The 55,611-nt window shown below is 37.6% G+C and overlaps 3 protein-coding genes across 5 annotated transcripts; 2 read left to right on the top strand and 1 right to left on the bottom strand.

The window, feature by feature from the left end:
- Positions 1-939: 939 nt before the first annotated feature.
- On the bottom strand, positions 940-26,180 carry LOC115924934 (vicilin-like seed storage protein At2g18540). 3 transcript variants are annotated; one of them, XM_030987847.1, is made up of 12 exons: positions 18,699-18,827; positions 17,343-17,398; positions 15,676-15,976; positions 15,008-15,178; positions 14,424-14,493; positions 13,432-13,592; positions 7,305-7,400; positions 6,250-6,438; positions 4,862-5,062; positions 3,885-3,997; positions 2,586-2,688; positions 940-1,741 (listed from the first exon to the last, which is right to left on the bottom strand). In XM_030987847.1, exons 3-12 carry the CDS (start codon positions 15,745-15,747, stop codon positions 1,469-1,471), a joined length of 1,449 nt encoding a protein of 482 aa, XP_030843707.1. In that variant the 5' UTR covers positions 15,748-15,976; positions 17,343-17,398; positions 18,699-18,827; the 3' UTR covers positions 940-1,468. The 3 variants fall into 3 exon arrangements, 1 of the variants encoding a protein (XP_030843707.1); XR_004064488.1 differs by lacking the exons at positions 940-1,741; positions 2,586-2,688; positions 3,885-3,997; ... (4 more) ...; positions 14,424-14,493; positions 15,008-15,178 and adding exons at positions 20,079-20,338; positions 20,835-21,327; positions 22,172-22,522; ... (1 more) ...; positions 24,881-25,465; positions 25,902-26,180 and having other exon boundaries at positions 15,743-15,976; positions 18,699-18,831; XR_004064489.1 differs by lacking the exons at positions 940-1,741; positions 2,586-2,688; positions 3,885-3,997; ... (5 more) ...; positions 15,008-15,178; positions 15,676-15,976 and adding exons at positions 16,428-16,439; positions 20,079-20,338; positions 20,835-21,327; ... (2 more) ...; positions 24,881-25,465; positions 25,902-26,180 and having other exon boundaries at positions 18,699-18,831.
- A 617-nt stretch (positions 26,181-26,797) lies between these two features.
- LOC100893832 (transmembrane protein 258) lies at positions 26,798-31,988 on the top strand. The gene is made up of 4 exons (XM_011674428.2): positions 26,798-26,880; positions 28,115-28,230; positions 29,698-29,868; positions 30,395-31,988. The coding sequence occupies exons 1-3, from the start codon at positions 26,878-26,880 to the stop codon at positions 29,822-29,824; spliced, it is 246 nt and encodes an 81-aa protein (XP_011672730.1). The 5' UTR covers positions 26,798-26,877; the 3' UTR covers positions 29,825-29,868; positions 30,395-31,988.
- Positions 31,989-33,473: 1,485 nt separating this feature from the next.
- On the top strand, positions 33,474-41,898 carry LOC764410 (NADH dehydrogenase [ubiquinone] 1 beta subcomplex subunit 2, mitochondrial). The gene is made up of 4 exons (XM_030987846.1): positions 33,474-33,633; positions 37,525-37,651; positions 39,041-39,148; positions 41,556-41,898. Exons 1-3 carry the CDS (start codon positions 33,560-33,562, stop codon positions 39,113-39,115), a joined length of 276 nt encoding a protein of 91 aa, XP_030843706.1. The 5' UTR covers positions 33,474-33,559; the 3' UTR covers positions 39,116-39,148; positions 41,556-41,898.
- The last annotated feature ends 13,713 nt before the right edge of the window (positions 41,899-55,611 follow it).

Raw genomic sequence — 55,611 nt, 5'->3', positions numbered from 1 at the left:
TTATAGTGCCTGGAGCTTGAACACAAGACCTTCACATTTTGAGTCAAGTGCATCTCCATAGAGGTGTCATAAAGACTAAGATCAACTTTAAGTTGGACTTGAATATGGAAGGCCATTCATACCAATGTGCTCTTACCGTTTACTGGCATTGGTTTCTCAAGAGATGTACAAATCATGGTCGCAAATCTACAGAATTAATATTTTTGATAATTCATTATTGAAGGAAAAAATATTATCTAAAGATCAAAATTGAGAGACCAATTGTGAGAGCAACCAAGCAGTGGCATGAATGGCCTGCCATAGTTAGGTCCAACTTAAAGTCGATCTTAGTCTTTGTGAAACACCCTCAGGTCTAATGGATCGGTCACCAGAAGATACATGGTTCAATTCTGTGCCATCGCACTAACATCCTTTTGCAAGACATTGATCTACATTTACCTCACTAGACCCAGGTGTAGTGCATGAGTAACAGGTAGGATTTAGACTTTGAGTGCACTGAGCACTACAGTTGCCAAAGGTGAAGACAGGTACATCCACAGTCCTTTGGGAGTGCATAGAGCAGTTATATCATCAATTTTTTTCAATTTCAATTTATTTGCTCATAAAAATCCAGAAAACACATGCAAACATTCATAAATCAACATGATACAAAGGGTAAAATTCACAAGAAAAATTAATAAAGTATACTTTGGATTAAGTATGAGAGGGACAGCAAGAAAGGAACAAGCCTTGTGATTAGCTGACCCTGTAACATAATACATTAAGGATGCTACAAAAAATAACAAATCACTTACAACAACATAAAGGGGGGGGGGGGTATGCCTATACATTTAAACAAACAAACTTGGTGAATACCTGTCTAAAATAAAGTGCCTAGATTTTGAGTTAAAAACATTTAATGAAACTGCTTGTTTAATATCCGAAGACCAATTTGATCATGATGTATTACCTAGTATACAAGGCATTTTAGCTGCAAAATAAAAAGTCGTATTTTGCACGCTACTCTGAATATGAAACTAGAGCAGGCAACATTTGCCATATTGCCCTCTTCCAGGTTTTCGACGATGATCTTAGCTTGGTCAATATTTCTGATGTACCCCTCAAGCCCAGTCAATAAAATATAAATATGCACTGTTTACGAAAAGAATATTAGCGTCACATTTTTGAACCATTAAACTCTAAATTCTTGAAAGGATGCAGGGTCAGATTTCTCTGAATCATCCTGCCTTGAAGTGTATACAGGGATGCCAGTTAGAAATGATCAGAGGGCCTGAAAATTAACTTAGAATGAGCTATTTGGTACACAAAAAAGCCTTAAAATATGGTCTGAAAATAACTTGCCAGAGCCTGAAAACTGGCATCCCTGTGTATAGCATTGCAGCAAATCAAACTCTTTTCCCCTCTCATCCAGAACCGGTTGTGACTAGCTGACTAGCTAGAGACCGGTCCTGTGCCGGGCATTTCCTCCTTACCTGGCTGGGGGCGGGAGTGCAGGAGGCTTGGGACGGGGTCTGAATCCCTTCTTCTTCTCCTTGGAAGGTAGTCTCCTCTCGTACGTCTCCCGCGGCCAGAGCAGATAGTAGCTGAAGACCCAAGGGCGTGTCATGCCCTGTGTGGAGCGCATGCCGTTCATGTGGCTTCGCTGTTCATTGTTGCGCTCACGACGCCTCAAAGCCCATAGGCGTCGACTCTCAAGCTTCTTCTGAACTCGCGCACGAGCCTCCTCCTCCATTGCTTGAATCTAGAAATAAATAATAGCAAGTAAATAAACATGGGTCATGTTATTTGAAAGAATGGTTTGGAAAATCTTGCACTGACTGGAAGAATAGAGGGGAGGAGGAGTTCCGTGGATGAGTAGGTTAAGGACTGGGATTTCTGAAAGTGGAATGGATCTTGTGGAGAATGAATTATTCATTACATAGAATATGGGACAGAGAGTTGTGGCATTCCATGGCCACCAACGTAAATATACATCAAATGAAAACATGGGTTCTTCAAAGATACTCCTAACTTCTAATATTCACGGTGATAGACCCCGGGGCAGACCAGCCAAGAAATGGTTAGATTGTGTAAAGGCTGATGGTGCTACTAATGTCCAGGATCCCTCACAGAAGCGACCAGAACGTCACAAGATAGGAAGATCTGGCTTGAGGTCATGAAGCAGAAGCCATCACACATCTCCCAGATGGTGTGCAAGGCTTAGGTCAAGGTCAAGGTAGGTCAAGGTCAAGGGATTCTTCACATCGCAAATTTCAAAGCTTCATTTATCTATATGCACATGTATCACAGAAGGTTTCACTATAAATATCTCATATTTTTGGTTTATGACCTACAGATCAATGCATAATTGTAGACTTGAACTAAAATGAAATGTATATCATAGCCTTAGAAGACAATTTTCATTGTTCAAGCTTGAATTTAAGCATGTCCAACTATTTTTAAACAATACAGTGTTGTAAAACTTTTGATTTCTATCAAATATAGCATTCTCATCGAAATAATCTTTAACAGTTAAGGAGTTGGCTTATCCAAACACACTCTACCGGTATTCATCAAACACAGAAAAGGTCAAAAATCATACTTACTTGTCTTAGTTTCTCCAGTTCCTCTTGCCTCTTTTTCTCAGCCAGGATTTGCCGCTGTCTATCCTTCTCCTCCTCCTCCGCTAGTCTCTTCAGCTCTTCTTTCCTGCAAACACAAGAAACAATATGGAAAGGATCTGTTAACAGTGTTTCTTTAAAGGGATCTGGTAACTTTGTCTCAGATTCTGGATTTAGCTCATGCTGCAATGATAGTTATAAACCTTTAAGTCAGTCAGGAACCCCATGACTTTTACATGCCGATCATCTGTCTGATTATCAAGATATTTGTGATTGGAATTACAAATTTTGAAAACCGTTTGCCAAACGGTTTTCATAACACTACAGTCTATTGGGGAAAACGAGTATGGTATAAAACTGGTCACTCACAGATTTTTACTTTTTTGAGGCACTTCTTGATCATTTTGAAGCGCAATTTTTTTAGGGCATCAATATTACACCATATCACAGACACTGATAACACGTAGGGCCCGGTATCTCATGTATGTCTGTAAGAGCGCTATATAAATGCCAATATTATTATTATTATTATCTCAGATTTAACATTGTTAAACGATCCCTTTAACTTACATGTTTAACCCAATTCTGACTGGGCTTTTTGAAAGCAAGTTTTGACCTAATAGAGACCTGATAGAGCCATTTTCGGAAAACGCCGTTTTTGGACACAAATATATGCAAAATGTTCTTTTTTGTTCAAATTTGACCAGACATGTGACCTTGCAACAGATGTAGAGGTGTTGTGGACAAGTGGATAAGTCACCGGACTGTGGATCACAAGGTCCGTGGTTCATGTCCCGCAGCAGCACTAATGTCCTTTGGCAAGACATTTGCCACTCTCCACCCAGGTGTTAAATGGGTACCCGGTAGGATGCGAAAGCCAATGTGGCTAGATTAGCAAGTGTGCGCATGTAAAAATGACGCCTGGCTGGAATACTCCCCAGGGAGTGGAGAATGTGCATACATTGTGTGCGGGTAAGCCTGAATCTAATGACCGGGGTAATAATATACTTATCTGTAAAGCGCTTTGTGAGGGCCTCCGGTCCTGAAAAGCGCTATATAAGAACGAGCTATTATTATTATTATTATTGTCCGATTAGTGCAAACTTGGTCTAAAATGTTGCGAGACACTTGAAAGGAAAATATCACCAACAAAAACTGTACGAAATATGATTAAATCTTACTGGTTGACAGGTCTGAAATATATATATTCAAATGAGACCAACACTTGTTTAATACATAGGACCGTATAATGTATAGGTGATCGACTACTCATAAAAGCCTTACATCTTTATCTCTTCTTGCTCCTTCTGTCTCTCTGCTTCTTCTCTTGCTTCTCTTCTTCTTGACTCTGCTGCCCTTCGTTCACGAGACAGTCTCTCTAATGCCTCCTGTTCAGCCTGCAAACAACATCATATAAAAAACATTGAAGCCGATTCAACCATTGTAATGGGCAGAAGCAAAGGAAGTTATGGGGGTGTTGGAACATCTCTAAGTTGGACTTAGAAATTATGGAAAGCTGTTAGCATCTATAAAAAATATTTTGTAAAAGTTATTTTAAAAACGCATGAAATGTTGATTCAAATCATTCATATTTTCTATCATCAAGGAGATTTCATGTTCTTGACGTGGAAGTTATAAAAAGTCTAAAATAGTCTGAATATATTTTATTTTAAGGCTGCAAATGGCTCTCCATAATTTTTAAGTCACACTTAGAGTTATAAGTTCGACTTAGGATCTTTGTGAAACACCCCCATGGCACGTAGTTTGCACAGGCACATCTAGAATATTTCCCAAGGGAATAATCTGACAGCAAAACATGAATAAGTCATTAACAATTAACTGCATTATGATAATCGTAAGTATAAACAATTGATAAATCCTAGCATATTGCAATCAGCAACAGAAGTGTTGCAAACACAATTTAGTTGAGGTGTCAGACCCAAAAGCAAAAATCAAAGCTTATCTCTAGCATTTTTTCTTCTTCAAACAATTAGCAACAGAAAGGAGTTGCAAACACAATTTAGTTGAGGTGTCAGACCCAAAAGCAAAAATCAAAGCTTATCTCTAGCATTTTTTCTTCTTCAAACTTGACAACCTGTTTTTCTTTCTTTCTTGTCTATCATTGCAATGCCAATGTTATATAAATTGAAGAAACAACCGGAAAGTTTTATGCCATGTTCTTTTCTGCATGATCAATAAATTTGATTTGAATTGAATTGAATTGAAAATCAAACAATCAAACTATTGAGGTTCTTTCTTACCTGTCTTTCCAACTCCCTTATCCTTTCTTCTTCTTCCTCCATCTTCCTCTGTTCTTCTTCTTCTTCTTGTTCTCGTCTCTCTCTTTCCTCCCTTTCTCTTTCCTCAGCCTCCCACTCAGCCTCCTCTCTCATGCGTCTCCTCTCTGAGGCATCCGCTAGGCGCTCTGCCATCTCACGTTCTCTTTGTCTGGCAGCTTCCTCCTGTTCAAGTTGTAAATATAAGATCATCAGATCATCATTAACCTCAGTGACATTACCAAACATTTTTGCAATTTCCATATATATGATACAGTCAAACCTGCTTTAGTGACCACCTGTCTAATTGAAAATGGTTTCTCATTGAGACATGTACTAAAGGAACCTGTCTACAAAGACCACTTTTTGTTTTTCCCTTGGGCGGTTGCTATAGACAGGTTTGACTGTACAAACAAGAATACAATTAGTATATCATATAACCATCAAAACATAGTAGAGAAGCCAATCATTTCAACATAATTTAACAAAGAATGTTGTAGATTCGTGCAAATAAAAAAGTCAAATTGCTCATGCAATTCACAAAATAAAAAGATAAATGTGTCAATGTGATAGGTTTACAATGAAAAGCCATTATCAAGTGTCTACTACAGAAAAAAATTACACATGCAAGATTACATCTCTGTTTTGAATTCAATACCATCTCACGCTTTCTACGTCTGTCAGCCTCCTTCTGTAAAAGTTGTAAATGTTTTTTTTATAATAAAATAACGTAAGAATACTTCTGTATAGCAATATTTTGAAGGATTTCTAGGTCAAAGTATATGATATAATTATGTATGTAAACTTATTTTGATTCCAATTTGTACGTTTGTAAAATGTGAGCAAAACAAATTTCCAATATTGCACAATAAATTGAATTTGAAACCTTGAAATTGAAATAGAAATATAAGATCATCGGATCATCATTAACCTCAGTGACATTACCAAACATTTTTGTGTTTACCATATATATATGATACAAACAAGAATACCATTAGTATATCATATAAGCATCAAAACATAGTAGAGAAGCCAATCATTTCAAAATATTTAACAATAAATGTTGTAGATTCGTACAAATGAAAAATTCAAATTGCCCCTACAATTCACAAAATAAAAAGATGAATGTGATCATAGGTTTACGATGAAAAGCTATTATAATGTGTCTACTACAGAAAAAAAATTACACAAGATTACTTCTCTGTTTTGAATTACTGTCACAATCTCTGACAAAATTTAACCATAGCCAATCAAATCAATCATTTCTGTAGCCTTAATCGGTCCCTAAAACTTGTAAATGATCCTCTTTCCTAAGCAGCAGCAACTTAGGCCCTGACTGGACAAAGCCCATACATATAGACATATAGACTAACCATTTTCCTTCGTTCCTCTCGCTGCCGTTCCCTTTCTATTTTCTTCTTTTCCATCTCCTCCTTCCTCTTCCTTTCTCGATCATCCCTGGCAGCTCTCCTGGATTCTTGAAGCATCTGCCTTGCTTCTTCTTCCTCCTCCTCTGCTCGTCTGGCTTCCTCTTCTGCATCACGAAGCTGTTCCTCTACCTCCTACAAACAAACAAACAAACAAACAAACAAATAAATAACAAACAAACAAATAAACAAACAAATAAATAAACAAATTGACAAACAAATAAATTACAGCAGTACGATTGGTAGTCCTGTCTGTGATGCTGAATCCCTCTTCACAGATGACATTTTAAAGCTGCTTTAGTGACCACCTGTCTACATGCAAAGACCACATTTTTTTTTTCCTCTTGAAAATTCTCATTGAATCATTTACTAAAGGAACCTGTCTACAAAGACCACTTTTGTGTTTCCCTTGGGCAGTCGCTATAGACAGGTTTGACTGTAGTAGGTTCGAGACATGCTCGTGACAAGTGCTCTGTGTCATTTTCCTACAAAATTCCTAACTTCAACCCTGGACCAAACACTGTTAACTTATCCCTATCTCTATAATTTTGAGAAAATGAAGCTAGGAAGATCTTTGCTGGAGTGTGATAGTCGTAAATCACCAGTAATTCAAACCATGTCCAAAAAGAGATGCATCGAAATGAAGATCCTTTTACATGTATTAAAATCAATGCCAATGAGGGGAGAACAAAATGTACCTGCAATTAAAAAGCTGCTATATGTCCTTATTTGTATGGAGAAAAGTGCAGACACGCATATAGTAATGATTCCTTTATCAGCCTTTATTTTTATAATATTTGTATTATCTACTTATTATTTTTATTCATTTTTTCATCTTTTTCCCCCCGGCCCCTCTTTTATAACAAGTTATTATTATTATTTTTTTTTTTTTTTTTTTTTTGTTTGGGGGGGGGGGGGGGGAGACGGGACAGTGTATAATTACATTTCATTGATTATATAATAACGTGATGGTATGCAGTGTCAGTTGACAATGTACATACCATTTTCTTTCTCCTTTCATCATATTCTTGTCTTCTCTTAGCTTCCACTGCAGCTTTCTTCTTCTCTGCCAATGCTTTCTTCTCTTCTTCTCTCCGCTGAAATCAAAGATATGGATAAAAAACATTTCATAATCTACAGAAAATTTTCCAGCGAAACATTAAATAAATAAACTAGACATAATACTTGTTTAGAACAAGTATAGGTGGGCTGGTCAACTAAAATTTGAGACAAAATAGAGCAAAAATAAGCGAGATACTGCTAAAAAAAACAATGTCATTGATGTAATGATGTCAACGAAATTCACCTTCCTCAGGCATAACACGCAACGTAAGAAATTTCTGATATGTGCCCTTTAATCGTAATTTTCACTATGATGACGTGATAAAAATGAAAAATGGTGTTGACTGAGCTTGTAGAGAATTGTCTTAGCTACATCATATCGAAATTTGGAAGAAAATCGATCAATATTTACAGAGATACAATCAATATGTTACATAAATATGCTGACGTCATTATATGCAAATTCGTATTTTGAGTACCAAGGCCATTATGATTATGTCACGATACACTTAATGGCCAAATGAGACATGGAATCATATTTCCGACTCATACTTTATCTAAATATGAAAAAACATTGAAGGTCATGGTTCATTCCAAAGAGCTATAATAGATTTTGCATAGGCATGTTTTTGCCCATATATGCTATGTGATAAAAGAGCTCGCGCGCACGGACATTTATCTTGAATTGACGCTCATCTTGTTATTAAAGCTAAACTTTAGTACTGGTAATGCGATTGCATTGTGAAAGAAAAGGTGTGAAAGGATCAGAAACAGTTGATCATGTAGCATGTAAGTATTGGTGTGCACTGCAAGGTTCTGGAGTCATCAAAATCATAATAAATTTGACCGAGTCTTGGTAAAGTAACAAAGACTCACATAGAAAGCTATATATGGGACAACACACATGGTGTCGGGGATGGTACTACCTTGGTTTCCTTGTCTTTCTATGCTCATTACTCAGCCAGTATACATTTTCTTCCAAAATTGTTTGGCACATGTCATTTATTTGTAATCTTGAACATTCAGTGTAAGTTTCGTTTGATTCTGTGAGAATTAATTTTTTTTTTTTACCAGTACTGGAGTTTATCTTTAATGGTCATAAAGAGATAAACATGGTATCAAATTCCTCAAAGAAATATGAGAAATATCATGAAAGAAAAAAAAATGGCGATCCTATGTTGTGTAATGGTGTTACGCGCGAAAACGCGCGCGCATGCTCGTACGCGCGATTTTTTATAAAATGCTTAAAATGACCTGAAACGTATGCAAAAAAAATTTGAGACCATTCTGAGAATTTTCAAATTTTGCGCGCGCACTGACGCGCGGACGTACGCGCACGTTTTTTTACCTGAAATTAACCGGACTGATATTGACCTTGATCATGATAAATATGAATGAGAAACACCTTTTGGTTATGAAGATATGATCATGAGATGATTTTCAGAAAATTTCACAAAATGGCGCCTAGATGACGTCATCAGTCAAGGTCAAGGTTGAAAACCTTACCATGTCTTGTCCATATGCCTATACATATGTGTGCCAAATATCAAAGCATTTGATTGAACCATTTCAAAGTTATCTTGCTAACAAAAAAGTGGGTCAAAATAAGAAAAATAAACTAGATTTGTAATACTTGTTAGGAACAAGTATAGGTGGGCTGATCCAACAAAAAATTGAGGCAAAATGAAGAGTACATTTGAGATAGCTTTTTGTCTCAGCTACAACATACTCGAAGTTCAGCGTAAATGAAGCTAAAACGACGTAGAGATTGCTCGCGAAAGACGGGAATGTAGAATCAAGTTTTGAGAAAAAGTCATGTCCCATAGAGAATACACGCAAAATGTGAAAAATTGACATGCCTCCTTTAATCGCAAAAATACGCCATGATGCCTTTGTCAAAATGAAATATCGTGTCGACTGCATTTGTAGAAAATTGTCTCAGCTAGAACATATCAAAATTTTGAAGAAAATCGATCAATTTTTACAAAGATACAATCAACTTTCCAAAAATATGCTGACGTCATAATATGCAAATTGAAATTTTGAGTTTGGAGGCCATTATGATGACGTCATGAGTTAATTGAGGGTCAAATGAGACATGAAATCATATCTCCGATTCATACTCAATCAAAATATGAAAAAATAATTGGGGTCACCTTGCATCCTAAAGAGCTACAATGGATTTTGCATAGGCATGTTTTTGCCCATATATGCTATGTATTACAAGAGCTCGCGCGCACGGAAATTTATGTTTAACGGTCGATCATTCCGTCATTAATAGTCATAAAGAGATAAACATGCTATCAATTTGTTTGTAAAAATATGTGGAATATTATGAAAGAAAAAAATGGCGATTCTATGTTGTGCAATAGTTTTACGCGCGAAAACGCGTACGCATGTGCGTGTGTGCGATTTTTTATAAAATGCTTAGAATGGCCTAAAACGTATACAAAATGATTTTGAGCATTTTAAAATTTTACGCGCGCATTGACACACGGACGTACGCGCGTGTTATTTGACCTGCAATTGACCAGAAGGATATTGACCTTGATCATGATAAATATAAATGAGAAATAATTTTTGGTTATGAAGATATGATCATGAATTGATTTTCGTAAAATTTTACAAAATGGCACCTAGATGACGTCATCAGTCAAGGTCAAGGTTGAAAAAATTCTGTGCTTTGTACATATGCCTATACATATGTGTGCCAAATTTCAAGGCATTTCATCGAGCCATTTTCAAGTTATCTTGCTAACAAAAAAGTGGTTAGAAATAAGAAAAATATTTAATAATATAAATAATAAATAAATAAAGGCAATTCTAACGAAATTATAAGGTGGTCTGTACATTATACAGCCCACCTGATAAATATGGTGGTGGTGGTTATTTTACCTGACCGCTAAGAAAGCATAAATGCTTGTTAGTACTACTAATAATAATACATTACATTTATAATGCGCTTAATACAATGTTTCTAAGCGCAAGAGAAAGAAGAAAGGATCCCTTACCGAACTGAAGGCCTTCGCTAAGCAGTCGCAAAAGCAGTCACAAGCAGTCGATATAAGCAGTCGCAAGCCTTCATTTGCAACATGCATGTCAATGTATTGCTGCAAGCCTTCGAAGGCTTGTAAGCAGTCGATAGGCCTTCCCACAGCCAAGTTAATATGCAAATTAGCTTCGACTGCTTATAATGAAGCTCTAAATAAGCAGTCGACTGCTTATAATGAAGCTCTAAATAAGCAGTCGACTGCTTATAATGAAGCTCTAAATAAGCAGTCGAATGCTTATAATGAAGCTCTATATAAGCAGTCGTGTTTAAACCTTCCTAAGCCTTCGAAGGCTTATAAGCAGTCCGTAGGCCTTCCCACAGCCAAGTTAATATGCAAATTAGCTAAGCCTTCATCATTGACTGCTTATACCTTCGTCGTTGAATCACCTAAACCTTCGTTGTCGACTGCTTATCCCCTAAACCTTCGAGCGTTGTCCACTGGGTACAAACCTTCGACTGCCTATATTACCTAAACCTTCCGTCATCAACTGCAGCTGCGCTAATTTGCTCAAATATATTTGTGAACAAGTATTTACAAAATCAATGGCCATGCAATTTCCTAATCTGTACAGAAAGCAAACTCAATTTCGTATTGTGTAATTGTATTACTCACCTTCTGGACAAAATGAAGATGTTTAAAGTAGCTCCAGCAGCTAGCAGTCCAGTGCAAAGCAAAGTTGGTCGTATTTCTCCAACACAAGAGTGCTTGTGTGGGACTGTAATCTTGGTAACAAAATTCGATCCTTTCTCATTTTGTTAAATTCTTGCTCTAGAATACTCTCAAAATTCTTCTTTCCTGGTGTAAATAATCTACCCCTTATTCCCTATACTGTGGGTTTTACAGGAAGACAAATCTGGCGAAATTGCAAAGTAATGATTGAAATATGCGCCGTTCAGCTCAGCTCAGAGTCTCAGTGAAGATTTGAATTTGAAAATTACCGGTTGGCCTATTCGCCTTCTACCACTAGATGGCAGCACACATTTGGAAACTGAAGGCCTTCGCGGTCTTCTTTAAAAGTGACTGCTTATCTTTGAAGGCTTATTTTCAGCGACTGCTTATCTTGAAGGCTTATTTTCTACTGACTGCTTAATAAGCAGTCAACATTTTTGGACTGCTTATATGAAAGTCTTTGAAGGCTTAGCTCTCGCAAACTAATAAGCAGTCGAAGACTAAAACAAGCCTTCGAAGGCTTATGAAGTCTTTGAAGGCTTTGTGAAGGCTTAGCGAAGGCTTATCGAAGGCTTATTAAGCAGTTTTCTTTGGTAAGGGATAAGGAAGGAAAAGTGAGAAATACTAAAGGAACATGTTAAAAACATTGAATTACAAGTAAACGGCAAAGAAGAATATGGCATTACACAAAATAAGGACCGCATCGAAATTGATTGAAATATGTTAATAAACCAGATATGGACTCAGAATTATAATAAACCACAAATGACATGAAATATTAAATACAACTTATATGCAAACGTAAGCAGCCAGAGGACCTACGGCTTTAGGTCCTCTCCGAGAGACCTGGTAATGAGGATTAATGCCTTACCAAAGGGCACTAGCGCATCGCCTTGGTTTCGAACCCGGGTCGCCGGATTACGAGACCATTGCTCTACCGACTAAGGTATCGCGCCTCCATTGAAAGCACTTTTTAAGTACACTGTAGTTTGAAAAATAATTCATTTGCCATTTTGATTTTATTTCATACCGATTGATTGAAAGACACATGCAAACCATTTGGGAAGACAATTTGCCACTTTCAAACCAGGTGTACCCATTTGCTAGAAAGAAATGCCTTTAAAAAAGTTTGGTGGACTGAAGGTGCAAGGAGTTACACTGATTAACAAATGTGGTGTTTTACAAAGACTAGCCATTACAGTCGTTTCTAACTTTCATCAATTTAGTTGCCAGTTGATGGTCATTTTACCTAGTACAGAAAGAACAAATTCAAATATGGCAAAACATATTTTTTGCAAATATTGTCTTTTTAACGTATTTGGCTTTGTGTTTAATACCCGTAGTGGGATCTATTAAACTTCCAATCGAATCTGAACACACACCATTACATCAAAACATAGTAGAGAAGCCAATAATATCAACACAATAACAAAGAATGTTGTAGATTCGTGCAAATAAAAAATTCAAATGGCTCATGCAATTCACAAAATAAAAAGATAAATGTGTCAATGTGATAGGTTTACAATGAAAAGCTATTATCAAGTGTCTACTACAGAAAAAAAATTACACAAGATTACATCTCTGTTTTTAATTCAATACCATCTCACGTTCTCCCTGTCTGGCAGCCTCCTTCTGTAAAAGTTGTAAATGTTTCGTTTATAATAAAATAACGTAAGAATACTTCTGTATAGCAATATTTGGAAGGATTTCTATGTCAAAGTATATGATATACATTATGTATGTAAACTTATTTTGATTCTTTGTACGTTTGTAAAATGTGAGCAAAAGGAATTTCCAATATTGGACAAAAAATTGAATTTGAAATTGAAATTGAAATATAAGATGATCGGATCATAATTACCCTCAGTGACATTACCAAACATCTTTGTGTTTAACAGCTGGAGAATGTTGTAGATTCGTACGTATGAAAATTCAAATTGCTTATACAATTCACAAAATAAAAATGGCACCCCATTCCCATAAAAAAATTATCTAAATTCATTGGCAAAATATGCGGTATTACAGATGCTCCTTCTCAACACGGCAATATGTTATTTTGATGTGCTCGTTATTAGTTATAATGTTAGACCAAGTCTGCATGCGCCGGCGCAACATATATTCATGTACATCTTTTTAAAACTGAATTACTGGAAAAGACGCTACGTGCAAAAACATTGTTTCGCCATCTCAAGAACGGGCAGCTAATAGCAACAGCACTTCAAATGTAAAACAATACAAGTATTTTGTCATAGGGGTTTGTTAATTCAGGATAAACTTCCAACCCACAGTCTCAAAGTTATTCATGAAAACATTCAATAATTTTAAAGAGAGTGTTAAAACAGACCTGTTTTTCTTGTCTGCGAGCGTCCTTGAGGGCAGCCTTTTCCTTGGCCAGTTGTTTCTTGTTCTTCTTTGCCTCATTCTCTGTCTTGCTCTGTTTCTTGATTTCTTGTTCAATAGCCTCGTCGTCCGTAGCAACAGACAAGCGATCAGTGTCGTTGGGATCTAATGAAGAGCAAGTAAGGAGAAGAAGAATTATAGTTAAATGAAAAACTGTATCACGTTGTTTCCAAGTTATTTTCAAGCAAATATCAAATGCATACTGTTAGATCATCCATGTTGTATGCATGTCCCGTAATTTGATGATTTGTTACCTCCAATAAACTTTAGTATGGTACACAATGAATAATGTATGTCCATGCATCTAAGTATAAATCCTCCAAGTAATCACAAATCTATTGATACATTCAGGGGTGATAGTGATCACTAAAAAAAAAAATTCTAAAAAAATAGCCACTGGTTGCTCTAAATATTGGTCTCTCAAAAAATGTAAAATCTGTAGATTTGTGACCACGATTTAAACGTCCCTTGAGAAACCAATGCCAGGAATGGTTAAAGGAACTAGTGGCATGAATGGCCTGCCATAGTCCGACTGAAAGTAAATCTTAGTCTTAATTGTGAAACAGGCCCCTGCTTTAGCAATCAGGGCTCTAGTCGTCTTATAAAGGGTTATGATTAATCCGAACCAATCACACAACCTCAAATCAATCGCAATTAAGTTTAAAGTCCCAACTCCTATGTAGAGTACATTGTTGCGATTGATATCAATTAATTGCAAATGTTTACAAGAGGGGGCCCAGCTGTACTAAAAGACCCCCTCTCTATAAAGACCATATTTTCCCTCTCTCTTGAATAGTGATACATCAAAATATGTATTTAAGGACCATACATAACCAAACCAATTTTCTTGTCTCTCTTGAGAGGTCTTGATATATACAGGATATATCTGTAGTAATATAGTCTATCATCGATCTATTCCCGCATTTCAATATTTACCTCTTTCTTCTTCCTTTGGTTCCTCCTCAGCATTTAGATTGATGTTAGCTTCAGCTAGTTGCTCAGCGAGCTGGTACGTAGAAGACCAGAAAATAATATCAAAACAATGTCAAATCTTGACCCCTTCAAATGTAATAAAAATGTTACATAATCTAATCACTGTAATTCTATTTCAATCTTATCCTTCGCATAGAAATCTTCTTCCCAATCTAATTAAATCTAATATAATCTAATCATTTCCATATGTAATCCATTCTTTTCAAATGAAATCTAGTATAATTCTCCAATCTAAAGTAATTACCCCATTAAACCAATTCACATTTCTCTTTCCTGGATGGACACAATATCAAGAAGAAGGCAATATCTATGCCAGTCAATCAGTCAATTCAAATCCCCTGAATCTAATTCATTTTCACCAATCCAAACTTATCAAACCTAATCCGCTATTTATGAAGATGAGCCAATCCACTCAAATCTCATTCAACCCATGCTCATTCCTAGCTTAATGATCTCATACAATTCTACTGGATGTGCCATATTATGGCAGAAAAGAATAAATGTAATGAAATAATCGCCACTCTTACCTCTTGCTGAATCATCTTAGCTATCTCATCTTCTGAGGGTCCTTCATATGCACTACCCCGGGGATTGTCCACAAAGTCTACACCCTCAAACTTCCTGCTGGGGCTTGAACCACCGCCCTTCTTCCCTCGTCTTCCTTTCTTGGCCTTGGGGCTTGAACTTCTCTTCTCAGGCTAGATACAAATTAATATGCATTAAATCAGATTTAGTCAAATTTGCCTTCTTTATACTGCAAGTAAGTGCTAAGGAAGTTTTGTTAGATTATCAAAAGAGAAATGTTTGGAGATTCCTTCACTTTTATTTGATACATACCAAGCAACAATTCAATAACCTAAGCTCCTGCAAGTTCCTTCATTATTAATTTTCAGAGTGAAAAGATAAGTAAATGAGAGATGACAAAATGCTGTCAATAGTGATGACAGTATACACCAAAACATTGATCAAGACAACATTAACTTACCTACAATGTTTTGGATAGTCCTTATTTCTTGCACCGCATAGTAAATTGGAAGCAAACTTTTAGAACTTGTTTTCATATCCTTTCACTTCTTTTGAATGATATATGTATACTTCAGATATTCATATGATCTGGTCTTGGCATATATTATTTTGATCCCTGATAATAAAATATCTCTATTTTGAATATCAAAAAAAAAATTCCACATCTTACCTTCGGAATGGATGAGCCTGTCTGTTTCTTGGAGACCATGCTCTGCAATCCACTCAAGTCAACCTTAGCCATTTTCTTCTCCTCAGTCTTTGCTTGAACCTTGACCTTCCCTACAGCAGACTTCACTCTGGCCGAGGGCGGGGTAGGGGTGTGGAGTACAACCGGAGGGCAGCTTTGGGGGTGATGATCATAGGCTTTGGGGTAGGGGGCTTGGGGGAGTCTGCTATCACAGGTTGAGGCGGGGCGGGGCTGTGACTGGTTGAAGGGCGCGACGGGATGGATGAAGGCCTGGTGTTTTCCTCTGTAAGATGAGGCAAGAAAAGTATCAAAATATAAAGTTTTTAAAATATTTTAGATTATAGACATCGTTACTAATGGTTTACTATCTTATGCATACTTTTTGACTGAGTGATCTTGTGGACACAGGAACTTGCCCAAGTAAATTTGTCCAAAAAAGCTACAATTAATGAGGGTAAGAATGATTGAACTACAAGTAACAACAAATCATGATATGAAATGAATTATTGACCATAACAAATATCAACAGTAAATAATTCAAAGTAATTTGATGGAAGCCATCAAATAGGACGATAGTCAAACCTTTGTCATAGATTTGAAATAAACGAAGTAGAAAACTGTTTACGTGTAGCTGCCAGTCGAAAGGAGTACAACTATCAATGTTACCAGCAGATTTCAATGTATGTAATTCAAAGAAAGGCTTGAGGATTAAACAAAAAAAGATAGAAAATGTGTGGTGTTTTCCTCTGTAAGATTGAGGCAAGAAAAGTATCAAAATATAAAGTTTTTAAAATATTTTAGATTATAGACATCGGTACTAATGGTTTACTATCTTATGCATACTTTTTGACTGAGTGATCTTGTGGACACAGGAACTTGCCCAAGTAAATTTGTCCAAAAAAGCTACAATTAATGAGGGTAAGAATGATTGAACTACAAGTAACAACAAATCATGATATGAAATGAATTATTGACCATAACAAATATCAACAGTAAATAATTCAAAGTAATTTGATGGAAGCCATCAAATAGGACGATAGTCAAACCTTTGTCATAGATTTGAAATAAACGAAGTAGATAACTGTTTACGTGTAGCTGCCAGTCGAAAGGAGTACAACTATCAATGTTACCAGCAGATTTCAATGTATGTAATTCAAAGAAAGGCTAGAGGATTAAACAAAAAAAGATAGAAAATGTGAAATGTACCATGCATAATAACAAACTCAATGAGCAAAGCCAACAATGGAAGTTGCAACTCATTGTAACAAAATACTTAAAAATATAATACATGAAGAGTTTATATAAAATTCCAAAAGGAGCTAAATCTACTTTTGATGAAAATTGAGTTATTGATATCAGAACATTGTTCACTTAAGTACCCATCTTTCAACAAAACTATCTACCTAAATTTGGGAGCAATTATGAAAAAATGCACCTTCTAATATCACTTTTCCATAAACGCAAGTACAAAATCTGGTAAACAAATCCTTTTTTCTCTGAAGGTACACAAATGGATTTAGCTCCTTTTGGAATCAAACTCTTCATATGTGGATGTTCATGCTTTGGCCATGTCGGCACCTGACAAAATATGAGACACACTGTCATATCTACATATGTATGGTATGGCTGTAAATGCAAATGGCTCTCACCAGATTCTTGGACTATACCAACTCCTTCACCAAAAGTTGCAAAGTGTCTCCATCACCTAGAAAAATGAAAACAGAGATTATATTTTAGATTACAAATTTGTTTTGTCAGTTTCTGCTGAAAACTGTGCTACTCTACTAGCTACTTTCTTCGTTTAAAGGTAAAGACCAGTTATGGTCATGCGATTGCATTGTGAAAGAAACGTTGTGGAATCGATCAGAAAAGGTTGATCATCTAGCATCTAGCATCTGCAAGGTTCTGGAATCATCAAAATGATAAGAAATTTGGCCCATTCTTCGTAAAGTTACAAGCACTATGCACAGAAAGATGTATATGGGACTACCCTATATCTCTCACAGACCATGAGAGAAACAAATTTACCAAATATATGAATTAGTAGGCGGTTTCCCGGCAAATTTTTTATCATCATGTATTAGTCAAAACATATTCTTTCACATGATTGGTAATGAGAGCTTCCATTTCATTTTTGGAAATTGGGGCGTTCCCAATACTGGTCTTTACCTTTAATCAATGCAAAATATTGTTATTCTCTTCCCACAAGCATATGGAACTAATCTTGATTATTGCTTCACCTCTATTCCTCCTAATTTGATAGATGGTGCCATAAAAATCCCTACGGGCAAGTAGTAATAGTAATAATATTAATGATAACGATGATGATGATGATGATGATGATGATGATGATGATGATGATAATGATGATAATGATAATGATGATAATGATAATGATGATGATGATGATGATGATGATGACGATGATGATGATGATAATAATAATGAAAATGATACTACTACTAATAATAATAAATCATAATAATTAATAACAATAACTAAAAAAAGAAGAAGATAATGTATTTAATGAAAATAGTGGATTCTTGTATTACATTCATGTCCGGCACATTGGCGCTCCTGGCCCTCCATCTATTTCCATTCCAGTCCAAGCTATATTTCCCATACATTAATGATAACAATAACAGTTTTATATCAGATGATTTTATTAATTAGCAAGCCCTACAACAGCTTGGAACAGATAAATTATATAATGATTTCTTTTTCAAAATGTAGATTCATGTACCTTACACCAAATGATCAAATACCACAGACTTGCCCTATTATTATAATTTCGTAAGGCTTTAAAGACCTTCTGCACTAGTTTGGCCAGGGGGGATTAGACCTCCCTGCAAGGTCACTGACAGGTGGTTATTTCATCAAATCAGCCCTCAATTAACATAAGAAATAAGGATCATGGGGACCAACAGGCACCAATTGGGCATTGTTTGCTATACAGAGGGAGCAAGTACTTATAAGTAGTGCAGTGTGGCTTTAAGATCGGTTACCTTGTCCATGATGAGCAGGCTGTTCTTGCAATCCTTCTGTAGGACTAGGACCTATCTCCTCCTCCTGAATGTTATCCTCTCCTAGGCCAGTAGACCTGACTGAACCTGAGGTACCAGGTCTGCTACGGCTTGACTACAACAAGAAGAATATCCTGGGTTTATATGGCACCTACTACATCGACGATGTCTCTAAGCGCTTTACAGGTCATAAATCATTAATCGGATTCAGGCTTGCCTGTACACAATCAGGGGTGATAGTGAGCACTAAAAAAAAAATTGTTCTCAATTACCCTCCTCTTGGCTAAGAAAAAATAAATAAAAATAAAGAAAAGGTTCAGGGGGGAAAAAATGGCATCTAACAACGTTCCCCCCTATGAGTAAGAAACTGGGGAAAAAATCAGGATAAATAGGGGTAAAATCAGGGGGGGGGGGGAATTTGGAAAAAAATCTGGAAAAAATATCGGCAAACCGAATTTAAATCAGATAATTATCAGGCCTGACACAATGTAAGCACATTCTCCACTCCCGGGGAGCATGTTAGACCCTCAAAATGTTGAGCAAATTACAATGAATCCCGCATTCTATCGGATACCCACCTAGATTAAGAGTAGCAAATTTGTATTATTATCTTGTACAACAAATAGCAGAAAAAAGAGACTCTTCCAAAATCATATTGTTCATATTCCCTATCCACTCAATAATGTCAACTTGTTCGTTATTCAAAAATAAATATCTCTTTCAGAAAAATGCTTCATTAATAAATTTTGTATTGCACAAATTGTAAACAGAAAGATGTGAGCAATGGACTTGGCGATTAAGAATAACAATAAACATACCCTGCGACTAGATATCAACAGCTGTAAACAAAATATATATGTAAATACATTTCAAAATTAATATCAAAGACAAAATTAATTAGAAAGCTTCGAGATATATTTTCCTATCTTTGCCTATAGGGCATAGAATTAAATGTTATCATATAATTCACAGACATGATTTATAAATACTTACAGCTCATATCTTCCTATTGACTGGCAAATAATAACTTGATAAGAAACCACATTCGATAAACTACTTATAGAATTAAAACGGTCTGAAGTTTACCAATGATTAAGCCCATCTGCACTAGTTTGGCCAGGGGTATTATACCTCCCTGCAAGGTCACTGACAGGTGGTTATCTCATTAAATCAGCTTTCAATTAATATAGAAAAAGGGGATCATGGGGGACCAAAAGGCACCAATTAGGCAATGTTTGCTATATAGAGGGCGCAAGTAGCTATAAGTAGTGCAGTGGGGCTTTAAATAATTAAGAACTCGATGGAGGTATGAGAGAGAGTAGGTAAGGGAGAGGAAGAGAGGAAAAAACTAAAGACACATACCTGTCTAGATTTGGCAGAGCTTGTTCGTGTTACACCAGAGGATGGCCTACTCCTGGCTAGCACCGCCTCCTCCTCCCCTCCGATGCCCCCCAACCCTGGCCACTGGTCCCCCTCTGGGGTGGGGTAGACCTCAGGGAAGATCTGGTCTGTGGGGTGTACATCCTGGGCGGGATAGAGGATGCTCTTGATTGGCTCCTAGGATCAGCAGCCTGTGCAAAGACTTGCCCACCTACATCAATATCTCCACCAATATCATCAACCTAGGCAAAACAAGAAAATACAGAAAAACAAAATGAGTGAATATTTTTGTTAGTGCCCTTACTTTGGGTTAAGTTTTTTTATTTACGGTTTTGATCTACATCAATGATTTATTCAAAGTAATATCTTTGTTTAACAACACAAGCAAATACGATATGTCACAATACAGGCGAGTTGAAAAATTGACAGCAATTACATTATTTTTCACAATAAATTGCCTGAAATGTGAATGCATAATTTTAAAGGAGACATAAAAAGAATTTTTAAAAATTACATTTACAAAAAAACATCAGTCCTCACAAATACATTTATGTTCCTTTCCACTGCATTATCTCTCACTCACTCTCTCTCTCTCTCTCTCTCTTTCTCCCTCTCTCTCTCTATATATGTATCTCTCTCACTTGTTATCGTTTATTTCTCCCTTTCTCTCTGCTATCTCCTTAGAGCTCACATTATTTTCTCTATTTCTCCCCTTTCTTTATAGTTCACCGAGCTTACCTGTGGAGGTAGGGCAGCATCAGGCTCCAGGTCATCGACCCCTAACTCTGCAAGATCTTCAGACTGCCAATCATCATCCTCCCCTTCACCTACAGCATCCTCCTCCATCCCATGCTTGGATCGCACCCCTGCAGATGACTTCCTACTCCTGGTACCCCTTGAGCTCCTCCCATCAATGACATCTTCCGCAGGTTCTGCGCTGCCCTGTGTCCTCCTGGAGCTTGGTCTGCTCGAGCGAGGTCTGGAGGATTGCCGCAAGTGTGACATCACGGAAGCAGCCCTCTCCTCCTCATCCTCCTCCTCCTCCTCATCATCATCCTCCGTCTCCTCCTCTTCTTCCGTTGGCAGTGATGCTGTTCGCGGATGTGGGGAGTATGGTGGGAAAGGGGCACTCACTGGTCGGCCGAGGTATCCACCAGATTTCAAAGATGCTGTGAGATCTCTGAGAGACAGAGGCGTGCCTGACCTGAGGCTTGTAACTGATCTGGTTGACCTGTCAAGAAAGATTATCTGATTAGTTTTGATAACTGGCAGCACAATGGACTACATGTACATGAACAATATAAAGAAAGGGCAAGTCCAATCCATTTGCAGATTGAATTGAATACATAGAGAACAAGGCTTTCTGCTATTAACCTTACGGTCACCTGAGCTGATGAATGTAGGGGCCTTACAATGGGTTGGACTCGCCAGTCTATGAGGGGTATAATATTACACGTTGATATATATTTGCGTCTAATGCATACAGTGTATATGATCTATCAGCAAATGCATCAATCATCAGCAAGTCATCGCTCACATTATTGGTTTATTTACGGAATGTAGAAGACCGTCTCAGTGTGCATTCCTATGATCAGATGATTTTGATGTTCTCAATCAGAGCAACTGCACCTGTAAATCCTAACTATAATGTTAAACAAAGAAAATGTTAGGCAATGTTTATTGGCACTGCAAGCTTCTGCATGAAGTGTTCTCACAATCTATTACAGAGATAAAGATTTCATCTGTACTCTCTTATTTCTTAAACAGATCCCACTGAATTAACTCCCTGCATGCAGCTTGAAACTTGAAGCCAGCATCATTTGCATACATGTACAGTTATTGTACACCATAAAATGTACCTGAAATGATTTTTAGCCAATTCCCCTCCTGCAGAAGATATCAAGGAATTGTTTTATTATTTTTCTTGCAACTTGTCATATCCAAAAGAGAAAAATCATAATAAAGCATCTGCAAATGGCCTAAAAAAGCATCTGTGAATTAGTGTGCCTCTTGCCAGGACTTTGAATGTCCTAAAAAAGCAAACAATTAATCTGAAGATTTTCATGTACATTTACCTTGCAGTATCAGGTCTGGCCATCAAATTTGATTCCACAGATTGTGCAGTGGAACTCCTTGGAGCAAATCGTAGATTATTTTCTCCACCATTGCTTAGCTCAGTCTTGCCTTGTGTTAGAGCATCAGCATTGCTCAAGCTCTCTGTTTCTGCCCGACTCCCCCATGCTCGGTTTCTGGGCTCTGTTCCAACTGGATGTAGGAATTCCATCTTGGGCGGCACGCTGTCATCCTCCTGTGGCCATGTGTCAGTCTCATCCTCATCAAGTCTTTGATGCACATCTTCTCCTTCCTCTTCCTCATATAGGACCGGTGTAGAGCCATACGACAGGGATGATACAACGTTCCTTACACTAGCAAAAACATTAAAAAAAGGTAACTTTAAGAAGATTTAAACTTTAATATTTTTTTAGTTTAGCAGAACTTTTTATTGTACTAAAATTTAAAGTACAATATAACTTTTTATTGTACTAAAATTTAAAGTACAATATAACTTTTTATTGTACTTTAAAATTGTACAATATAAAAGTCCTGCTGAACTAAAAGAATATTCTGAGCACTTGACTTCAGCTACAATATGTATAATTTGCACAGAAATTGCTTGGTGTTCAAATTTTTAGCTGCCCGACCAGAGAAGCAAACATGTGACCAAATGCTGCTCATAAATATATCTGTCATACTACTTGTACACTGTACATGCCCCCCCCCCCCTTTTTTTTTTGGTTGCTTTTCTTTGCCTTGCCTTGCCTTTAAAGATATTTCTTCCCAGTCCTGTGTGGGTTAATTTCTTATTGTTGTTTTTCATATTACTTATATTTTGGGACAGTTAACAAAAGAATGTGAAACATAGAGGGGAAATGGGACATAAAGAAAGACATAAAGAGAGAGAGAGAGAGAGAGAGAGGGGAGGGAGGGAGACAGACAGACAGAGAGAAAGAGAGGGAGAGGAGAGAGAGAGAGAGGGGAGAGAGAGAGAGGGGAGAGAGAGAGAGGGGAGAAGAGGGAGAGACAGAGAGAGAGACACAGAGAGAGAGATAGACACACAGAGACAGAGAGAGAGAGAGACATAGAGAGTTACAGAGAGATAAGGAGAGAGAGAGAGAGAGAGAGAGAGTGAGACCATGAAAGATTGTGCTCGACTTACGCTGCTTTGGTCTTCAAGTCTTTGAGGTAGAAGACAAAGTCACCGCCGGGCTGTATCCTATAATCCACACCAACATCATCATCTTCTTGCCGTTGAAACTTGAAGCAAGACGTGTCGTAGTCCGAGGCCAGAGACTCAATATCATCTCCAATCTGGAACAACAAAAAGAGTGAAATATGAGTAAGGGTAAAACGTATATGTATACTCATTTAGTAGTTCAGTAATCTACATTTGTTATGACTTAGGCTGGCAGAATAAAAAGTACATCTACACTTATGAACAAATTAATGCCTTTTTCAGTATATAGTTTTCATTGGGAGATCATGACTCAGGGGTTTACATTTGGGGTCAGTTGATGGATCTACATGTAGTGTGAGCACTGGATAACATGTAATGTGATATCGATAGTTCACAAATGTACCATTACATTTAATGTTCTATATTATGTGGGGTAACAAATAATGGGGTCATTCAATATGTATACATGTACCGTATTTGGCGGCAAAGGCCGCAGTATTTTTGGAAGAGAAAATATCAAAAAGTCGGGGTGCGGCCTGAACGACAAAAGAGTGAAAAAAAAAAAAAAAACGAAAGTCAAAACCAACACGATTTTGCACGTATGGGACTAAAAACGGTAAAATAACAATACTACTATGGTACAGGACATTTCCAAACATCTTACCGACAATTTTATCTTGCATTGTTGACATGAAGACGAAAATAAACGTCCTAACACAACATTTGCCGATAGATCTTGATCTAAGTTCGTGCTAATGCATTGCAAAGGTAAAGGAAGGGACAGTCGAACGGAGCTGCCAGGAACATCCATCCGAAGTCGCCATTTTGTTTTTCCATTTCATGCAGTTTCGCATTACACCGTACATTGTGATAGGGGTATATCGGACACCAAATCTGCCTGCGATCACTTTTTTAGCTAAACTTCCGGTAAATTATAAGAATATGGATGAATTTGGTATCAGTTTGTAAAAAAAAAATAGTGTTTTTCGAGAAAATTATGATTATTTTGTTTTGTCCGTTTTTTTTTTTTTCCTTTTGTTTTGTTTTTTTCCCTCTTTGAAATGTCAAAGTTGGGGGTGCGGCCTATGCGGCGGTGCAGCCTTATCGCCGGCAAATACGGTATATATATTTCTACAAAGGAAAAAAAAACATAACATATTAAAGGAAACCTCAACCCAAGGAATAACTAATTCACTTATTCTACGATTTATTTTATTATTGCCATTAATTTACAAGATTTCCCACCAAAGTTTATGAAAGGAGCATAAAGCAAAAATAATGTACAGTTTCTCAGCATGACATGCATGGGCATCGCCATTTTCTTGAAAAATTGACGTTCTACATGTATGTGAAGTCGTTTATCAAGTAAATGTGCTAAGATTTATGGATGCTCCATTCCCAGGTGTGTGTGGTGATGAAGCATTTCATTCACCTGCTATTATCCTTATATTAGTATGTTGACTGATAATCATTTGGGAAATTTTGATTGATTTAAACCAATTACAATCTTTATCACACAAACTTTAATAGTGTTGATGCTTGTATTTACCTCAGAGCCATATTGCATGACACTATTAGTTAATCTTTTGAAAGACCGTAGATTGGTTGCCCACTCGTCCAAGTTCACAGCCTCAGGATCAACATAATAACATTTCTGCTCCGGTACCGAGTACGCTACATTCTTGGGCGATGTGAAGATCATGAGGGCACCCTTCCTGGTTGTCAGGGTTTTTGGCAACGCTGAACTTTTCTTCTTCGACAGGGTCTGACTCTGAGACGAAGGGCGAGACGATGGAGCACTCTTTGCTCGCTGATGAAACCGATGGGGCCTGATCCCCACCCCCAGGCCGGGTCGGTGCTGCTGTTTGTGGGCACGGATAACACCTGTCCGAGGGCGAGACTTCATCAAGCCATGCGGATGAGAATACTCTGTGCCTTCAGTCTTCTTCTTGATGATGTCAGCCAAGCTTTGCTCTGCTGCCTTGGAGTGTTCAGGGTATCTCTTGGATGCCTCGCGAAGAATGCTCTTGATCTGAGAGAGTTGGGACTTGATGCGGATTGGAATGTGCACCCGTTTCTCCAGATGATCATCCGACTCACCGTCTAGATTTGATCTGTTTGGCAGCAGCTTGGACTGTGGGGAAAAAAGGAATATATGTACATGTACAAGCAATAACTTTGAAACTGAAAGTAACATGAAATAATGAAAACTGTAATCTTAGTTTACGGTCACTAACTGAACACACACGCGCCCGCACCCCACCATCGGTAGGGTATGCAATTGTATTGTGCTGCAGTTTGCCGTGAATCCCGTTAGAAAGTGCATAGATTTATAAGTCTTTGCTTTTAGGAAAAATACTCCAAAAAAGATAAGAAAATTGACATGAAACAGGTAACAAACATTATTAAATTTTACATTTTGACCTTTTTTTTAAATTTTGACATTTGATGAATATTTACTTCATTTTGGGTATGTTTTAGTAGGGTATCTCCACGTCGGAGTTGTGGGTCAAAGTTTGGATAGACTTCTGAACTAGCGCCCTGGCCTAAAACTTGTTGAGTTAGCTCACCTTATTTCCAATTCCATCATCAAGTTCTTTCTGCAAATCACCATCCCAGGAGCCACATCCATGGGCCAGAGTACTGAAAACTGTAGCTGTTTGAGTAGCCATCCTGCACCTGGAATCTGGCTGGATATTGCACTTTGAGTTTGACTTAGCCTCTATCTACTGGCTGTACTGTAGCTATGTAGCCAGTCTTCATCTCTCTCCCTCCGCTTCTTTTTTCTAGCCCAGGCCCATATCATCAGTGCCCATGCAGGCTCCGGCTCGATAATACAAATAAATAGACCCTAGCCTATGATTAAACTGTTTAAATCTTAAGTCTTAGGATAAGTGAATAGGCTGGTAATTTTTGTTGTCGTTGTTGGCGTTCACTCGTTCAGAATATTTACCTTTACTCTAGAGACTGTAGTAAACTACAGTCTCTAGAGTAAAGGTAAATATTCTGAACGAGTGAACGCCAACAACGACAACAAAAATTACCAGCCTATTCACTTATCCTCCGATTTAAAGACTAACTTATCCTCTTTAGACTTTATCGATTATCCTATGAAAAGATGCCATGTACTCGTACGTAGTTCTTCTTCTGTCAATTTGTATACAGCCTCCCCCATGACTACCTTGCATGCTTGTTCAACTTTCAATCTGGGAAAGAATGATTGATCTGAAAATAGGAATTAAATTAAACATAAAGTAGACATGAGGATAATCAAATTTCTAAGTGGTTTTATTTGGTTACAAAGCGTCTAGTACTTTTTCTAATTTTATATGGATTAATGGGTAAGAAATATTTCAAAAAAAGAACTAAGTCTATTATTCTATGGTTCAAACACCCCTTCAAAATAATGTACTAATCCAATTCAATTATTATTGAGGTCACGTTATACTATTGTTGACCTCCTCGGCCTGGCTCGCTCTCTTCGCTTCGGATCATATCCCTTGTCGTGTTTTTTCGTGCATCCTCGTGATTCGCCAGAAAGTAATCATGGTAGGCCTAAGCGAAATTTAATGTGTTTAAATTCTTTGAAGTATTGGTTTGATGATATACCGGCCTCGAATATAATAGACCTTTTCGTTCAAGTTTTTCTTCATTTTTTGTATATCCTTTTCCTGAAATCGAGTGTTCAGCCAGGTTTGCAACCGGAAGTGCTGTGTCAGTGCAGTGTGTGATGCATACGTGGCATGGCAGTGTGTACTATTTATTTTTAAAAATGAATAATTTAACATTTATCACGAATTTAATTCGATTTCAGACATAATTATGGGATTATATGAACATTAATTTCTGTACGAAGATGGAGTGTAGTGTATTTGTTTCAAAACGTCATAAAATTGTGTTTTATAGTGTTGCAATCAAGTTCTTCCAACAAAATGATGGGTATGTGGGACTAAGGTAGAGTCTGTAAATGTGTGAATCGCTGAATGGCTGCAAGTTCGAACTTCGAAACTAGACCGAAAATGTCTGTCTTTTCCCTTAGCCTCTTATTTGGGTAGGGTCTGCTCCTCTCTTTAGAATCGAGACAGAAGCCAGCTATAGGGTCTGCTGTCAGTGGCACAATCATGCCACCAAAACAAAACAAATCAAAAGTGCCACCAAACTGAGCTGAGACTCTGGACTTAAAATTAAAATAGGTCTAGGTTTTATCATATTTTAGGGGAATCATATAATGACGTATTTATTCTCGAAAATCAGGCGTAGGCTAATATACATCTGTTCCACTTACCAGATCGATTGACTGTATGATGCATTTAAGGGTCTGTTTTCCTGATTTTCATTGTTGAAATTTAACTCCGTATTGAAATTCTTTGAGCTGTATTTTAAACTGTTACCTGTTAGTGTTACTGTCAATGGATGACGCCGGACGTCATCTTTCTTCATGATCATCATTGATGTAGAATAACTAGTCCAAATTCATTATTGAACTCATTTGGTCGAATTTTAGGCATTTTTCCCAGGCACGTAGCCAGAGTTCAATGTTTGGGCACATACATGTACATGGTTCGAGGTAAAAAAAAGGGGTCTAAAAAAGTTCAACCGATCTTGGAAATTGCTTTTTTTAGGACAATGCAATCCTTTTTCTAACCGTGTGTATGTATGGCAGCTGCTTACAGCTGTACATACAGCCAACAATATGCGAGAAGTGGAGGTATAAGGTATGGCGATAAAAATTATTAACACAACTTTATTAATTATCTTTTTTCTCATTTTATCTCTTATCCAGTCGGCAGCCATTGAGTCGATGACGCGGTACGTCAGTCCGGTTAACCCGGCTGTCTATCCTCATCTCACCCTCATCCTCTTGACCATAGGGATCTTCTTCATGGCATGGTTCCTTGTGTATCCTTTCACACACATCTGTAAAGGTGTGAAACTTTTAAAGAGAAATCCAACCTTAATAACAAACTAATCTAATAGAGAACAGAAAAATGAGAGAAGCACAATGGTTAAAGGGTGACTAAATTACAAATTCATGTTGACTTTTGTTGATTTGTAATAATATATACATCACATTTCTTTTTACTTTTGATGTACATATACGTCATATATTTTATATTATTTTGTCTATTACTTTGGTTCTACCTGCTAAGCTCCACCCCTAAAAAAAAACCTCCAAAAGCAGTAGACTTCTGTGGCATCATCATGCCAGTCATCATCAGTCAGCTAGATGATCAAAGACATTGGTATGTCCCTTCCCATCAACTGAGTGCCTTATTGCATTAGAGCATTGCATGTTTTCATATTATAGCCCATTGAAACCTTTAATTTTATGGTGTAGCTTGGGGATTTCTGACATAGCAACTGCTTAAAATGTAATTGAATTTTGTGAATGTGAAAAAAACACTTTTCTCTCTTTTAGGATGTGGCGTTCAATAAGTGCAATTCTCTCACAGTGATAAAAAAGTAAACACATGTATATATTTTTGTTTACCAAAGCCCTTTCTCCCCCTTCAGTTTAACAGAGCACTTAAAGGGATCGTTTAACAATGTTAAATCTAAGATACACGGTCCTACATGTTACCAGTGTCGCGCTTCAAAATGATCAAGAAGTGCCTCAAAAAATTAAAAATCTTTGAGTGACCGGTTTTACCATACTCGTTTTCCCCCAATACACTGTAGTGTTATGAAAACCGATCAGCGAACAGTTTTCAAAATTTGTAATTCCAATCATTAATATCTTGATAATCAGATCGGCTTGTAAAAGTCATGGAGTTCCTGACTGACCTTAAGGTTTATAATTATCATTGCAGCATGAGCTAAGTCAAGGATTATTTCTAAAGGATCTAAGACAAAGTTACTGGATCCCTTTAAAGAGAAGGTTGAGTTCTGGGAAAAGGTGAAAAATAATTTGTGATCGTTATCATTGTTATTTATATGCAAGGGTGGAAGAACATCCGATAAAACTTGTTCCCTGAAAAGCATGGCTCTTAAAATGCCCTCATATTCTAAATATGGTATTTAACATCGTAAAAATCGGGACAGATTTTTATGTCACGTGTTCGTTTAGTCCCTTCTGTGTACAGTGCTTGTAACTTTACCAAGACTTGGCCGAATTTGTTATCACCTTGATTCCAGAACCTTGCAATACACAAGAATACTTATATGCTAGATGATCAACCTTTTCTGATCGATTCCACACCGTTTCTTTCACAATGCAGTGCTTGGCCAGAACTCAACTTTATCTTTAAGAGCTATCAATTTATCAAGAGCTATTTCTCTCACGCTCCCATGTGTTATTTTTTTGCTGGTATGTTTCTAGACTTTCTACAATATGTATGACTTTTGACCTTGACTTGAATTAATCAGCTATGAAGTCACAGCTACAAAATACACAAGGGATCTCTACAAGGAGCTGCTAGTAGCTTTAGTTGCCAGTCTTTTTATGGGATTTGGAGTCCTTTTCTTGCTTTTATGGGTCGGCATCTACGTATAGCATCCACAAGTCTTGTTTTGTTTTTCGTCCTTCTGTAGTTTAAGGTGAGTATTGTACAGCCAAATATGTATGATTAATGGTGGATAAAGGATTGCTACTTTGTAAAGTCTGTGTAAAGACTCCATGAAAAGATGTTTTGACAAATGTCTGGAAATTGACATTTGAATTGTAATCACTCCATAAAGTAAATAGATCATAAATTATTAAGATATTGGATATTTTATGAAGAAAGTAACCAATAAAAGAATTGCATTCAATTAAGCTTGTATTAGCATGAAGAGAAGAAAAAAATATTTAGGGGTATTTGTACATTTTGAGTAGCCAACAGTTTCCGACTGAATGAAAAGCTTTACACCTGATTTATCTGAAACTACTACATACTACTCTCATGCACAGATGACTGATTGTAGTCAGGAGGGGGGCTCTTTATCTTCTTCTTTTTTCTTGATTTTTCTCTCTCTTTTATAAAATTCTGGTCAAATGACACAAAAAGTTACAAAATCTTATATTTGTAAAGGAGCTGCCATTAATTTTCTTTCTCTTTCACCTCTTTTGATCTCAATGTCACAGATCTGGACCAGACAATCTTCTTGTTTGCCCAACCGTGTTACCAGTCTTCAAAAGAAACTTCATGAGAAGAGCTGAGAGGTGTTACTTATGGGGACTGATATCATGAATGTCCGACAACTCCTGACCCAATAGGCCTTTTTCTTCAGAACGCCCCATGAGATTGCCATCTCTCCATCTCTATTTTCCTCTCTCTCTGTCCATCTCTCTCTCTCTCTCTCTCTCTCTCTCTCTCTCTCTCTCTCTCTTTCTTATTGTTTCTGTTCTCTCATTCTCTTTGCTTCATTTTGACTTTTTTTGTGATAAAAAGATTTGTAAATATTTCAATTCTCAGAACTGGCAATCATGTTTTCCATTTCAAAAATAAAATATGTTTTTGCTGTTGTGACATCAAATGCTGTCCAATTTTTTTTTTTTTTTTAGATCTTTCCTCATAAATGGTATGTGGTGTGTCTACCTGTTACTTAGTATAGACAAAGCTTGTTAGTTGTTAGGCTCCAATTCTGTAAATGAATTTTTATTGCCAGTTCTGAGAATATTTTGGATTAATATTGTTACATTTTTATCATTCTCATCTGCATTTTATTCTTATGAGAATGCTAACATAAACAATATATTCTTTATTAATGCAGTCGTGTTAACTAGCTATGATAAACAAATTGTACCATCCCATTGCCATGTAACAATATCTTTGATGGTGATATAAGAATATTTTGTAGATGTATTTGCATGAAGTAAGCTAATATTTCTACATTATGTGATGTACTTGCTGAAATTTGTCTTCTTCTGCCGTGAACAATTTGCAACTGTTCTATTAATTAAGTATGACAATTACATATTTTAGCAGCCATTAATCATTTATTTGTTGAAATATCATAGCTAATTACCACTTTTTGTTTGGGGGGAGTATTTCAAATTTCTTGAAATTCTTCTCCCGGTCATCATCGTCTTCATCGTCATCATCATTGATAGGGAGATCGCATTGGGAAATTTTCCTGAGACGATCTCTGCTATCACCTCGAAAAAGTTCACTAGTAAAAAAAAAAGTTATAAAAAAAGTAAACAAAAGAAAATTGATGAAAAAAAAGGGAATAAACATAGGATACTTCATGTATGATTTATATACATCAGACTTTAATCTGAATAAAAGTACAGCTCCACTCTACCACGAAAGGTGAATCAATGAAATACATGTACATGTAGTATTTGTAATGAAGTCAAGGTCTTGTATTCGTCAGTGGGAAATAGGCAAAATAAAACTGTATAACAGGTTTATTTTCCATTTTCTTGTCATCGCCAAGTTTCATACGCGCAAAGAATTTCCACATGATATGCTAACATATTTTATTGCCCATACCTTTTCTGTTATTCACACATTATCGCACCCCAGAGAATAGTGATATTATACATTGTCCCTTTCAAAATACATATGGAGTTTTTGTATTAAGAAGGGCATTTATCATGAAAATATTCCAACTTTATACTTGGCAGCTAGTATTTGGGGGGAAAGGTGAAAGAACCTATTAAAATAGGAAACAGAACAAATATGTTGTAAAGAATGAAATAATGAAATAAATAGAATATATTGTATCCTGAACATGTTTATTTTGTTACATTTCATTGTGCCTAGCATTTTATTTTGAGTGGAATGTGTGTGTTGTGGTATAAAAGGTTATGTCACTTTCTTCTTGAAAAGGACATATTTTCCCACTGCAGTGAAAAGTCCACTGAAGGAGTTGGCCGATTGAAAGCAAGTTAAATGAAATGTATCAATTCAACCTTAACAATTATTATGTTCATTTGTGCTGTGTGAAAGGTGAAAATTGGAGAAATGGCAAATAATGAGAAGTTAATGAATTTTTTAAAAAACGATAATTCAATCATATCTATGCAAATTTCAAACGGCAATTTTTACATTTAATTGTGAAGTACTCGACCTTGAAAAACAGGTTTAACTGTTGAAAAATAGTATTATTGAAAATTACTTAATTGCTATTGTGCCTAAAAGTGCTTCTTTTGGAGCACAACTCAGAATGTAATTTTGGGTGTTGTATATAGGTCCTCAAAAACAAGGGAAGGGAACATACGGGAAAAGGGGCACTTTTCAAAGTAAATGGGCCACCTATCAGATTTGAATAAGGGTACTTACCAGAGGGGAAAAAGAGCATTTATAAGAAAGGAAAAGGGACACATATCGGAATGGTATATTAGAGGGGGCCGGGCGCCCCCCCCCCCCACTCCTGGGTCAGAAGGACCGCATTCGTGTTCCTAAAATCTCCGGTAAAGGGGTAATTTTTCGCGCAACAAAGTTCACCCAGAGATTTCTTTAAAAGGGGGTACTTTCTCTCTCTCTCTCTCTCTCTCTCTCTCTCTCTCTCTTTGGACTCCTGAGAAATTTAAAAAGGGGGTTATTAAATCTCTTGAATATCGATAGGGGGTTACATTGAGCAGTTTTCCGGATATAGGGGGGGGGGGGTCTCCAAGGCAGGAAAAGCCTGCGAAAGAGGGGTTCAGAAATGTTGGCAGCCCTGAGATAGGGAGGTGCTTTTAAAGAAGGGGAACATACATACGCGTTCTACCCTAAACCCGGCCCCCCCACTCCGGGGTCGGAGTGACCGCATGCGTGTTGCCAAAATGTCCGATAAAGGGGTACTTTTCGTGCGACAAAGTCTGGCCCGAGAATTGTAAGAAAAGGGGGTTGACTTTTCACCCAGACATATCTTTAAAAAGGGGGTGTTTTTTCTTTTTTCTCTCATCTCTTTGGACTTCTGAGAAATTATTCCGAATTAAGGGGGGGAAATTGAGCATTTTTCCGAATTTAGGGGGGTCTCCAAGGCAGGAAAAGCCGCGAAAAACCCGCGAAAGGGGGGTTCGGAAATGTTGGCAGTCCTCAGATTGGGGGTGCTTTCAAAAAGAGGGAACAAGCATATGCGTACCTTAAATAACACTGAGTGGGTGGGGGAGGGGGGGGGGGGCCGAACCCAGCCCGCCCGCCCACTTTAAGCTAGCTAAGTATATTTTTCCTCCCGGGCTGAAATACTTTGAATCTTAAAGATACCATAGCTTTGTCCGATCGATCGATCGCGTACGGTGATTGTGCATGCACGTCTTGGACGAATACTTCGTATTTTGCTTGTTTTTTTCACCCATTTCCCTCCTGACTCCAAAATGTTTGGTTTAAGCAGAATTAATCACGGCTTACGTATGATCTCAGGAATCAACAGAGCTGCACCTTCGAGGAAGTAAGTACCGTGTAAAAGGTTTATAACTGTAACTACTAAGGTCTTTAATTTGCTTTCAAATTCAACTAGTCTAGGCCTAGTAAAATGGTCAATGAATGCATTCACAGTGTGTGTAGCTGTAGTACTAGTAGTACGACGGACTCGTTTGTGTATAGACCGAAAGCTTCAGTCTCTATAATCGTCGGTTGTTCCACTGAGACTACGTCTGGCTCCACTAGACCTCCGGTTATAGAGACTGAACGATCGCCTATACTAGGGAGGCCAATGCCCGGGCGTAAGGCTTCTACACCTACGATTTGTGCGCTCGTCGCCCACTTCAAAAAATTAGCAAAGGGAAAAAAATGATGTAGGCCTAGACCTCTATCTAGAGTCTAAAAATAAAAATTGAAGAAAATAAGAAAAGAAAATATCCTACAATTAAACATTTCACAACATAGACTACCTATAATCATGGATCTGTAACAGTCTTTCACCATTTGCTGACAATCTTGCAGATTTTGACGTTTTTAATCCAATAATTGTGGTTGCAGACGACCTTGACGCACTCGCACCACCGACTAAGAAAATCCTAGAGAGGGCGTAGAGGTTTGCTCACTAAAAACCTTCTCATTGGCAGAAGGTAGACCCTAAAAATATGGGATCCGTTTTGAGTAAAGAACTTTTGATAGAGATCAACATTTCAGATGTTCACAATTGCCACTTCTAACAATAGGGTGTCTGATCGCGCACCCGATGTTGTGTGCTAAAATTCTTCCCATAGAGATTACACGCATCCCTATGCAGCCTACGTGCATTGCGCGACCATGCAAAAAAAGTCAATTTTTTTTTTTCAAATCGAGATTCAAACCTTTATCAGTTGTGATCCTGAAGGTGATAATCAATGAATGAGGTGTCATATGAAAGAGCAGGTGAATTCCAATATTTCCAAAGGGGCGTAGCCCCCGAAATTCTAAAAATATCTTGGTCAAAACAGCAATTTAAACATTGTGTCCTGGCTAACTCTGAGGTTTGTCACTTTTGAGATATGACGCCCCGATCGATAAGTAGTCCCAGTCCTAAGGAACAATTCTATGTGATTATATTTTCGCTAGCCCCCAGGGATCACAACTGATAACAGTTTAAAAATACCCTTCTCGCTATTTGGTGGATCAGCTAATTAGGAGGCGTGCGCTCCGCTCAGTCCAAACCATGGTTACATCGCGTAACATCTCCGCGCACGAACGAAACCCAAATTCAATTACACATTATAGTGACTGAAATTATGGTTGGCAATTCCCTCGATAAACCCGGAAGTGAATACACGTTATAGTCAATGGCAATATCGCGGAGACAACGTGCGTTGTCTCCGCGATATTGCCATTGACTATAACGTGCATTCACTTCCGGGTTTATTGTGCGACGAACGCCAACCATACTAGTCAATCGCACATGTCGCGGAGACAGCGTAGCTCAAGCTGCAAGTCGCGGATTGGCTTAGCAGCATGCGTACGATATGCATACGCTTGCATATCGCGCGATACAGCTGTTTGGCTAAATTTAGCAAAACAACATCACTCTGCGTGGACGTCTTTTTCGTCGATTTTGACCAAAATGATATGAATATACCAGCGTGTTGGAGGGGCTGTAACTTTTGATAGAAACATCGGTGAGACTTGAAATTTGAAATGTATTATTCTGATAACATTTTTTATTCAAATATCAAACAAAAATGGTGAAAAACGATCCCAAATTGAAAATTGAAAAATCGTTCAGACACCCTACTAACAACTAGACTCTAGAAAATATAAAGAAAAAAGATTATATCTTTTTAAATACAGATTTTTACAAACTGAACATTCGAAAGTAGATAGAGTACGATGTTTCTGTCAATCTTGCGTTGGTTTGAGCCCTATATACATCCATCTCAAAATGAGAAGGAAAACTGTGAACAGTGACGTCATTGTTCGCGCCAAAAATAAAGGGTGTTGCGACATATGTCTGAGCTCCGGTCAGATCGTGCGCAAAGCGTAGTCTTATTTATAGACCCTAGTACCTTAATCTCACAGCACTAGATACGAGTGTCATGCAGTAATGTAGGAGAAGTGTTAAAAAAGATATTTCAGTAAAAAAAAAAAGTCTGCGTGAGCACTCTATACTCCAATTGAGAATTGAAATGAAAGCCATGATTTGAAGGTGTGTGTTGTATGATACATGGTTAGTGAGTGTGTATGTTACGTATAGCGAAAGGTAGAGAGAGAGAGAGAGAGAGTGAGAGAAATATTAGTACACGTACGCTGCATGCATGGATGTGCGCTATGATTGTGCTCGCTGCAAGATGGATGTTAATTGGACCTCGTAACTTCTCGATCGTTGATAATAAGGAATACTCATGAGGAAATCAAATTATTGGATTACTCATCTAAGGTAAATATCAATGAATTATATATATTTCTTTCCTGCCAATTTTGATATCTCTTCTTCATTTTTGAACCATCGTCTTCGGCTCGTAGTAGTAGAAGATGTAATCGTTCGCACATTGAAGGCTTGCCTGTGTCGGTGTGTACGTGTGCGACCGATTCAAGGCTAGCCGCTGTTGAGTGATTGCACTTTCGCGCAAAGTTTTAAACTTCATCATGAACTTTGTCCCTCGGGCCTGTCTAATTATGAACGTAACTTTGCGACATGAAATATAATTGTTTCAAGGCTCTTACGTACGGATAGGCGTAGAAGGAAGCTGGATAAAAAGAGCTGGATATCTCCTATTTGATGGAACTTCTGGAGTCAGCAGATGGGTGGATTTTCTTAGTGAAAGTAAATGCTTTCTTTTAATCTTAGTTTTAATATTATAAACAAATTAGTAATTAAAAAGTTAAATTTGGGCATTGGCCTCCCTACCTATACCATCGTATGTTGAAGATATCACGGCTAGATTTTAGCCGCTAGGCCCCTCCCACAAACATGACAAACTTGCCACGGCCGTATTGTTATGCCCCCAAAATCCCCCAAAATGTAATTTTACCTCGTCCATATCCAATTTTAAATTAGGCCTACATGTAGGCTATAATACATCGGTTCCACTTACTAACTTGATTGAAATAATCCGAAACTATGGGTCAAAATCGACATCCATGTTGAAAATCTTGCAAGCCGTGTTAAACTCTCGCTGCCGTCAATCTCATCCCTTCTAGTCTACGCCGAAGGCAAAATGATTATGAAGGAAAAACTGTGCGCCGTTGATCTTGTAGTTATGACGGTTTCGAGAAACGGCCCCCCGGTCGTCTTCCAAGATGTAAGTAAGTTCATTTGTCAGTATGCGACTTAAGACATAATGCGTGGATGTCAGGTTACATGAAATTGTTTGACAAGCCAGTGTTTATCTAGACCAGTTTTAAAGATACCTATGTTGCGAGCAGTGACTAGAGGTTCTGGCAGTTTATTCCATAGCTCGATGACACGTTTACTGAAAAAACAAGCCTCTGACATTTAGCTTGTGATGATTGTTAAACAGTTTCAATGGATGTCCATGAGTGGATTGGTACTCTGGTCTCTAGTCTACTACAGAGACTTTCCCATTATGAGCGATAAGTCCTCGGGAAGATGGACAACCCTTAAAAGTAGACGGTGAACTAGGGTTATTTTCAGTAACCCGAAACCTGCAGAGCACCGATGAAAAAAAAACGTCCGCAAAAATGCAGACGGTCCTTATTTTTGAGGACGCACTTTGTCTGCGTTTATGAGGATATCCTCGTTTATGAGGACGATTGTCGGACTCGTGCTCCTACTGCTAATTCAGAATCATATCCATACTTTGACTTTCACCATGTTCACTCTATGACCCGTAACTAGAACTCTGGCAAAAGTTGTATCCAGAAGAAGATGTTTACTACTACCTTTTATATGTCATTTATACAGTGGTAGTGCAGTGTACCGTGGCGCCATGGCTCCATCTAGGACCAGACAGATTCAAGGAATGGCCGTCGTCTCGGCCATGTGGTTCTGGATACTCTGGAGGTTCTACCATGAGCCTGCCGATGTCTTTGTAAGTTTCTTAACAGGCCTGTCCTCATCAGCTCGAGATTGCCAAATAACCCGCCATTTTTAGTATCCCAATCGCAAATTGTCCAGCTAATTTGCATCTTCATCAGCCCGGCAGTTGCAATTAGAGGGATATTTGGTTGAGATAATCATCCCAAGATATCTTGGGCTGAAGACTCGAACGCTGAGCAAAATATCTTGAGCAGATTTCTTGATCTCGAGTTTCAAGATTTGAGGTTGAGTCTCAAGTTGATGAAGATGCAATTTGTAACTTCGGGCTTATTTCCCAAATCAGAAATAGCGGGCTATTTGGCGATTTCAAGCTGATGAAGAAATGCCTAGTGAGATGGTTGAGTGCAAGGAAAGGTACCGGTAACAAATTATAGTTTATGAGCTGTCATTCTTTTTTTTAAGTCAGTTTTGGAAGAATATCATAGCAAAAATTTCCCCTGAAAAGGTTTGCTCGTCAAATACCCTCCTATTCAATATGTGATAAGAAATGGCTTACCCAGTAAAAGATTTGGACAAAATTTTCATGCCATATGTGTGCATACATCATAACATGTACATGTAGGTCTACACAATCAACTTTTCCCCCCATTGCTTCCAGACAGTTTTTTCCACAATATTATAATTGCATGACTAGTCCTCAATTTTATCTTCAATATCTTTGGTACCTTTACCAATCACTTTACTTTATACTCATCCAAATTGGTCTTTGCTTGTTCACATTTCTGTACATTCTACATTATTTTGTTGATCGTTTCTTTATTGTCATAACTTCATTTAGTACATGTTGTCTATATTTCAGAATATACAATTGGTTATCTTTTGTCATGTCGTAATTGTTGTAGCCTTGTACATGTTGGTTATAGGTAAAAGCCTGATGACACCTTAATTTTGCAGGTCTCCTTGTATATATTAGGTCCACCAGTTTTGAAATTAGAATTTAATTATCAGGCAGGAAAGCCCCCCCCCCCCCCTTTTTTTTTTTTTTCCTTTGCCCCCTTGGAGAAAGTGTGCTTAAATACATCCACATACAATGTACATACATGTACATGTGCATGTATGATGTATATTATAATTCTTTCCATTTCCTTGAAGATTGAAGTATTACTGATTGCCCACATGATTACATGGACCATTATATTAAAACGATTTTAATTTCAGGAGAATGCGAATGACAAAGCGTTTATGCTGGATTTGAAAATATTAAAAATGAATACAAAATATATGAGAATGAATTTTTTTTTTTTAAGTTATCCCCATTCTGCCCAACTCTTTATTTGTACCCTACAGTGCATGCATTTTTGTGTGTGTCAATATCGTTAAATTATACCATTCAAATAGCAACTATTTGCAATTTATGCTAAATTGAACTTGTATTTTTCAGGGTCATTTTGAGTATCCAGATCCTTCGAAGTGGACCGATGAAGAGCTGGGAATTCCCCCTGATGATGAGGATTGATGCATACTTTAGTTAGAGCAACTTAGAATATAGGTAAACAAACATGGACCTGTGGGCTAGTTTATGCTTTTTTTGTCTAAGATGTTACCTACTGTAACACATCTAAGTAAATGGACTTGAGTGAGATACAAGGGTATATATCGCAAAAGCCAAATCGGCACGATAATGAGACATAAAAAAAAAAGATGTTGTATTGCCCTTTGCGACCAACCCCAAAATCTTGAAATCTATCTCATCTCATCTCATCTGTCCCGTAGTCTGGTTGACCGTTGGGGCACCACTGTAGATTTTACAACCAGCTTCGTCCATTCCTCGCGGTTCTCAGCTTTCCTCCGTATGATGTTCCAGTCAAGGCCAGTCCATTCTTTGATGTTGTCTTCCCATCGTTACTTCTGTCTGCCTCTTCGTCTTCCTCCGTGTACTGTTCCCTGTAGGATAGTCTTGGCCAGTCCAGATGATCGTGTGACGTGCCCGTACCACTTCAGTTTACGTCTTTTTACTGAGATCAGGAGGTCTTCAAACGGCCCGATGGCGTTTTCGATTCTGTTTTTCACTACATCGTTGGTTATGTGATCTCTATACGAGATACCGAGGAGTTTGCGGAAACATCTCATCTCGAGTGCCTGTATCCTTCTTCCAATGTCTGCTGTTATGGTCCACGTTTCACATGCATACAGAAATATGGACATGACCAGGTAGCGCATCAGTCTGATCTTGGAGCTGGTGGCAATGTTTTTGTCTGTCCAAATGACTTTCACTGCAGCTGTGGTCTGGGTTATCCTGGAGAGTACTTCAAGTTTGGATCCCTCATCCGATACTATAGCTCCCAGATATTTGAAGCTACGGACTGTCTCCAGTTTCTTGTTATATACGGTAATGTCGGTGCTGATGCCATTGGTGTTATTTGTCATCAACCGGGTGTCTTCTGCACTGATCTACATGCCATATGACCTGGAGGCCTTTTCAAGGTGCTTTACCAAGTTGACAAGCTCTTGCTCTTGTCCAGCTAGGCCGTCAATGTCGTCAGCAAAACGCAAGTTTGTACTTGTCCTGCCTCCGATGCTGACTGTTCCTTCCTGGTCTTTTAGTGCGTCATCCATTATTCTCTCTAAAAAGATGTTGAAGAGAGTGGGGGAGAGTAGACATCCTTGACGTACTCCGATTGTGGTTCGGAACCATTCTCCTATATTGTTGTCAAGGTAGACTGCGCTGGTTGCCTTGTCGTAGAGGCATTCGATGGTTCTGATCAGGTTGGCATTGATGTTATACAGCCTCATGGTTGCCCACAAAGCTGCATGCCAAACTCTGTCAAACGCCTTCTTGAAGTCCACGAAGACGTGGTAGAGGTTTTGCTGGTGTTGCAGGTACTTCTCACAGAGTATTCTAAGATTTAGAAGTTGTGCTCCTTCCTGCTCTGAAACCTGTCTGTTCTTCTTTGATGATCTCCTCAGCTTGTGACTTCAGTCTATTGAGGAGGATTCTTAGCATGACCTTACTTGGATGACTGATCAGGCTGATGGTACGGTAGTTTTGGCATAGTTGTAGGTTGCCCTTCTTCGGGAGAGTGATGATCAGGGACTGAGTCCAAGGTGATGGCCACTCTCCTGTCTGCCAGATCTTGTTGCAGATGATGAGCAACATTTCAATCATGGCCTCTCCTCCTGCCTGGACCAGCTCTGATGAAATGTTGTCCACTCCTGCCGACTTGCCTTTCTTCAGCTTTAAAAAAAGGTTTTTTGTTTTTTACCTTTTTTAGAAAAAAAATGTTGAATTTCAAAACTGACATATGTCAGCCCAAAGTTTTTAAAAAAAGAAGATTTCTCACCGACTGACCCATGTTTTGGCATCTAGAGGGCAATACAAAATCTTTTTTTTAGGGTTGAGTGTGATACAGCCTAAGAAGGAAAGCCATTCAAGACAATGGTCATTGTATGGAACCTAAATTTCACCAATGTAATGTTTTGTTATTTAACATGCACATTAACCTCATTTTTAATCAACTTTAAACCGCCACCCTCAAAGAATTTGGCCATGGAATGCTCAATGAAAGTTGCATGAAACCGACCATACAAATAATGATCAATATATCTCATAATATTATTCAGTTAATGGGCCTTAAGTTGAGTCAGAAAAATATGAAGTTAAATGACACTATTTATGTCCCTTTCTGTGCATAACACCACAATATCTGGTAATGACCAAATTCCTCGGACGTGTGCTCGCATAGAGTAGCGCAGCACAGAACATATTAAGCCTGTCTTGGGTTCTATGTATCCTTAATTTTCTTCATACTGCTTAAATTTTAACCTAGATAATACATGGTAAAGGTTTTTGAGGGTGATTTTATGCATTCTATCTGCACAAAAAAAAAAATTTGAGATGGTCGGTACCATTTTAGCGAGCTCATAATTTCCTTTTATTACTTGTTATTTTATTGCAGGACCTGTATATAGCTCAAAGCCTTATGTCGATGGAGTTGAAGAGGACACATGTCAAAGCTGATTCTTTTGATCTGTAGGAGTTATCACTTGATGTTGATTGGAGACATCTAAATGAACCTTCACCATCAACCTACAGCAATGAGCCACCATGTATGGAACTGCCCAAATTGTGGAGTGTAACAGATGCTAGTAATAGGAATGGACAGGCCAAACAGAAATCTCAATATGTGGGACTGTTGATAACAAAATTGTAATATCGCTTGTGACACTTTAAAGATAGAGTCCTTAACCTCTCAGTACGACCTTTTTGTAACACCTCTATGAGGCTCTTTCACACAAAATATAGTTGATGATGATGATGAACAGCATTTGTATAGCGCCATTTATCTGCAAAAGCATTCAAAGGCGCCTGGCTCCCTCAATATGTCACATATTATTCGCAATGTTGCCGGAAAAGATAGGTTTTGAGTTCAGATTTAAAGGTATCAATGTTGTTACAATTTCGAAGTTGGACAGGTAGAGAGTTCCAAAGATAGTTGTGGTATAAAAAGGGTAATTGTGTCCACCCTTATTCTTCCTCTTCCTCATGTCCGGGCATTATAAATGGGACTGAAGTGTGACTGTGAATTTGATTGTTAGATGTTAGCACTACATATTGCTGAGTAAGTTGCCCTTGTAAACTTATTCTGGAATCTTTTTATTAAAAGTGATCTTGATGCTACAGGCATCGGGTGAGTGAGGTTCAACATACAGATCAGTATTTTGTACATGTGTCCTTGCAATAAATTATTTTGAATGTCAAACAAAGCTTGGAATTCGTTTTTTCTTTGATGGTTTCAGAAGTATTTTAAGACTTGAGTTGGGAAAAGCATTCTGGCAATTTTATTTTGTTTTCAACTTTAGAGAGATATTTTGATTGTCATAACAAATCCCTTTTATTTGCTATACTAGTGATTGAGGGAGAGATGGTTTCAGGTGGCTTCTTTTCTTGTCCTTTTTTTTTCTGTTTCTTTTTTCCCCACACCACTCTGTTGTTGAGTGTGTGTGGGGGGGGGGGGGGGACATGCTCCCCTTACACCTATATCAACTCACAAAACCCTGTACAGGACAATATACACATTTAGTACATTTATTTATTCATAACATGTATTATATAATTATGTACTTTCAATATATGAGAGCTGAAAGGCAGCATCCATAGGATGAAAAATGACAAATGACCTATAAAATAGTATTGTATTGTGTACAAATACATTGTAAGATCACATTGCTAAAATGAATACAGATGTATCCATTTATGATCAGGCATAATTTGAAATTAAAAGGAGGAAAACAGATCAAAACATCCTAGGCCACTGTAGTTACAATACCCTACTCTACATCCAATAGAAATATAGGTCTCGCACAAGGTTACTGAAATTGGCTGTGGTTTTATTTCCGAAAGTAGTTGCATCTGTGTTAGAGATATATATGTTAAAACCCCACTGCACTAATTGAAGCTACTTGTGCCCTCTATATAGCAAATAATGCCTAATCGGCGACCATTGGTCCCCTATGATCCTCTTTTTCTTATGTTAATTGAGAGCTTTTTTGATGAGATAACCACCTGTCGGCAACCATGCAGGGAGGTCTAATCCCTCCAGGCCAAACTAGTTCGGTGGGGCTTTAAGACAGTGGGATACAGCTAAAGAGAACAGAGGGAGTGGGCCAGGTCAAAAACATGGAGAGACGGACGGACAGGCAGAGATGTGAAGAGACAGATAAGGGGAAGAGAAAAGAGTTAACATGTTGAGATAGAGAATGGGAGAGACAGAGAAAGAGAGTGAGACTGAGGAGGCAGAGAGAGGAGGAGGGATGGAGCGAAAAGAAAGGGAGAGATGGAGAGATTCGTCTGAGGAGAAAGATTTAATATGGAGTAAAAGAGAGGGAGGGAGAGACAGAAGGAGAAGAAGAGAGAAAAGAGAAGTATGAACTATTGAAATGAAGAGATTTTGTAACAGAGGGGGGAAAAAAATCATGAGAGAAAAAATAAACTAAAGATTTTCGGTATCGCCATCTTTGAAGATCTTTCTAAACATTGGCATCAACTACATATACTGCTGGAAACTTTTAACCATAGCAAAATAACATCATGATGGATGCTCCATGGTAAGGTATATGCCATTGTGACTGAAAGAGGTGGGGACACTATCAAAAACATATTCCCAATGCTGAAACCTTGAAGAAAATCTGAAGTATACTAGAGTTTCATCTTGGTAACAAATAACAATCGTGTTATCTTTATAAATACAGGATGATGGATACATGTACATGTATACCGGTTACTAATGTGTTAAACGCACAGACCCGAATTAATAATTCGGGCCACATATTTTTAATTTATATATATATATTTTGTTTTCTTTAGACTCGTACATATGCATTTATAATTACTGAATATAGTTATTTAATGATATCCTTAAATGGGTAAAGGTACATTTACTTGCTCACTTTCATATATATACATACATACATGTATATACCAAATACATATATCTCAATGATTTGTTAATTCTATTTAAATTTTCAATGCATTGATCATTATGCTTAACTTGATACTTACAGGATCCATATATTTTCACAACTTCGGACCGATTAACAATTACTTTCATACATTCTTTTATATTTTATGCATTTTTAAACTTACACTGTATTTGCCATCCTTGTTATTATCTAAGTAGTAAATACATGTATACAGTCATACGTAACCTAGTATAAACATGTTCCCTCTCTTTGAAAGCACCCCATATCTCCGCTGTGTGTAAGTCATCACGGTCCGTCGCGAAAAAGTATCCCTTTACCGGAGATTTGGGGAACGCGCAAAAAGGACATGACTTTGAGCAGGACACGAGGCATGATTATTGATACTCCCCATGAAGGGCTTTTTGCGCATCACAATATTCGTTTATTGATTGGCATGAAAATGATCATGCATGATGATAGATGTACCTCAGTATTCTATATTCGTATTCATATTCAAAATGTTCTATATTCTGCATAATAATATAACCGCCCTTGGAACTGCTACTAATGAAAATTTAAAAATACTTGATGCTGATAATAATTATAATATTGATAACTGTAATATAAATTACAAATCATACTAGCCTAATAGTAATAATCCGTCCTAATTGTATTAAGTTCTCTATGCGCTTCCAAATAACTGGATATTATTAACCTGGATTAGTAAGAATTATTTTATCTTACATAATCAATTATTGAACCATTTTCACATTATCCTCTGACCTCTAATCAATAATCGAACCCGCGAAGTATCCACTATTTAATTGTATCATATATTATAATAATTATCCAAACCACGTACAAGATAAAAGTATTATAATACTATTTCTGTTTTAAGATAATTAACCTGGAAAGTATTGATTCATAATTTATTTGTTCAAACATTTAAACCGTCAATCATTACATCAGTTCTTGTATTTCTGCACTTCGTTAACATAGATCTAAACTCTTTAAGTCGCCACCAATATACCAGCGAGTTTGACATAGTTCCTATGCTGAAGAAGATATTACCAATAAAAATGTGTGATATCGAGTAATTATTACACACCGCAATGACATATTCCACCCTATAAATCGATCGGAAAAATAATGTCGTTACGTATACAAATGCTATTGTGGTAAACACTTTTCTGTTTTCGAGTTTCCTCTGTTCTGAAAACTTGACACCAGGTGGGCCCTTGGAGACGGTAGTATAGACGAAGAGATAGAAGAGGCCGGTGATGAGTAGAAGCACGACGTCGGTGGAGACTGCGGAGATGTAGAAAGCGAATAGGTCTTGCGTGGTCGAGATGGGGTACGCTATTGGTATGCAAAGCAGCCATGTGGTGACGCAGGCAGCGATGATACGGGGTGTGGTAATGATGCCATGGGCGCCAAACGGGTCCACCCGGATGGTAATGAATTGATGTACGGCGGCGAGAAGGATGTTGATCACAGAGACGAAGTCGGCTGTATATATCACAAGTCTGGAGAAACTGCTCGAAACCCCATCCTGCGAATGGATGAGAGAAGTGAGATTAACTTAATCAAAGAATAATAATGATATCAATAATGATAGTTATACTAATAGTAATGGTAATGATGATAATAATAATGATAATGATGATAATAATAATTGTAATAATAATAATGATTACAATTATGGAAGACAACTTTGACCCTATAACGGCAGCTCGGTTCATGTTCGATACCAGAAGTCATATTCAAGGAGATTCGTTGTCTCATCAGCTCGTCCGTCAGCTCAGTGGCGGATCCAGGGGGGGGGGGGGGGGGGGGGGGTGGGGGGGGGGGGGGGGGGGGGGACGTGTAAAAACACGTGATTTTTTTTTAGATGCCCCCCCCCCCCTGGCGCGGGGGGAGGGTGCGATTTTTAAAATGTTCGAGGGCCAAAAAAAAGTTTAGTGCTCACTACTCCCCCTCCCCCCCCCCCCCCCCCCCACACTGGCCGGGTGTGGTAGGCGATTTGTTCCGGGTTCCGCGGAACAAATCGGCGCGCCGATTTGTTCCTCGGAACGAATCTACTGGATCGACTCGTTCGCAGATACGTTCGAAAGCCGCCGTTCTTATCCGACATTGGCCGAACGTTTCTGCTTATATAATCGCGTATATTTTTATTACTTGTGTCGAATAAACATGGTAAAAATAAATTTTAGCTTTATCTTGATACTTTTGTATTTATTGTTGCAATGAAAACCAATATTATTTTTTTTGAAATATTTTTGTGTTGACCCCGGCCCCCCCCCCCCCCACCCCACCCCGCATCTCTTTCATTTAAACTAGAGTCTACATGTACATCATGCATGCAGCCCACATGCATAATTAGATTCTGTGATGATCGAAGCCCGGTAATAGGTGGTTGACGTAACACGATATCATATAAAGCAGCATTCAAACCAAATTAGAAGGCCTGATTAGAAAACACCCCGACATCTGCTTTTACAGGCAAACTAAGCCTATGGCAACAACTGCCCTTTTTGCTAGACCACCCAGTCCCCGTCGCTTCGCGACGGCGCTGTTTGTGGTCAATCATTGGCCGCAATTATCAACATATTTGAACAACGGGAATCTGCATTTCTATACAAAGTTCTCAAATTGGCAATCGTTGGTGTAGCTAATTTGGAAAAGTTTGATTGGTTGCAAAGGCCGACCAGAATAGTTCATTTTGCTTTAGGGGTGTACCATGGCGTGTATTCAATAATACGTGAGCACGCACGCTCTCCGATGAGATTCGGAACGGATCGCCTGGCCGGAACCGATCGCCTGTGACTAGCGGAACGAATCTACGAATCCGGAACAAATCGGCGGGTACATATCCAGGCGATCGGTTCCGGAGGAACCGATCGCCTGCACGGAACAAATCGCCTATGACACCGGCACGATTTTCAAATTTCAGCACACTAAATTTTAAATTGATTCCAAAGAAATCCTGGATCCGCGCCTGCGTCAGATCAGCTGGCTCACAATCCGATATGCTCCATCCTTCAAGGTACACGTCATTGGTCTGTACGAAATGATGTTTCAGCAACATTTAACCATTCGGTATATACGAATGATATCAGACTCTAAGCACAGAATGACGACGAACCACATTGGCAGTTTCTGGACAAAACAGTGCACCTATAAATGGTTGTAAATGTCAGGTTGAAGTCTGCTGGTCTCAAAGGTGAAACGGAGGTCTAGTTGTGAGTCAAAAAAAAGTTTACACCTAGAAAATTGTTCCAAGCTCTTGTAGGGCTTGGTAATTGATAAAATCATCTGATATAAAACTGTAATTGTGGTCATTAAAGTATGGGAAATATAGCTTGGAATGGAATGGAAATACTGCGCGAGTCAAAAAAAAGTTTACACCTAGAAAATTGCTAATTATTTTGAAAATCATCTATGAACAGTAAATTATTATACATCTTAATATGAAAGAGTGTTTTATCCCAAATCATTTGGTATCATTTGTATGTGGTATGTGTTCACGTTTGATGAACAGGAGACATTGTTTAAGAGAGTGCATAAATCGACTTGCGCCAGGATTGCTAATGTGATGTTTGAATAAAACAATTGAAATCTGAGTATTAATTCGGTCTTTGCAGATATAAATAACATCCCTTACAAAATAAGTCATGCCACACATATCAAATATCAAATATCAAAGAACATTTTGTGCGCGCGTGTGTGCGTGACTTTGCATATGCAAAAAGCATATGCAATGCATCTCATTTGATACATTCTCTCACTTTAATACTTTTGCACAAGTCGATTTTTGCACTCTTGCAAACAATGCCTCCTGTTCATCCAAGCGTGAACACATACCACACAAACAATGATACCAAACTATTCGGAATATAACACTCCTTCAAAACACGTAACCTTTCGTTCATAGTTGACTTTCAAAATAAATAACACTTTTCTGAGTGTAAACTTTTTTTTGACTCACACGATATTTGCCATACGATCAGATGGTCAGAACTCCGACCTATAAGAAATCAATCAATCCTCCCATAAGATACTGCATGTTGACAAGTGCAGGATGTGTGGTAAAGAACCTTGGTGACGGTGGTGGTTATTTTACCTGACTGCTAAGAAAGCATAAATGCTTGTAAGTAAGCAGCCAGGCGGCCGACGGCTTTAGCTCCTCTCCGAGGGACCTGGTAATAAGGATTAATGCCAAAGGGCACTTAGCGCAACGACTTGGTTTCGAACCCAGGTCACCGGATTACGAGACCACTGCTCTACCGACTGAGCTATCGCACCTTGGTTTCCGGATGCCCTATTTGTCTCAAACAGAGTATTCCAGCTAGCAATACGACATTGGGCAGATTTTGGGCCATATCTTGAGGCGTCGACATTGGCCCGATGTTAAAATGACCGCCTGCCCTATTTTGGCCCGAAGTTATTTCCCAACGGTTAGGCAACTGAACATTAAATTCTGATTTGGCCCGCTGTTAACATGTCCACCAGTCCAATGTTGGCCCAACGTCATTTCCCGACGTCGGCCAACGTCGAATTCTGATTTATCTTTTTACAGACAGTTTAATAATACAAAAATACCAAGTAATGATATAACAAATGCATTAATATGACGTACTTTCACTTTTATTTTGCCTACCAGCCATTCATCGAATTAATAAAGTATTATAATTTAGCTCATACGGAATGACCAAAAATTGACCTTCCATGTCAATGCGTAACAAGGTATATAAAGATCAACATTATTTAAATTTGATGAGTGCTTGTAAGGAACCTCAAGCATTGCGAGAGTGGCTCATATAGGTCATTATATCATATCATTAATTCATACCTTATTATTCAATTGTTTATAGTAATTTTTGTTAAAAATAGAAAATTCTTATGGAAATGTTATTACTATTAATAGAACGAAGAGAACGCAATGTGTAAAAACGGTGATGAAATCACAAAGAATGATGTTGAAGGGTATAATGTTGGTCGGTTTTCTCAGTTTCTTATTGAACAGGATGCAAGTCATAGTCAGTGTAGACCCGAGACAGGAGACAATGTTTAATATGAAATAGCTATAACCCAATACTGCGAGAAATGGAGGAAGTTGATCATATTCATCCAGAATAGAGGAGTTAACTGACAAATTTGAATTATTTGGCGTTTCATTCATGATCCTTTTGATATCAAGTTCACACCGACAAAATTTGAATTCACGTTGTTGAAAGGATTCTGTAAGAGCTGTCTCCCACAATATTCAAGACAATTAGATACACAGTTTGAATTTCTTCGCGTTGCTCTCTTGGTCACCGACAAAATTCGAATTCAGTTTGTTGAAAGGATTTTGTGAGAGTTTTCACCCGCACGATTCAAGAGTCAAGACAATTAGATAAAAAGTTTGAATTACTTCGCGTTGCTCTCTTGGTCCTCTTGATACCTACACCAAACAAACAAAGTCGATTTCCAGTACGCTGAATGAATTAGTAGGAATCGTCTCCCAAAATATTCAATGAATATTGGAAGTCATTGAATCAGCTAGGTCCTCTATCGATGTCAAGAAGACTGCTCTTCGGATGTTTACAAAGGTTGTGCGATTGCTTAGACTTGATAAAATACAGCCTTTCTTCATAGAAAATGATAATGATGGTTTAGATAGAAGATTTGATGATCATAATTGTTTGGCGTTGCATTCATGGCCACTAACAAAACCACACAAACAAATTTTAATTCCAACACGTTGATATATCTAAGTTAGGAGCTTCACAAAACATCCATTCACTGCTCTAATATTGTTGGTGATCGAGGAAATATTTCTCGTTCTAATACTATCCAAAGCTCCTAACCGGTCGGATTTAAAAATTTACTTTATTTGGACTCCAGGAATCTCCAAAATAGTGGAGGGATCAACTAAGAAGGAGAAGATTTTTTTTCCGTCGGTACAAATGCATCAATCCCCAACTATGGAAACGACAAAGCATTCATTTCAGAATGGATGCCCGCAAAAGACAAATAGTGGCCTTTTCCTTTTTCGCCACTCTCCTGTTTATGACTAAGGCCTAAGTGGTTTTTAGCTTGAATCTAATTGGAAAGGGAACCTTTGTTGACTATACCTCCGTGTAGTTAATTAGAAGGGATGATGATTTCATTGTTTGTCGCTCTTATTCTCGCTGCTCTTAATTAGGCCTACTGTCTTCCAAGAAGCCTCGTTAGTGTAAATGAATGTGCTTTTAAAGACCAACCATTAACAAATGTGAGCATACCTACATATACATTAATTGCATCACTTTTAAGATCACTGCTATTACGTAATAAGACAAGTGGTGCCATTTTTTAAACAAATTCCATATTGTAACTCCTGTGACAAATGGAGAATAAAACTAGATGATCGGCCAATAATTACTGAAAGTTGAGCGGCCACAAAAAAATATATATCATGAGGAGCTCGTAATGAAAATGAAACGATCACCAAAGAACACCATCTTACGTCTCTGAATTCGAATATATTTTTAATTTATTAATTCTTAAAATACACTAGTATTGGATTATAAACATGACGTACCAGAACCCCATTCGCACTTGCACATGCACTTTCACTTCACCCAGCCACTTGATCTATTTCGCGTGTACAATTATATAATTTAAGAGTTTGCCTCTATTCTCTCGAGGCCGCCATCGATTTCAAGCTTACCGCTCACGATGGCGGTCTCCTGCATTTTCTGTAATTTATCTATTTTCATTGAAAAATATTTGTGTTTGTATGCATCTTATTTAATGTACTTAAACAAAATGAATTATGTAAAAAGAAGAAATAATTGTTACTTTAAGTAGGCCTAATGATTATGTTCCATTTTGAAAACGCAGAAATAAAAACAAATAAACAAACTATATGCGACTGTGGAAAAGGTATTTGACAAATTTTGTTGCTCACTGATGTTGTTAAAGATGATGGTGATAATAATAATAACAATTATAATATTAATAATGATAATAAATAGCATTTAGTACGTTTGCACAAAGTATTATATTTAATGAAATCATGTTCAGTAAGTGTAAACATAGCATCATGTGACCAAACACAACATTGCTTTGATGTTACCGATACATAAAATGTGATATACCATGACGTCATCCACGGAATAGTATAGAGTGGTGTAGTGTGACGTCATAAAAAAATTATATTTTTATAATTTCTCAATTATTTCTTCAATTTCCGAAAGAGCATAAAAAATCAATGTCCAAATGTCGAAAACCAATTGAATATGTTAAATAGTAAGTAAGGAGCTCAGTGTTATTTGGCCTTGGTTCGAATCCAGCGGGCAACTCTGGCGTTGTCAGGGCGCTCACGCTGTGCAATACGGGGGACTTTTGGATTGAATGGACGAGAGCGGCGTGAATACGTGTCAATGGGGTCAATGGCAAGCCATTTTAACATTCTTTCCTATATCTTGTTATCAAGAATTAACATTGCTTTACAACAGAAAATAATTTCTTGATATCAAGAATTGAATTCGTGATATCAAGAAACAGGAATAAGCGGCTTGCCATAAATACACATGGACGTGATCAGGCTGTTCTCGTCCATTCAACTATTTTTGCAGTACTTGTATTGCACCAGCTTTCAGTCTTGATTTTGTGGATTCCTCGGTGACTGAAATTATTATTATTATTATTATGAAGGTTGGTTTGAGAATTTGAAACAAAATACCATGCACTATTTCAAGCCACCAGTGAAATGATGGGTTCTCGTCGACAGAAAATAGTGCTATTCAAGAGGTTGTGAGATATGATTAATCAGTTTCTTTAACGCCCCACTGCACTACTTGTAGCTACTTGCTCCTTCTATATAGAAGAAAATTCCTTAGTGGTGCCCTTTGGTCCCCCATTATCCTTTTTTCTGATGTTAATTGAGAGCTGATTTGATACTAATTCGGTTACATCAATGATACTTATTCCCCCCCCCCCCCCCGACATAACTCAACCACAAAGAAGAAGATTACTTGGTTTGTAGGCAAATGAAGACAACCTTTCAAGATAAGCAATTAGCGAATTAATCTCGAACCCTGACAAATGATTGATATTTTGGTCAAAGAAAAAAATGAGGGGGGGGGGGTACATTGAGTAGCTTGATAGCTTAATAACTTCATTGGTGATTGATGATTACATAAAATTTATGTTTATTAATATTTATGTGTATTATGTGTATTGATATTTAATACAGCCACATTTTGTAAAAATGCTTTTGTTATTGATTTTATTATTATTATTATATTATTTTTTGGCAGGAAGTGCAAACGTATGTGTTTGCTTTGTATTCATGAACATCCTGTGAAAAATTCCAATAATTTTTGAAAATATATTGATTTTCTACCAATTAAAAGCTCAAGATTGCCCCCCCCCCCCTTCATGATACCCTGAAATCGCACGGATAATGCATTGTATTTAATTTTACTGATAGAATAGTTAGATATTTTTTTTAATAGCTTTTTTCAGTTTAACATTAAACATACTAATGTAAGATATTACACAGTTTTGGTATGGGGTCATGAATTTGGTTCAAATGAACATATTGGAAGCATATGCGATCCTACAATATTCAGTGATATATAAGTATCCAGTAATATATAAGTAAGGAAGAGAAACATAATATAAAGGGGTAGAAAGTGTCTTGATTTGCTAAGGATACAACGTGTTGCGAGCAATGACTGCAGATATTGTCAATGTGCGCTTTCCAAGATATGTTTTAAAGATGATATCAACAGAAAAACAGTGTCTTTTGTTTCTTTTGTCGATTGTTGTTGTTGTTGTTGTTGGGTTTTGAGGCTGACCAATCTAAAAAGATTATTTCTGCCTGGCTGTGCTGTTTTTTTTTTTTTAGTTTTACATCACTGATGATTAGATGGCGCTGTTTCTTTTCCTCTTCAGTGGGTATCATGTACTGTGCAGCTTTCGTTTATTCGATGGTGCGGGCAATAATTTAGGTGTCGACCATGAACAGGGTGCGAGTATTTTATTAATAATAGGGGTTAACTGTGCAGTGCTAAACTATACTTTCCCTTCCCTTCCTCTCCAAGAGAGTCATGATAATGCCTATTTAAAGTGTGGATTTCGTTTAAGTGACTTGTCAGCAGTTATATTAAGCGACAATGATTGAGATATACATGTACGTCGTAATCAAGACGTAGTCGTACCATGAACGACAACGAACTTCCTAGAAATCAACTAAAAGGCGATATTTATAACCTATTGTATTGCCTATATTTATTGGCTTTAGATTGGTTGAGAGCTAGTCACGTGATCAGAAATACTTCATCTTTTTTAAGACTGCTCTGAAAAAGTACTATGTGAGAGTACTTTTTGGGAGTAATATTTGGGAGTTGAACATTTTATTTATTTATTTTTTTTCAAAATCTTAATTTAATGAAAACAAAATAATTTTAATCTTTTTTTGATAAAAATTGACATTTAAACAAAATTCTAATTCCCCCCCCCCCAAAAAAAAAATAGGATTTATTTTTTAAAATAAAATTTTGATGCAGGATATAAAACAAATATACCATGCCTTTTATTCGAGGTACTGGTTTAAACTATGGGCCTCGGTGACTCCAAAAGTACCATCAGTGAGTCACCTCTTGCGCATAGTTTAAACCAGAACCTCTCAAGACAGTGTATATTTGTTATGTGTATACGAAGTTTATCGTATGAGAATAAGGTGGTGTCCCAATAAACAAAATCACGTGAAAATCACGTTAATATCAAGGTATCGACTTGAGGAGAGTTACGTTCTTCAAACACCGTACATTTACGTAAATGTGTTAATACGTTTATTGCATTAGGTAACTTAAAACACACGTACACTAAATCACGCAATTGTCACTGCAATATCACCATTATAATAACGTGATTATCCCTACCTTGGAGACCATGGTTTGTAAACCTAATACTCCCGTGTTTGTTTGGTTATGAAATTACATCTTCATACACGAAATTATCGCGTCACAGAAACACGTGAAGCGTTAATGATAGTTTTAGTCAAAATATCTGCGTGAAATTCACGTGAATATTACGAGGCTGACTTGAGATGAATCATGTTCTTCATTCACGTGAAATTAACGTCGAAGAGGAAGTATATTACTGTAACCCGCGTTCAACCCAATAATTACGCAAATGTTACACAATAAATGAACCAAAATAATGACGTTCTCATCCCGTTTCTGAACATCGTGTCTTGGATCTTCCATAATTACGTCCAGGCGCGCCGGAAGCAGTTTGGGATTAGAGGGGGTTGGGTGGGGGGGGGGGGGGTGCAAACATCCCAAAAGAGAAAGCTAGTTGCAACTGGTCCAGTTGATGAACCATTTTTAATGCCAACTGGTAACCCTGGAAATTGAAATGGGCTAAATGATCCAGTTGATCCAGGCCAGTTATAATTCAACTGGTCTAGCTGAGCCATTAGAACCATTTGGTAAAACTTCCAACCAGTTGAACAGCAACAATACTTCAATACTGGTACGTCTGTATTTCCAATGTAAGGGCATTGGTAATAAGTAGACTTACATTAATTGAATTAATCGAAAAAAATTCGTATACTTGTACTTTATTGAAATTATTTTAGTTCACAGTTAATGTTTCCCTTATTCATGTTTAACTATTTATACGAAGTAGCGAAATGTCCTAATAACTGGTTATTTATATTTGTAGTATTTTCGAAATGAATTGCATATAACTAAATCATCAGTAATTAAGAAATATGCTGTAAATTCAGATAAATTGTTTAAAAATCATAGATCTGCACGCACCCCATATTCAATATGCAAATGAATTGGTGTCAGCTGGGTCAACTCGAAATATGCCAACGCTCAGTCATCAACTGGTGCAACTGGAAATGTGCACACTCCAGTTATCAACTGGTGCAATGAAAATATGCCAACAGTCAGTTATCAACTGGTGAACATAGAAATATGCCAACAGTCACGGGATTATCACCACGGAACTTAAATAGTAACTGTGAAACCATCAAGACACCCAAGAATAACTCATTTTCACACATGGAAAACACGGAATACCCAGCTTATATTAATAATCCGTTTGATCGAGTCACGCGATCATCACCGCGGAACTGCTGGCAACTTTGACTACGATTTAAATAGGTGTTTTAAGACACCTAATCATGACTAATTTTTCACACCTAAAAGTCACGTATGCCCAGCTTAGATTAATAATCCGTTTGAGTCACGAGATCATCACCGCGGAACTTATGGCAACTTTGACTTCCATTTAAATAGGTGTTTTAATACACCTAATAATGACTAATTTTTCACACCTAAATATCACGGATTCACAGCTTAGATTAGTAATCAGTTTTAACTACGTGATCATCACCAAGAAAGTTATGGTAACTTTGAAACCATTTAAATAGGTGTTTTAAGACACCTAATAATGACTAATTTTTCACTCCTAAAAGTCACGTATGACAAGCTTAGATCAATAATCCGTTTGAGTCACGAGATCATCACCGCGGAACTTATGGCAACTTTGACTACCATT

This window comes from Strongylocentrotus purpuratus, unplaced genomic scaffold, assembly GCF_000002235.5.
Source record: "Strongylocentrotus purpuratus isolate Spur 01 unplaced genomic scaffold, Spur_5.0 spur5_scaffold_17, whole genome shotgun sequence".
NCBI lineage: Eukaryota > Metazoa > Echinodermata > Echinoidea > Camarodonta > Strongylocentrotidae > Strongylocentrotus > Strongylocentrotus purpuratus.
This window is presented reverse-complemented; position numbering and strand designations above follow the sequence as displayed.

Excerpts from the sequence above, each read along its gene's own strand:
- LOC115924934 (XM_030987847.1), bottom strand. The coding sequence starts at position 15,747 with ATGGCTAAGGTTGACTTGAGTGGATTGCAGAGCATGGTCTCCAAGAAA. Across the intron at positions 15,179-15,675 it reads CAGGCTCATCCATTCCGAAG|CCTGAGAAGAGAAGTTCAAG; the intron begins GTAAGATGTGGA and ends ATTTGTATCTAG. Across the intron at positions 14,494-15,007 it reads CTAAGATGATTCAGCAAGAG|CTCGCTGAGCAACTAGCTGA; the intron begins GTAAGAGTGGCG and ends TCTACGTACCAG.
- LOC100893832 (XM_011674428.2), top strand. Across the intron at positions 28,231-29,697 it reads TTCATGGCATGGTTCCTTGT|CTATGAAGTCACAGCTACAA; the intron begins GTATCCTTTCAC and ends TGAATTAATCAG.
- LOC764410 (XM_030987846.1), top strand. The coding sequence starts at position 33,560 with ATGTTTGGTTTAAGCAGAATTAATCACGGCTTACGTATGATCTCAGGA. Across the intron at positions 33,634-37,524 it reads AGAGCTGCACCTTCGAGGAA|TGGTAGTGCAGTGTACCGTG; the intron begins GTAAGTACCGTG and ends TCATTTATACAG. Across the intron at positions 37,652-39,040 it reads ATGAGCCTGCCGATGTCTTT|GGTCATTTTGAGTATCCAGA; the intron begins GTAAGTTTCTTA and ends TGTATTTTTCAG.